Source organism: Rosa chinensis, chromosome 3 (assembly GCF_002994745.2).
Source record: "Rosa chinensis cultivar Old Blush chromosome 3, RchiOBHm-V2, whole genome shotgun sequence".
NCBI classification, from domain to species: domain Eukaryota; kingdom Viridiplantae; phylum Streptophyta; class Magnoliopsida; order Rosales; family Rosaceae; genus Rosa; species Rosa chinensis.
Genome location: NC_037090.1, coordinates 10,555,884 through 10,627,825, shown reverse-complemented (window position 1 = coordinate 10,627,825; position 71,942 = coordinate 10,555,884). Strand labels below are relative to the sequence as shown.

Below are 71,942 nucleotides of genomic sequence, written 5' to 3'. Positions count from 1 at the left end.
GGAAAAATAGGTTGACGCAGTTCAAGGGTAAAATCGTCACATCGCCACCTTGCTAAAAGCCAGGCGCTAAAAGACAATCAAAATGAACAATGTTTCAGCGACAGGAGCTTTAAATAATAATAATAATAATAATAAATTATGTTGCTTTGATTTGTTAAAGGAAAAGCACATTATGTGCCTTCGTCAAAGAAACAGACGAAGAGGGAATCAAACAATTACAATTCACAGCTCAATCAGCATTTAGTATCATCAATGTAATTTATAATTCCGTTGTAATTCTATCTCTATATAAAGGGGTTATGAATGAAATGAGTAGACCAATTCCAATCCATTTGTATTTTTACACATTATCAGCACGCTCAGAGCAAATAGCCAAAAGAAAAAAATCCTAATTTTCTAGTTTCTTTCCGTCGAAAAAAAAACAATCAAAACCCTAGAAGAAGAAAATATTTTTTTTCTTTTCTGCCACAGCTGTAAACACAAAAATAAAAAAATAAAAATTCTTCCTCGTTCAGCAGCCCCACCCTCTGCCATCACCACTACCAACAGCCACAGACCGGCCTCCAGCCTGCCCAGTCGGTCGCCTGCTCCTATCGCACCACCGCTGCCGGACAGCAAGATCGATCTTCTGGACCACAGCCCCGCATTCGACCGCAACCACAACCAAGCCCCCCTCCTCACATCAGCCCCGCCTGCGCCGATCCCAGCAGCCCACTGCATTGCCGCCTATAATACACCGGCCTGCAGCACACCACCGAGTCTCTAGCCTGCGCCGATCCCGCCTGCAGCAGCACGAGCGACTGTCCAGCCTCGACGATCCGTCGCAGCCCAGCGTGACAAGCAGCCACCTTCACCGATCTGCTCCCACCGATCACCTATCCTAGCAGCCCACCGATCACCGCTCACCTGCTGCTGCACCCAGCGCGCCTCCTCTGCAATAGAAGAAGACTCGACGGACTGAAGGAGGAAGAAGAGAAAGGAAAAAGAAAAAAAACCCGGCCCAAAGAAAAGGGACCCGGCCAAGAAAAAAAAGAAAAAAAAGGGCCTAAGTATACACCCGGCCCAAATCAAATAAAAAAATAAAAAATAAAAAAAGCAGACCCTGCAGGACCATAAACGAAAAAAAACAGAGAAAGAAAAGAAAAAAGGAGAAGGTCCAAAGTAAAGATCAGGCCCAGAAAAAAAAAAGCGCTGATTCTCAACCCAACAAATCAGCAGGCCCAGCAGAACCTGAAAAAAAAAAAAAAAAAAAAAACATCGCTACGCACTCCTGCATCAACACGCGCGTGCGCTAGGATCGTTTTATTTACTCAAAATCAAGTATGTTTTCTTTTATTTATTTAATTTCATACTATGGTATATTTAATTAGGATTTTTGAGCATGCCTTATTATTTATGTTTTATATGATTATATTTACGCATGATTTATAATTATGTTTAAGCATGCTTTATATTTTATTATGAAATTTTGAGCATGTTTTTATTTTTATTTACGCTTATATAAATTATGCCTACGCATGCTTTGTATTATGCTATTGTTTACATTTTATTTTATGCATGATATATCCTTGCTATTATTATGTGTAGTATATAATTTGTTGTATATTTGTGAAATTTGAGCATGCCATGTAGTTTATTTTTATATATGCTATGATTAATTTTTAGAATGCAACATATAAAATCCGTTTTGCCATGATAATGAAAATTCATGCGCATTATGATAGGAGCATTTTAATGCGGTATTTTAATAGTTAATTCCTCACATTTTGCTTAGTTAATTCCTTAACGAATCGATTTTTAACTCAATTTCTATTTTTTAGGTACATTGGAGTAGATGATGATGAAATGAGCTGTTTGGCCCTAAAATGAGCATTTTGGCCTGAGAAAGAGTGTCTTGGATAAATTGAGCCAATGAGAAAGCGAGCTAGACAAGAAATGAGGAGTGGCAGACTAACCATCCGAACTTCAAATGAGTTGAAACTTTCCAGATTCATTCTAGAAAGCCCAAGGATCATTTCTTATGAAGAGTGCCAGAGCAAACTATGAGTGGAAGGCCTTCAAACAATCAGCCCAATTTTCTACAGAAGAAAAACTGGAAAACTGGACCTGTAAGAGGTCCAGCAGCATTTCCGGCCCAACCACATGGCAATACATTCTGAAATTTTACCACAGTAATCTACATTCATGGGGGAATATTTGTTATGAAGAAGTCTTGGGTAGAATCTAAACTTTCGGTGGAGATAAAATTGAAGTAAATGAGTAGGAAATCCATCATCATCATCACCCAAAAACATTCCATGTTTTAGGGTGTAATAATCATGTTTTCTCCATCATTTCTCACACTAATCCACCATCATCATCACCCAAAACATTCCATGTTTTAGGGTGTAATCATCATGTTTTCTCCATCATTTCTCACACTAATCCACCATCATCATCACCCAAAAACATTCCATGTTTTAGGGTGTAATCATCATGTTTTCTCCATCATTACTCACACTAATTTTCTCCATCTTTTCCAATTTCACTCTTCTTTCTCTTCCCTATATAAACACCTTCTCCTCTCACTCTAAAAAACATTCCTTCATCCATTTCATCTCCTTGTCTCACCATTTCCTTTCCATTTTTCCAAATGTTCCTTCATCCATCTCATCTTCTTTGTCTCTCCATTTCCTTTCCATTTTTCTCTCCATTCTCTAGTTTTAAGTTTATGCATTTTTAAGCAAAGAGAAGAAGAGAAGAAGAAGCCATGAAGCCTCCTAGCCGTCATCATCCACCTTGTGCCGTGATAGTGAAGTCTTGCTTTAAAGATTCAAGATCAATGTCTCAAGCTCTTCATCATCCACTCCCTTCATGGTGTAATTCTATCTTTTTCCTTGTAATTTCTTTTGGTTTTCTTTGTTTAGATTTGTAGAACTATGAATTCTAGTTAACAAATAATGTTAAGGGCAAAGTTTAAAGCCCGTTTATATGTTTTGAGATAAAGTTGTGATTTCTATATGTTGATTTTTATGTTGCTTATGTGGGTTTGTTTAATTAAATTTGCATGATAGAAAACTTTTGTATTTTAATCTTATGTGGTTGCAAACACTTAGGGTTTTGATATAATTGGTGCTAGGTTTAAGAACATGAAATCGACTTTTCGTTTTGTGTAAACTTGAATCAAAGTAGTAAAGGTTTTGTGCAAAGACCGAATTTAATTAAAGAGGATTGCAATTAGGTGGACTTTTCCATACTAAGTTGTACACTTGAGTTGATAGCCTTTCTCTATGTCTAATGCGTTGAACATGTCATGATTGACTAGCTTTCTAGGGCTTGATTGCATGTTTGATAGGATTAATCTAGGTGCTTTCGCTTAGGTTAATTAGCATTGAAAAGTAAAATATGGGAAATCATTTGCTTTCGAATGTTTCACATGATCAACTACTCTCTCATGACATTTAAAATCAAGGATTAATTTCAGTTTACCTCCCTGAGGTTTGGGGGTGTTATCATTTCACCCCCTCTACTTTCAATTTTGAATTTTTACCCCCTAAACTTTCCAATTTCAATCAACCGTGTCCAATTTCTCTTATTCCGTCTATAGTCAACGTTAACTTTGACTTTTGAGGGGTAAAATGGTCTTTTCAAGATAAAAAAATAAAAAAATAAAAAAATTTCGTTTTTTTTTTTTTTTCTATTTCTTCATTTTTTTTTTGTCTTCAACCTATACACCAAAAGTTATAATAGGTTTATAAAAATAAAAAAATATTCTAGGTGGTTGAAAGCCGCTTGCTGGTCTACGATATTTGTTATATATTTCTGATAAAGTGAAGAATTTTAGGATATATCCCCAATAAAGTGAAGAAATATCTGTAAAAAATAATTTTACACTTTATCTAGAAATAAATATCTGTAAAAAAAAAATTTTACACACTCGCTGGTCTACGATATTTGTGATATATCTCTGATAAAGTGAAGAATTTTAGGATTCCCTAATAAAGTGAAGAAATATCTGTAAAAAATTATTTTACACTTTATCTGTAAATAAATATCAGTATATTCCCAATAAAGTGAAGAAATATCTGTGTAAAATCATTTTTGGTCTACGATATTTGTGATATATCTCCAATAAAGTGAAAAAATTTAGGATATATCCCCAATAAAGTGAACCAATATTTGTAAAAATGATTTTACAATTTATCTGTAAATATCTGTATATCCCCAATAAAGTGAAGAAATATTTGTGTAAAATCATTTTTTACAGATATTTATTTACAGATAGTGTAAAATTATTTTTTACAGATATTTCTTTACTTTATCAGAGATATATCACAAATATCGTAGACCAGCGAGTGTGTAAAATCATTTTTTACAGATATTTATTTCTAGATAAAGTGTAAAATTATTTTTTACAGATAGTGTAAAATCATTTTTTACAGATATTTCTTCACTTTATTGGGGATATATCCTAAAATTCTTCACTTTATCTGTGATATATCACAAATATCGTAGACCAGCCAGCGGCTTTCAACCACCTAGAGTATTTTTTTTGTTTTTATAAACCTATTATAACTTTTGGTGTATAGGTTGAAGACAAAAAAAAATGAAGAAATAGAAAGAAAAAAAAAAAAAAAAACGAAGAAACAAAAGAAAAAAAAAACAGAAAAAAATTTATTTTTTATTTTTATATATATATTTTATCTTGAAAAGACCATTTTACCCCTCAAAAGTCAAAGTTAACGTTGACTTTGGACGGAATAGGAGAAATTGGACACGGTTGATTGAAATTGGAAAGTTTAGGGGGTAAAAATTCAAAATTAAAAGTAGAGGGGGTGAAATGATGACACTCCCAAACCTCAGGGGGGTAAACTGAAATTAATCCTAAAATCAACTATAGGAATTGTAATTGGATTTCTTGCATATGGATGTGGTTTTGATCCACCCTTGTATATATGTTTTTACATTTTCTTTATTTTATTTATCTTAATTTTCAATTCTATAATTCTTAAACCCCCCTCCCTTTTTATTTTGTTACTTGTATATATTTCTATTCTTTATTTTATTTTTGTAAATAATACTTTTCTTTATTTGTTTCACAATTACAAGTGTACCCTCAATCCCCGGAATAGAACGATCCCTACTTACTTATACTACTAACGACATTTCAGGGTTAAATTGCGCGCTTCCCAAAAGCGACGTCACATTATCCATACACACTTACTGTGATTACTGTGATAAAGTATTTTCACATAGCATCGAAAAAAAAATGTGACCATTACGAATCTTGGTCTTGAAATCTAATTCATAAGTTTGGAAAATAATTCACGTGGATGTCTTGATGATTGGGTAATTTATTTATTCTCTCTTGTTTATGTAGATGGCTGATCCAACTCGACCTGAGTTTGACATCTTGGACTCAGACGGACTTGAGTACCACCGTTGGGTTTCTGATGTAGAAACTGCCTTTGTGGTAAGAGATTACACTGCCACCATTACCGACCCCAAAGACAATGGACCGTCTGACAAGGTGAAAGCAAATGCCTTAATGTTTCTGAGGCGACATATTGATCCTAGCCTCCACTGGGAATACCTTCAGTTGAAGACACCCAAAAAACTGTGGGATGCCCTTAAGGGACGTTTTGGAAACATTCATGATACATTGCTCCCAGAACTGACCGTTCAGTGGAATGAAATCTGCTTGCTTGACTATAAAAGGGTAAATGACTTCAACAAGGATATGTTGCGCCTAAAAGCACGTCTAAATTTATGTGGAAAGGAACTCACAGAAGATGATATGATCCAGAAAACTCTTTCCACTTTTCCTACTTCAGCAATTATACTAGCGAACCAGTATAGACTGGAGTACGATAACAAAAGAATCACAACCTTCAACAAGCTGATCAACCTACTCCAAGTGACTGAGAGGCATAATGAGGTTCTTTTGAACAACAATGCCAGGCTTTTTGGGACAAAGAAAATTCCTGAGGCTAATTATGGCAAAGTGCAAGGTGGACAGAACCCCAATGCAAAGAGGGTTGGACGTGCTGATCCCTACCCACATGGCAACAATGTACCACGTGGCAAGGGACATGGGGGTCATGATATGGGCCGTGGAGGCCCTCTCAATGTATGGCGCAAAGATGGCGGCGCTGGCCCTAGTGGTCATAGAAACAAGGTGCAAAAGGCACCTAAGAACCCTTCAGTCAAACAGAATAGAGTTGGCAATGAACCATGCTATAGGTGTGGAGTCATTGGGCATTGGTACAAGAACTGCCAAGTAAGCAACAGAGTAGCAGCACATTACAAGAGTTATAGGGAGTCTAAAGAACAAGAGGCTCACTATATGGAAGAATGAGGCCATGACCCAGACGTCAACCTCACAATTGCAGACTTTAATGGCAACAAGGAACTTGCTGAGTCAACCGATGCCCCAGATTTTGACTGATATGCTTTATTTACTTTATTTTCCAACAACAGTTGTGAAGGCATAATGCCTCATTCTTAATTAGACTATTACTTGGTCTTAAAGTTTATTTCAATAATGGTTTGATGAATTAGAACAAGACCTTGATTGATTATCGTTGGCTCATTAATAAATTTTGAATTTTATTCTTAAGCACTGAATTTATTCAAATTTATTTACTATACATATTTACATGGTTCGAAATTGCAATATAAAGATGTCAAGCAATACATCTAGAGAAAAAAAATTATTATTAGAATGAAAAGAATATCATTCTACGCAAATAAAAATACTCTAAAGAATATGAGATATATTTAATGTCACAAACGCTCTGTATGCACCAAGAGTTAATCGAACCTTGTTAATGTTTCAAAGCAATTTGTGCCAACAGTTATCATGTAAAAACACACCGTGAGAATGGAACTGAATACCTTGATATTACATCTAATGACTGTGGAAGGAAACGCATCTTAGAGAAACTTATGAGTCAATCTAGTGGACAGTACCTCACTACGATTCGGATCATTGAATCCTATACTGTCACCAACAATGAAATGTGGGACACTAACTCATACATGCTTTTGCATGACTGCCTATGGCACCGAGGTCGTGACATGATGATCCGTATTTTTAAAGAACACACACGGACATCCCTCATTTCGAGTGAAAAATGGGAGAAAAATCTGCCACACTGCAAGGCGTCGGTTCTAGTATGGCACAAATGCAGTCATTGCCTTCTGACGTACTAGAATCACTACCTCCTTCCCATTATGCCTTATTGACTATTTCAAAGGCACATCACTCGTCTTGCAAAGCCTGCTCTTTAGCAAAAACAGGATCGAGACCTTCCTATGCTAAAGATACAAAACAAAACATTCAATTCTTACAAAGGATACAAAGAGATGTCTGTGGATCTATCCATCAAGAATGCAAACCATTCAAGTACTTTATGGTTCTGGTGGATGTTTCGACAATCTGGTCACATTTCGTTTTATTGTCCTCAAGAAATGCTGCAATACTCCTAGCACAGGTTATACGTTTAAAGGCTCACCACCCTGATCACCTTATCAAGTCTATAAGGCTTGATAATGCTGGAGAGTTTACATCAAAAGCATTTGATGATTATTGCATATCTATTTGGATCGATGTAGAGCATCCTGTACCCCATGTGCATACACAAAATGGTCTCGCAGAAGCCACCATCAAAAGGCTACAGATGGTGGCTAGGGCATTGGTTATGCGCACCAACCTACCTATATCTGCATGGGGTTATGCAATATTGCACGCAACTTTACTTATTCATTTCAGACCCACTGCGAGCCAACCATTTTCTGCGTACCAGTTGGTAATTGGATATGAGCATGACATTTCACACTTACGTATATCTGGTTGCGCAGTATATGTGCCTATTGCGCCCCCACAACGCACTACACTGGGTCCTCAGAGACGATTAAGTATTTATGTTGGATACGAATCCTCAACAATTATCCGCTATTTGGAACCCTTGACAGGCAATCTCTCTACCGCTAGATTTGCGGATTGTCACTTTGATGAGACAATCTTCCCGTCGTTAGGGGGATAGAGGAAAAAGGATTTTCCAAGGGAACGACAGGAATTGTCGTGGTTTGTCCCCACTCTGTCTCATTTTGATCCCCGCACTTCATAAAGTGAAAGTGAAGTGAAAAGAATAATCGATCTTCAGAACGTAGCAGATTCGATGCCTGATGCGTTTACTGATATCGTAAAAGTGAAGAGATCACATATACCAGCTGCAAATGTGCCTGCAAGGTTAGAAGTCCCCAACAAGGAGCACGGTGCCGCAGATAGAGGCACTGCAACCGCACTTAGTGGAGGTGTGGTTGAGGCCGTGGCTCCCCAAGGAAGAGGGGGAGGTCACTTGGTTCGATTGACACTCACCCAAGGAAGAAGTGGGTGAGTAAGGCACAAACCAATCATCAATGTATAGAATCCCTCTCATGAGATTATCTCTGATTATATTTATGTCAATGCATCAATACTGGAGGACGCTCCGATGTTTGAAATGATTCCAGAGAACAAAGAAATCTCAAAGGATTACGAGAGTGCTTATGAGTTGATAGAAAGATCTTCCATACACATTGATGATATATACTGTTGCTCAAGGAATCATAGAGCACGATGATATCGAATCACGCTCTGTTGAAAAATGTCAACAAAGAGCAGATTGGCCTAAATGGAATGAATCAATCCAGGTAGAATTAGATTCTCTGACTAAGAGACAGGTATTTGGTCCGGTAGTGCTAACCCCACCAAGTGTAAAGCCTGTAGGACATTAATGGACCTTTGTCAGAAAGCGTAATGAGAAGAATGAAGTCCTAAGGTACAAGGCTTGCCTTGTAGCGCAAGGTTTCTTACAACGCCCTGGAATTGACTACGATGAGACATTCTCTCCCAAAATGGACGTTATAACGTTTCGCTACTTAGTTATCTTAATAGTTTCCAAAGGACTGGAAATGCAGCTCATAGATGTGGTTACTGCATATCTCCATGGGGATCTAGATTCAGAGATATATAAGAAAGTGTCTGATGGCCTTACATTACCCATGCCAAGTGACTCTAAACCACGGAGTGCGTTTGCAACTAGGTTGAAACGCTCACTTTACGGATTAAAACAATCCAGGCAAATGTGGTATACCCATCTAAGTGACTACTTGATTGGGAAGAGATATAAAAACGATGAATTATGCCCTTGCGTATTCATAAAGAAAACAAGTTCCGGATTTGCAATTGTAGCAGTATATGTCGATGATATGAACATAACAGGTACTCTTGATAAAATAAGAAAAACCGCGAGCTACTTGAAATCCGAATTTGAGATGAAGGATCTTGGGAAAACTCGATTCAATCTAGGCCTTGAACTAGAACACCGAGTTTGTGGAATATTAATCTACCAGTCTGCATATGTCCAAAAGTCAGGCAATATAACATGGACAAAGCACATCCTGCTAGCACTCCCATGATCGGTCGAAGTTTGGATGCAAGGAAAGATCCATTTCGTCCAAAGGAAGATGACGAAAAGGTGTTGGGAGCTGAAATTCCCTATCTAAGTGCAATAGGCGCATTATTGTACTTAGCCCAATTTACTCTACTAGACATTGCATTCTCAGTGAACTTGTTAGCTAGATTTAGCTCAGCGCCAACGTAGCTTCATTGGAATGGTATCAAGAACATTTTCGATACCTAAAAGGAACCATTGACTTGAGACTGTTCTTTCCCTACAGAGAGACAAGAGGGACCGCAGATGGAACTGCAATCCCTAAATGAAATGTTGATGGCGAAAGCGCCACCCCCTACACCGAAACGCCAAATGACGTTTTGATTGGTTTTGCTGATACTTGGTATCTCTCTGACCCACATAAAAGTCGTTCCCAACCTGGTTATGTATTTACCAGTGGGAACATGACGATATCTTGGAGATCAACCAAGCAAACCCTTGTGGCTACCTCCTCGAACCACTCAGAGATCATTACTCTACATGAGGCGGTTTGTGAGTGTGTATGGTTAAGAGCTATCATCACACATACTCGAGGGACTAGTGGTTTAAGTTCTACCACTAAAGAGCCTACTTGCATTAATAAAGATAATGCAGCTTGCATCGAATAGATGAAGCTAGGGCATATCAAGGGTGATAATACAAAACACATATCGCCAAAGTTTTTCTACAATCAGCAACAACAGTCCATCCTCAAGATTCAAGTGAATCAAGTAAGGTCTGAGGAGAATGTGGCAGATTTGTTCACCAAATCATTACCTAATGCCATATTTGAGAAACATGTGAAAAACATAGGAATGCGAAGACTTTCCAAGCTCACTTGATTAATGTAATGATCAGGGGAGGTGTAGACGTCAGGGGGAGTCTAACACATACATGTCATTCTCAAATGTAGAATGTGCGTTGTGCTCTTTTCCTTTGACCAAGTTTTATTTTTGTCCCACAGAGTTTTTATTGTTACTTGGCAAAGTTTTTAGTGAGGCAACAACTCATGCACCATTTCGTCTTTAACTTGGCACAAGGGGGAGTGTTAAAAGAAAAACACATTATGTGCCTTCGTCAAAGAAACAGACGAAGAGAAAATCAAGCAATTACAAATCACAGCTCAATCAGCATTTAGTATCATCAATGTAATTGATAATTCCGTTGTAATCCTATCTCTATATAAAAGGGTTATGAATGAAATGAGTAGACAAATTTCAATCCATTTTTACTTTTACATTATTTTAATTTTTAACATGAAAATAAGAAAAAAAAAGTTTGATGTCAATGAGTCGTGGCATGTTAGTTAGTTAGCCTAATTAATATTGTGGAGGTCACGGGTTCAAATCTCACTGACATAGGAAAGGGGTGGGGAGTTATATTATCATCCAAATAAAATAAAATAAAATAAAATAAAAAGAAGAAGTTTGATTAATTAAATTTTATTGGAACTAGGGAAGGAATTGGGCCAAGAACGAACTCGGGGATGAACTTCGTAGTGGCAGTTTCATCGGATGCTCGAGTTTTGGTTTCAGTTTTGCTTAGATTTGATAATTTTGAGATTTTTCGGAATTTTAGATTTGTATCGGTTTTTGTAAGTCAACAAAATATCCTCGGCTGACGTGGCAAGTGTGGTGGTGATGTCGCGTGGTGGCTGCTGGCTCCTCTAGTTTGCCTAATTTTCAGTAGGGTTTTGTTTCTATTTGAGCCTTGTAAGAAAGAAAAAGGGAGACAATATTATGAATTCATGCAAATCACTATTCCCTGTTTCTAGCTTAAAAGTAAAGTGCTGAAAGTAAATATAGTGATGAAAATTTAAACTTTGAATTATAAACAGATATCATTCTACTTCTTAGGACCGATACAATTTTTGAATCTATAATATTTTCTCCATCACCAGTAAATTTAAAATAAACATTCTTTACAAAGTTACAAGGCAATCCAATTGCAAGAATGGAGATGCATACACCTTCCTACAATTTACAAATTAACTAGTGCCTCGGGGACAAAGGATTGAATCTTTCAATCTTAGAACCTCTTATAACTAAGGTTCTAATATTCTGACCTGTGACTGCATCTTCAAAGCATGTACAAGCTCTAATGAAATGAGTCGATTGGAAAATAGGCAATCAATGAATTGGGTTAACTCTTGGTGTCTGAATTATATTTTGAGATTCATCCGGATCTTGTACCACCTTTTTTTCCAAACGCCGACGATCTTCCAACCTCGTTCCTCTAAGAAGGACCGGAGATTTCTACTTCCCCTCATTTGTTTAAACACCTCTCCCATAAGCAAAATAATCAAAACGGGTTTTAAATGGCGTCGATCTCCCTTTTCTCTTTTCTTTGTTTCAATCCAAACTTGGCCCTTCGGCTATATTTGTGCATTGCGGAATGCTTAAGGGCGTTTGGCTATATTTATGTGATCTTAAAATGCAACCAACACCACGAATTCAATTAGCGGATTCGGTTTGGTCGAAGCACGTTTAGTTTGTTCTTTACTATCTACTATAGAAGGTTCTTTTGTGTTAGGTACAGTCTAGAGGCTCTTGTTTCGTTATTGAGCAAACAATTCGGTTGTGCCATTTCTGGCTTAACTTGTGATAAAGCACTCACCCATTTTAAATTTGGATCTCCAGACCAAAACATGAGCAACAAACATTCGAAAGTTCATTCAAAAGAATATAACAAATTAACATGATCAACAACTAATTTAGTGATATTCTTCTTTCTTATATTGGAAAGTTTGAATTCCCTATTAAAATAGTTAGAAAAAATCATTAATCTATACTATAATTAAGAGAAGAGGCTTTGTTAGCCAAAATTGAAAATTTTGACAGATTTAACTCTGAAAGATTAAAAAACTTTGACAACAAATTAAATCACAAGGGTAAATAGGACAATTATAAAATAAATTTTATTAAAAAAATTGAAAAGAAATTATCCCACAACCTCCCATTTTCTTACACATGCAGAGCATGTGATTGCAGACTAGTTATTAATGATTTTATCTGCGCTGCCATCAAACATTCAAATCTTATTATGATCTTCTTCTTCTTCTTTTTTTAAATGAAATAGAAATTTTCAAAAACCCAACATTTCCTCATTATGTACACATTGTCGCTCTCCCTCTCCTTCCATCCAAACTTGTTAGATCTGTTAAACTTGTTAACATTCAAGTTTATTGTTGATCTTGAAACATTGAACTCAATACAGATTCGACATAGTTAAAATTATCATAAATTAACTACAACATGGAATAAACAGAAAGACGAGATGGAGAAGGAAAGGACGAGAAAGATGGATAATATGAAACGAGCAGGTGGAGGTTGGCCGGGAAAAAAGAAATTACATACAAATAGCCAACAAAGAAATAAAGAGAAGAAAAAAGGGATCGCAGCGAGATCATGCCTCTATGACTCTATACGGACTATACCATTGTAGTGGGTGAAAGTCTTGGGTAGAGGCTGCCACGTGGTAGGGCAGTGCGGCCCACCAATCAAAACTAAAGAAAAAAAATTCTTGTTTCAAAATTGTCCTCAATTTGCAAGGTAAAATATTCAAAATACCCCATACTATGGGGTAATCGGAGGGCCGCATTGCCCCACCACGTTGGCAGCCCTACCTAAGATCTTCTCAGTGTGTAGGCATGAGGTGTGGACTGAGTGTTGAAATGTGGAGGTGTTGTGAAAAAATTAGAGATGTTGAAAAAAGATATATACATATATATATATATATATATTTTTTTTTGACATCCTCTTTTTGGAATGTTTGGGTGTAGAGAATCTAAAATGAATTAGAATCTCTTGAGATAAGAGTGAGAAAAAAAAATAGAATTCCCCTACTGCCCTCCACGCGGCGTAATCCTATTAGCTGGAAGATACAGGTACATAAAATAGAAGAAACTGCCACTCTTGGCGAAGTGGCTAACTACCATTCCCATAGAAGACTTATCGGTGGGAGTCCTGATCGGTTACTCACCCGCCCTCTCCAAGTCTCCATGGACCTTCGTCCCCAGACTCTTTCAGGTGCGTTACCTTCAGCCCTGGTCTAGGGTTAGGGTTTCTCTCAAACTAAGTTTCTATTTCGAAATGGAAGAGCCTCAGACTTCTTCTTCGTCTTCCTCCTCTGCTTCTCCATCTTCTTCTACTGATGCTGTCATCCATAGGGACACTACTACTTCCGGCGCCGGCGCCTCGTCTTCCAGCACTTCGCAGGTCCGCGAAGAGGAGGACGATCACAATCAGTACCACCACCACCACAATTTCCGGCATCCGGAGCCGCAGGTCAACGAAATCGGAACTTCTTACAGAGTCGGCTTATCGGGATTCGATGAGACCGCGTCTGTGATTAGAGATGACACGTGGTCCTGCATCATCGTCCTCCTCACCTTCTGGTTCTTTGGTTTGTACTGATTCCAATTTTATTTTTTTTATTTTTTGAAAATTTACTGCAAATTGTTAGTGATTTTGATGCCAATTGAATGTGGCAGTATCTATGACTTTGATTCTGGGAGTGTACGGGTCTGAGACCTTAGAGCTTGGCCCTAATACTTCGACTCTTCTGCAACCTAACTCCATATTTGTGCAGTCTATAAAGGTAGTTTTGGGACTAACTGTACCAAATTTCCATTTTACTGGTTGCATTTAGTGCTCTGTGGTTATCTAAGTGGGTTAATTGGTTGGTTTATACTAGGTGGAAGAGCTGAATGTATCAAACCCTGGGCCTGTGCTATATGGTTTCTATAGTGTTCCACCGCTTAATAGTGTGACGACTTGGTCAGAAACACACAGTGCCTCTGTTCCAGCTGATTCTCATAAGGCAAGTTTGCTTTCTGTGGAATGTAATCTTTTCTTTTCTGACAGTAATTTTGAAGTATTTTGAATTTCTAGTTGTTGTAGATTAGGATTGGATGATTGACTCTTCCATTATTCTTCAGGAGTGGATATATTACCTAAATAAGGGGTCTCAAATAAGTATATCGTACAGCGTTTCCTCTCCCAGCACGTCTATTTTTCTTATAATTGCTGAAGGTACGTACTTACATTTTCATTTTCCTTTCTAAAGTTGTAGCTTGTTCTCAATTTTAGAAATATCCATGCTATACTTCATCTTTACCATTACAGGAATGGACATTTATTATATATATTTTTTACATGAAACGAATAGAGCCATTAAGGCAAATGGAATACAAACTGTTTAGTTTGGTGGTGGCTGCTTTTGCAGTCATTTCCTCTACTCAAAATGATGGATTATACCCATACTCATAAGTGCCATTCTGTACATAGCAAGTCATATGAGTAACCACAAACTGCATCATAATCAGTTGGACCAATTATTCTTGGCGCATGTCTCTGCGTTTCTTCGTCCTTTAGCTTCATTTCTTTGCACATAATGGAAATTCCTCTCTGCAGTTTTTCATGCTTTCGTTTTAACTGATTGCAATGTGCATTGAACCTCAATAGCATTCTGAAGCTATCAAATTGCAGGTAAAGAAGGCCTTGCTCAGTGGCTTGAAGAGCCAACATATCCTAATACTACATTGTCGTGGAACCTCGTTCATGGTGAGACTGTAGGGGTGAATATGATTTTTTATTTTTTGTAAGTTATTAGTACTAAACTGATGTTGGCAACTGCTTCTTCACAGGAAGTGGCAAGATTCTGCAGGACATATCAACGTCTGATAATTACTATATTTCTGTGGGTAACCTGAACTATGAGGATGTGGAGGTAATTGTGTAAAATGACTATGACTTGCGAATTTCAATGCATTAACACTTTCCATTCATAATTTTGTAAGGTCAGTGCTCATCTAACTAAATAATATTTTTGGGAATAGTACTCATAATATTCATGAGTGTTTGAAATAAATAATTTACTTGTAGATGTTACTTTGGGGATGTTTACACTAGTTAGTGAAGATAAGCCATTAGAGGTTGGGTAAGAGTAAGAGTAAGAGTGCAGAACAGTATTTTGACTATGTCCTGATTTAATGAACTTTAGTTTCAAGATGATATAAGGGCCTCAAGAATACTTTCACATAAGGATCCCCTTTTCTCTCTCTTCATAATGCTATTATCTGTCATTTTTCACCGTAGGGACTGTGGTGGTATCTCTTCACATATTTACACTTACTCACTTGGAATCATCTTTACATTGAACAGGTGCAATTAAACTTCACGGTGAATGCTTTGTTGTATGATACAAGTGAAGCTTATTACAAGTGTACCTTCACAGAAACGTCCTGCAGTTTGAAAATTTCGTTTCCCAGTGGAAATGTTGGTGTGCTAACATCTCCTGGTCCAGATCAGGTAAGGCTGTAATTTAGTTGACTATCAAAAAGAAAGATGTAACCACGGAAAACTTTTATTCAGTAGGTTCTTACCTTTTGCTTTTACATTTGTTTTGGTTCTCCCAGGGTATAGACAACCAGTATGTAAAACTGTCATATGGACCAAGATGGGCCACATATATTATTGGTATAGGTAGGCTCATTCTCCTACACACACACACACACACACACATATATATATATATTCTCATATTGGACCCTTCATATGTTAGTCTTTTTACCAAATTTATTTTTCTGACCTGCAGGAGCGATGACTATACTTATGTTATTGGCCTTCAACTTCTTGAACAAGTTCCGCTGTAACAATGAAGATGGAATAAGAGTACAGCATGAGGAGTTCAGACCAGAAAGAGCCCCGTTGCTTTCATACAAAGATGATGATCAATCAAGTTGGGGTTCATCTTATGATTCTGCCTCGAACGATGAGGGGGATCTTGACGAACTTATGGCAGCAGGTTCTCTTGATGGAAAGTCACTTAGAGATGGTGAAAGTAACAATACTCGTCGGCTTTGTGCAATTTGTTTTGATGCTCCTAGGGACTGCTTTTTCCTCCCATGCGGGCACTGTGTGGCTTGTTTTGAATGCGCAACAAGGTATTCTTTTATGCTATTTCTATATGTCATATCTAATTTTGAAGCTCTATGTTTATCCCTGCAACAAGTCCACATACTTCTTAATACAGTCAATGAGGCCAGTTGCCCATTAGTACACGCCTAGTTCCACTTTGGGACATGCTTTGAAAAATTGTAGTAGATGGTGTTTCATGCATCATATTTGGATGAAGAATTAAATATTTTGCACAAGAGGTTTTGTGAAAGACCTTAATAGAGGCAAGTTAGTATTAAAGAGAACTTAAGGCAACTTTGACTTCTTGTTTTTAAACAAAATTATTTTTTTATACTACGGTTGTTTAGATATGTTTTTGCATTCTCAGCTATATTCTTAGTGGGAAATATGTGATGATGTAAGTTCATTTTGTCCAATTTGAAGCCCCCTTGCTGACATGATTCCAAGTATTATTCAATTCCCAACCATCTGCAGATATTTCTTTGATTCATGATGTAGAGGCCGATCTTAATATGTTTGGCTTAAGCACTTAATACAATTCACACTTTTCCAACTCTAATTTTAAGGCGAAACAAGAAATCTAGTCTGTCACAGCATTCCAATTCTGTCAAAACCATTGAACCTATGCCAAAGATCTGTCTTTTATCATTTTCAAGTCAACTTCTTTACTGTCTTGTTATTTGAATTGCAGTCATTGGCACCATACAGAATCCACGCTAATGATTAATTCCTTGTTTTAATTTTTACAGGATAGCGGAAGCTGCGGCTACTTGTCCAATTTGTCGGAGGAACATAAAGAAGGTGAGGAAGATTTTTACAGTATAAAGTAGCAAACACCTTGTTGTAAGCCTGGTATGTGCCATTGCGTTTACTGCTTTTCAACAGAATTCAAGCTAATTGTATCCGGTAATCTGGGTAGTTTCTGTCCTTCAGAGGGTGGATTGCCATGCCTTGTGGTTTTTCAGTGGCTTTCCGTTATGTAATATCATTTCCTCGTATATAAATTCTCAATACGCCCAAATAGGATAAGTAATTCAAAGATGCCATCTATTCTTTTCCCACATAATAGGTTGGGCGCCGAGTTATTCATTCTTATTTTGCAGTTGATGTTGAATGTATATTTTTTGCTTACCCACTTTTTAAGAGTGCAGAGAGGAATTCATGTGATTTAATTATGTGACCTTGTTGTTTAAAGAAAGCAACCAGTACCCAGTTTCATGAATAAACGTGATCAATCCTGCTCCATCCTCTTGAGTGGAAACACTCGAGCTTTTATGAAATTTGCTAATTCCTACATCTCAAATTTGAGCACAGTAGGCCATGTAAGAAGAAGGATCAATCTTCCTATAGGCATGGTCATTGACTTGCAATCTTTTCCTATTTCAACTAAAAAAATAAAGAAAGGATTACAAATTAAGGAGTGAATCTCATTCAACTAAATTTATCATTAATATACACGGAGTGTATGTACTCGAAGCACTAGTGTTGTCCAACTGTTGATGGAAGAGCTTAAAGTGTGTCACTGGTTAGAAGAACAAGGCTTCTTCATACAGCAGAAGTCTACTGGATCACTTTCAGGAAGATGAAATCAGGCATATGACTCTGGTAGCTTAATCCAAGGCTAATGGCCAGTTGTGAATCCCTCGATTCTTTATTAGTTTCAGCTTACATATGGTTCTGATATAAAATGACTGAATTGGTCCTACGATGCCTATAGTTAGGGTTCCTTTTCATTAGTCAGTCTGACCAATATATGATTGTGATATAGAATGACTGGATTGGTTAATCAGTCGGACTAATCCAGTCGTCCTAGTTTGTTCGACAGTGTAGTCGAAAATCGAAATAGTTTATTCGACGGTGTAGTCAAAAGATAGATGGGTGTTTATTTTAGAGGAAGCAAAATTCGAATTGGCGTTATCATCCAACAATCCAAGTGTGCAACCAACAGTTTGGAAGATTTTGTTTTGTTCTTTTTGGTAATAACAGTTTGGAAGATTAGATGGTATAGACAAATAACGATATGTCATGCGATGTGTCATGGGCTCGCAGCCATAGGCGGCTGACGGAGGACAGTCCAAGTCTCCAACAAACAGAAAGAATCCAGTGACTCCATGCTTTACAAATCCACGATAATTTAATGTTATACCTTCGAATAACTTGTGCATCAGTGAAAGTAAGGACGAAAGCGGAACAAAGATTTGCAACTCTGTCTTGTCGAAGAAGGAAGATAACCTTAATAATGAGGAAGGTGTTGTAGTAAATAGGTAAAATGTCTATATCATGGAGTATGCACTTAAGAAGTGGAGAATGTGTGGTTTGTATGGAATGCACATTGAGAGGTAGAGAAATTGTGTAGCAAATATACTAATGTATGTAGGGCAAATTTACACTACTTTGTAACCCTATATAAACCCCCTCAATATGAGAAGAAGACTCACCAATTCACTCTTCAGTTTCTCTGAAACACGTTATCAGCACGAAATCGCTCTAGAATTAGAATCGAAATCGATTAGAGTAGTGAAAGTTCTTGATCCGAACTAGGTCATTTTACCAACCTTACAAGAAACCCCCAAATCCTATCACATATCAAAGCCCTTGATCCCAGAAGCTCAGAACCGGTTTCAGAACCCCCAGAACCGGCCGGAAACCTGCCGAACCGGCTGCCGGAAGTTCTGAACCGCTGTCAGTGTGCTGCCGAGCCCCTGCCGAGTGCTGCCGAGCCCCTGCCGAAGTGCTGCCGAGCCCCTGCCGAGTGCTGCCGACAGCCCCTGCCTACCCCCTGCAGACCCCCTGCGCAGCAGCTGCCGAGCCCCTGCCTACCCCCTGCGCAGCAGCTGCCGAGCATCTGCCGAGGCCCTGCGCAGCAGCTGCCGAGCACCTGCCGAGCCATCTGCCGAGCACCTGCCGAGCAGCCTGCCTAGCACCTGCGCAGCAGCTGCCGAGCTGCTGCCGAGCAGCTGTCGACACATCTGTCGAGCGACTTTCCGACAACTTTTCCGGCGACTTTCCGGACACTTTTCCGGCGACTTTCCGGACACTTTTCCGGCGATTTTCCGGACACTTTTCCGGCGACTTTTCGGACACTTTTCCGGCGACTTTCGGGACACTTTTCCGGCGACTTTCGGACACTTTTCCGGCGACTTTCCGGACACTTTTTCCGGTCAATTCTTAAGGTAAACTTTTCTAAAAGTTCCCGTTTTTGAAGTTTTTATTACTTTTCTCTTCTTTTCACGGGGACTTCCAACATCCCTTATTCTACCCCCCTTTCTTCTTCATAGGGGAGACCAAAAAGGCCGAACTGTGGGGGTTCGTGCTCACTCCAAGCTTGGAGCTTGTAGAGTCCTCCAAACTTAGAATTTGTTGAGAAGAAAACAATCGACCACATACATCATTGTTTCGATTTAATCCAAAACCCCTCTTGGAATCAAGATTTTCTTGGAAGCGACTACGCTCAGAAAATCCCTAATTTCTTGAAAGCGATTACGCTCAGAAAGTTTATAGTTTTTCGTGGTAGCCTTTTTCGCTCCGAAACTAACCCTATTTTCTTGTTGTTCTTCAGGATGAGTAACCTGAACAAGTTGAGCTTCAACCCACTAGGGACAACAGGCGCAGGATACCACAGGTGGATCCGTGATATGCGCCAGCATCTTAAGGCTGATGGGATCCTGAGTACGATCCAAGAGCCAAGTCAGGACGTGCTTACTCCTCAACAAGCTCTTGCTTTTGAAGCAAATAGAGCAAAGAGAGAGGCTAATGAAGCAAAAGCCATCATTCTCATGACAAGGCACATGAATGACGCGCTCCAAAATGAGTACCTCAATGAGGAAGACCCAAGAAAGCTATGGGTAGAACTCGAGCAGCGTTTTGGCAACGTCCGTGATTCCCTGCTTCCCGACTTAGAAGAGAGATGGCAAAGCCTCCGCTTCTGTGATTTCAAGACAGTTCTTGACTACAATTCGGAAGCACTTCGTATCAAGTCTATGATGGAATTCTGTGGACATCAAATCACTGATACGATGTTGATCGAGAAAACTCTCTCTACCTTCCCTGTCTCTGCATTAATGATAGCTAAAAACTATCGAATTGATATCAATGCTAGACGCATCACAAGATTTCATGAGCTAATTGGTGTCATGAACGTAGCTGAAAAGCACGACAACATACTTGTGAAGAACTATAACTCTAGACCCGTGGGAACCAAGTCAATTCCGGAGTCTAATTATAGTCGCACCTCCAAGGGAGGACGCAAGGAGCGAAACCCTAAAAGAAGGGATAATTATGGACGTTCAGGTCCATATTCTCGCCCTAAAGAGGAAGGAAACCGCCAAGATAGGCGTGCACGGAACCGTGGAGGTAAACGTGTGAAGAGAGAGCGAGGCCAAGCCTCCGGTTATGGTGGTAACACCACCAATGGAAACAACCGTTTTCAAAGTGCTCCTAAAGCACCTCGATCAAGGGAACCTGACCATAATGATGCTTGTCTCCGATGTGGACTACCTGGACATTGGGCAAGGGCATGTAAAGCATCCCAGAATGTTGCAAACGCGTACAAAATGTATCGTGAAGCAAGGGAGGCAAATTACATGGAACAAGAAGATCAAGATGGCAATCTCGATCTAAGGGTGGAAGACGACAAAAATCAAAACCCAGAAACTGGCGATTTTGATTAAGTCTTTTCATTTTCCAAGAGATGTAGGCAATCGCCACATTATCCTATAGTAGATGCCAATGGGATTAATCTTTCTTCAAAAGTAGGCGTACTCAATGTAATTGTGATGTCTAGGAAGGTTTTGAGATAATTGGTACTTAAGCGAGCCTTTGCTCCACCAACATCTCTCTACTCACCTGGTCACCTTTGCATTGGAATTACCGAAAGAAGTTAGACGACTACCATTGCTTTGCATTAACTAAGTTTATTGGATTACGCTTTCTTTGATGAAATAAATGATGATGTAATTCCGTTTGGCTTATTAATAAAAGTTGAGTTCTTTCCTTTATGACTCCTTTTTTAATTACGAGCTTTTCTCTTAAGGAATGGATGAACTACAATGTCTCGTTGATAGTGCGACTACGCACACCATTCTACGACATAGGCAATTATTCTTGGAGATGTTGCCTACATATTCCACTATGACTACGATGGCTGGGCCATCAGGTTTAGTTCAAGGACATGGAATGGCCCAATTCCTATTGCCAAATGGCACCTTGATTAAAGTCACTGAAGCTCTCTATGCTCCTAAGGCAAATCGAACCTTATTGAGCTTTAAAGATTTAAGAGCCAACGGATTCCATGCGGAAACGCATACTGAGAACGGAAAAGAGTTCCTTTGCATTACCTCTAATGATTGCGGACGAAAGCGCATCTTAGAGAAACTTATGTGTCAATCTAGTGGACTTTATGTCACTACAATTCGACCAATTGAATCCAATAATGTCATAAGAGAAGATCTCTTGGATTCTGACACATATTGGCTTTGGCATGACCGACTAGGGCACCCTGGTCGTGATATGATGCTCCGTATACTAAAGACTTCACACGGACATCCATTCTTCAGAGTGAGAAGAAGCAAGAATCGAGAATTGATTCCTGGACTTAACAAGACCGCAACAATTGCAGCATCTGGTGCTGCAGCCGTCTTGGGGCGCCATAAGGCTGGCCAAGTCCCATGTGATGACACCAACCATGAGCATAACGCCATGATTGTTCCTCCAAATAGCTACAATGCCATAGAAGGAGATGTAGTCACACATTTTGCTTCTAATAGCGCTACAGACGCTCAGGCCCAACCAAAATCCTCATTGGTTGCTTTTAAGGCCCCTCGCTCATTTTGCAAAGCCTGTTCCTTCGGGAAATTAGGACCGAGACCGTCCTACGCAAAGGATCCTAAAATACTCATTCCGTTCTTACAGAGAATCCAAGGGGATATCTGTGGACCAATTCAACCATCATGCGGACCTTTCAAATACTTTATGGTATTGGTTGATGCGTCGACACGCTGGTCACATGTCGCGCTGTTGTCCACTCGAAATGCTGCTTATGCTAAACTCCTCGCCCAGATTATCCGTCTACGGGCTCACTACCCTGACCATCCAATTAAGTCAATTCGACTTGATAATGCTGGGGAGTTTACATCGAAAACATTCGATGACTATTGCATGTCACTGGGGATTGATGTAGAACATCCAGTTCCCCATGTTCATACCCAAAATGGTCTCGCAGAAGCTGCTATCAAACGACTACAAATGATAGCACGGACATTGGTAATGCACACTAATCTCCCTGTTTCTGCTTGGGGATATGCAATATTACATGCAGCGACGCTAATTCGTCTACGACCCACTGCAACCCAATCTTACTCTGCGTTACAGCTAGTGACTGGGTACGAGCCTAATATCTCGCACTTACGCATTTTTGGGTGTACTATTTATGTGCCTATTACGCCGCCACAGCGTACTAAAATGGGTCCACAACGACGAATAAGCATTTATGTTGGATATGAATCTCCAACTATCGTCCGCTATCTTGAACCCTTGACAGGCGATCTCTTTACCGCTAGATTTGCGGATTGTCACTTTGATGAGACAGTCTTCCCATCATTAGGGGGAGATAAGAACACAAATGTTCAACAGGAACGACAGGAATTGTCGTGGTCTGTCCCCACTATGTCTCATCTCGATCCCCATACCGCACAGTCCGAACTTGAAGTGTGAAGAATAATCGAGCTCCAGAACGTAGCAGACACTCTGCCTGATGCGTTTTCTGATATTGCTAAAGTAACGAGATCACACATACCTGCTGCAAACGTGCCTGCAAGGATTGATGTCCCGAATAATGGACATAACGCCACTCCTTTAACGCTAGGAGATGGCACCATTGCTCAACATGGCAATAATGTGGCATCTATGGCTGTAGGTCCCGCAAGGAAGCGCGGTAGACCGATTGGTTCGAAGGATACTCGCCCTAGAAAAAGAGCGAATGAGGCACAAATAAATCCTTTGATCATCGATACTCAAAATCCGTCCCATGAGAATGTTCCGGATTATGGTTATGTCCAAGAGACATCATTGGGGGACGCCTCAGTGTCAGAACCTATCCATGAGAACATAGAGATCTCTGTAAATTACACTAGTGTACATGGGACGTGGGAAAGAAACTCCATCATCATTGATGATGTATTCGCGTATTCAGTGGCGCGTGAGATTATTGAGACCGATGACATCGAACCACGCTCCGTTGATGAATGTCAACGTAGAGCTGATTGGCCAAAATGGAAAGATGCGATCCAGGCAGAACTTGATTCTCTAACGAAAAGAAAGGTATTTGGCAAAATTGTACCAATACCACCCAACACCAAACCAGTTGGTCACAAATGGGTATTCGTTAGAAAGCGTAATGAGAAAAACGAGATTGTAAGATACAAAGCTCGTCTTGTGGCGCAAGGCTTCTCACAACGCCCTGGAATCGACTACGAGGAGACATACTCTCCCGTAATGGACGTTATTACGTTCCGCTACCTTGTCAGTTTGGTAGTTTCCGAAAAACTGAACATGCAGCTTATGGATGTGGTTACTGCATATCTATATGGGGATCTAGATACAGAGATATACATGAATATTCCAGATGGAATTCAACTACCCAAATCAAGTGGCTCTAATCCACGGAGCGCGTTTGCAATTAGATTGAAACGCTCACTATATGGATTAAAACAATCCGGACGGATGTGGTATAACCGTCTAAGTGACTACTTGATTGGTAAGGGATATGTCAATAACGAACTATGCCCATGTGTGTTCATAAAAAGGACAAGTTCCGGATTTTCAATAGTAGCGGTTTATGTCGATGACATGAACATAATTGGCACCCTTAAAGAGTTAAGGGAAACCGCTGAACACTTGAAATCCGAGTTTGAGATGAAAGATCTTGGGAAAACACGGTTTTGTCTCGGTTTAGAACTTGAGCACCGTAGAGATGGTATCCTGATTCATCAATCAGCTTATACCCAAAAGATGCTTAGGCGTTTCAACACTGACAAAATCAAGCCTTCAAGCACCCCAATGGTCGTCCGTAGTCTTGATCCAAAGAAGGATCCATTTCGTCCAAAAGATGACGATGAAGAAGTGCTAGAGGCAGAAGTGCCCTACCTAAGTGCAATAGGTGCATTATTGTACTTAGCACAATGCACGAGACCAGACATCTCATTCGCTGTGAACTTGCTAGCTAGATATAGCTCTGCGCCAACACGACGCCATTGGACTGGTGTTAAAGATATCTTTCGATACCTAAGTAGTACGATCGATATGGGCTTGTTCTATCCCTACAGAAAGAAGATGGATTCGGACCCATCAAGTGTCAGGAACGCCACACATGGTGGATTGCGTTCCCTCTCCCCATCCCAAAACGATATAAGTGTTTTGGAAGGTTTTGCTGATGCTGGGTACCTCTCTGACCCACACAAAGGTCGCTCCCAAACTGGTTATGTTTTCACCATGGGAAAAACCGCGATATCTTGGAGGTCTACAAAGCAGACCCTAGTCGCTACCTCTTCAAATCATGCAGAGATTATTGCTCTTCACGAAGCAGTTCGTGAATGTATATGGCTTCGATCCATAGTTACGCATGTTCGAAGCAATTGTGGTTTGAAGTCTACCACAGATGAGCCTACGAGCATTTATGAAGATAATGCTGCTTGCATTGAACAAATGAAGCAAGGTTACATCAAAGGCGACAACACCAAACACATATCGCCCAAATTCTTCTACAATCAGCAACAACAGAAGCTCCTCAAGATCAAGGTGAACCAGGTTCGATCTGAGGACAATGTGGCAGACTTGTTCACTAAGTCATTGCCCAAATCCACGTTCGAGAAACATGTGGCAAGAATTGGCTTGCGGAAATTATCTGAACTCCCATGATCGTTGTCATCAGGGGGAGGCACAGACATCAGGGGGAGATGTCTACATGTTCGTCTCAAAAGCGTGAAGGGTGTGTTGTGCTCTTTTTCCCTTTCGACCGAGGTTATTTTTATCCCACTGGGTTTTTGTTACTCGGCAAGGTTTTTAATGAGGCAACAAGAGAAGCACCATGTTATCCAGAAACAAACTCCACACTCAACGCGCGTTGTGCTCTTTTTCTCCTTCGACCAAGGTTGTTTTTCCCACAGGGTTTTATTACTTGGCAAGGTTTTTAACGAGGCAAATTAGAAGCGCACCTCCAAGACAATACTACTGACATGATATATCCAAGGGGGAGTGTTGTAGTAAATAGGTAAAATGTCTATATCATGGAGTATGCACTTAAGAAGTGGAGAATGTGTGGTTTGTATGGAATGCACATTGAGAGGTAGAGAAATTGTGTAGCAAATATACTAATGTATGTAGGGCAAATTTACACTACTTTGTAACCCTATATAAACCCCCTCAATATGAGAAGAAGACTCACCAATTCACTCTTCAGTTTCTCTGAAACAGAAGGGAATTTGAAGACGCCTTTGTGGCTTTGTACTTAAAACCACAGTATAGTCATCACTGCGTTAAGCACGAAAGCCAAAAGGAGTTTTACTTGCATGTGGTCTAGTGCGGTCAAAAGCTACTTTGAACAACTCAAGCACCTAGATTATTATAAGTAATGAACTATGGATGATTATATTTCCCTTCATAGGCATCATGTGGGCTGTGAATCGGATTCTAGGCTAATATGATTGTCATTCGGAAATGAATATTGGATTTATTGTCTTTTAGTACTAAATTTATAACAGATTTACTTTTTTTGAAATGAATAACTAGTCTGTATATTACAATGAGTTAATACAAAATTGTTTATAAATTATATGAAATTGAAATTAGAAGCAAGAGATTCCCATGAATCCAGAATAAAACAAATTTTGTTACTAAAATTTAGGGTAAATTAGAGTTATTGTATATTTTTATGGTTATGTTTGATAAGCAATAGATAGAAATCGATCTCTAATACTCTTTGATATGTGATCTACTATTGTACTCGTTTGACTTGTTCGCATGCTAAACGGGTCATTAACAGTAATAAACTCAAGACAAAACAAATTTAATTTAAGAAATATAACTCTATAGGAAATATAACTTTTTGTGTGGGGCTCCATTCACTCGCGGCTTCAGCCTCCAAGCCCCCCTCACTCTCTGTGCCTCTCTCTCTAATCCGGTTCAATGGCACCGAAGAAGGAGAAGGCACCGCCGCCGTCGTCGAAGCCGGCCAAGTCCGGCGGAGGAAAGCAGAAGAAGAAGAAGTGGAGCAAAGGCAAGCAGAAGGAGAAGGTCAACAACATGGTGCTTTTCGACCAGGCTACTTACGACAAGCTGCTGTCCGAGGCTCCCAAGTTCAAGCTCATCACGCCGTCCATTCTCTCCGATCGTCTCAGGATCAACGGCTCTCTGGCCAGAAGGGCAATCAAGGACTTGATGGCTAGGGGATCCATCAGGATGGTCTCGGCTCACGCCAGCCAGCAGATTTACACCAGGGCCACCAACACCTAGGTCATCTGATTTTGGTTTTTGAGCTGGTTTTGATCTGTTTTGACAGTATGGAGGATTTTATTTAGTGTTAGACTATTTAGAGCTTATTTTCGATTTAGTGTGGGCATTCCGGAGAATTTCGATTTATCTGATGAAGTTACTTTCTATGTAAAAAAAAAAAAAAAAAAAAAAAAAAAAAACTTTTTGTGTGGGAAATAAAAATTCTTTCATATTTCTATTTGTAAATAGAATCATAATAATTACTTGTATCAAAAAAGAAAATAGGATCATAATAATAATAATTAGTTTTTTTTTTTTTTGAGAATAATAATGATAATAATTAGTTAAAAAACAAATTCTTAGATTCGAGGTACACAGTCGCCACACAGTCAGACAGTCTTACCCTTGTGAATTGTGATTTCTATCACCAACGTCTGGAATCCCTATTCCCCACGTAGCAAAACTATGCGGCACATTAAAATGCGTGGCCAGTAGTCAAACCATCTCCCTTGCCCGCGCCCCCACCCTAACCTATCCTGCACCCCCACTCTCCACCGTCCGATCATCTCCCCCTCCTCCCCCACCGTTCCGCCTGACGTCACGTCGTATCCTCCTCTCCTTACTTTAGAACCATTCAAACTCCACCCTATATAAACCCCCACATCCCCATTCCCCCCTCCCAAAAACCCTCGCCACCATTTTTCTCCCCATCTCTCTCTCTCTCTCCCCTCACTTTCTCTCTCTAGAAACATGGCCGGCTCGGGAGTGGTCGCAGTGTACGGCAACGGCGCCATCACTGAGAGCAGCAGCAACAAGTCGGCGTTCGCAGTGAAGGTGGGCCTGGCCCAAATGCTCCGCGGCGGCGTCATCATGGACGTCGTGAACGCCGAGCAGGCCCGGATCGCCGAGGAGGCCGGGGCCTGCGCGGTGATGGCGCTGGAGCGGGTCCCGGCTGACATCCGGGCCCAGGGCGGCGTGGCCCGCATGTCCGACCCGCAGCTCATCAAGGAGATTAAGCAGGCCGTCACCATACCCGTCATGGCCAAGGCCCGGATTGGCCACTTCGTCGAGGCCCAGATTCTCGAGGCCATCGGCGTCGATTACGTCGACGAGAGCGAGGTCCTCACTCTCGCCGACGAGGATAACCACATAAACAAGCACAACTTCCAGATTCCGTTCGTCTGCGGCTGCCGGAACCTCGGCGAGGCGCTCCGGCGGATCCGGGAGGGCGCGGCGATGATCCGGACCAAGGGCGAGGCCGGCACCGGGAACGTCATCGAGGCCGTCAGGCACGTCCGGTCGGTGATGGGGGACATTAGGGTTTTGAGGAACATGGACGACGACGAGGTCTTCACCTTTGCGAAGAAGATCGCGGCGCCGTACGATTTGGTGATGCAGACCAAGCAGCTCGGGAGGCTGCCGGTGGTGCACTTCGCCGCCGGGGGAGTGGCGACGCCAGCCGACGCGGCGCTGATGATGCAGCTGGGGATGGATGGGGTTTTTGTCGGGTCGGGTGTGTTCAAGAGCGGTGACCCGGTGAAGCGGGGCAGGGCGATTGTGCAGGCTGTGACCCATTACAATGACCCGAATATACTCGCTGATGTTAGCTGTGGATTGGGTGAGGCTATGGTTGGGCTCAACTTGAATGATGCCAAGGTCGAAAGGTTTGCGAATCGTTCCGAATAAGTGTGAGCTTTGTTTGTTTGTCACCAAGTTCTTTTTCACATTTTGTTTTTAGTATTACAGTTGATGATGATCATGTTCTAGTAGTGGTGATGGGGGAATAGTGTTGGGTTTGGTGGGTTTTACTAGTTTTACATGTAAAAAAAGAAGAAGGAAAATTATGGTTCTTCCATGTAGCATTTGAATTTGTTGCTAATAATATGAAGTTCTGTTTCTTCATCTGTCTGCTGATTTGATCTCGAATTTGATGTTTCGAACATCGTTTGCACTATCCATGCTTGAAATTTCTGATAACTAGCGTAGCCAGCGAGTTTGGTTCACTTTGTAGCAATTTGTTTGGTTCATTTGTTCTTATCATTATTCTGTGAAGGAAATGCCACACACTTTAGTTTCTCTTATGGGGTTAAGATTTTAGATTTCTTGATGTGGACTCAAATGTATTGTAGGGTAGCAAATTAGTTGACACAAACATATTTAATTGCAGTCATTTTCATTCTATAATGAGGCATTTAGACCACATTTAAATCAACAACCGAGTAGCCCCCCGCACTCCATACTCAACATCGAGTCCAACTATTTCTTCTTCGTAAAATCAAGTTCTGTTTCTTGACCTATATGATAACCGTCTTTACTTACTAACGCGTCGAATAATGTTTGCACTGCGCATCAATCTGTGAAGTATTTGATTATCAAACCAGCTGAGCAGTAAGTTGATTCTAAGAATCACTTTGCAATTTGCAGAAGACCCAATGCACACCAAGAACCACAGTTTCCCACTACACATGGGAAAGGGACCTGTGCACAAAAACCCAATTCCGCTGTTGTTCTTTTGCATCCACTCTAGTCAATTTCTGGGGTTTAGAATTCTGGTGAAGGATAGGACACAGATTTCTATCATAAGATGTGGAGTGTGGAGTATAATATATGGGGCCTTTGATAGCTGACGCTATATGTTGACGCCATCAAAACACATGTAACCCATCTTGACCTCAATAACTCACATCTCAACAATAGTTATTATACAATTTAGATTCTATCATGACACATTAAGACCACATATAGATCATCTCGAGCACCCCCTCCGCCCTCAACATCAAAACCTGGTAGTCATTATCTACACTTTCCAACTTCATTTTTAGCAGAACTCAATTCTCAAAAGACACAAACATAACAAGGAAGTTGAGAATTGAAAGAGAAATCTGTTTATTGCTGACCAATGGCTGTTTTACATTCCGCCGTGCTGCAAATGGCATATTTCATCACACACCTAAAATACACAAAATACATGTTCCTTGAAACTGGACACTGCATCAGTAGAATTCTGTTCATTCCAATTAGGGACATTTCATCAAGCACCAAATATCCACTAACTCATCACTTGAAACTAGACATCGACAGTGGAATACTGGAATCCAAATTGGGCATAAACCCTTGATTCAACTTGTAAAGCCAAGTAGCACACCAAGCGAAGAATCTTTCCCATCAAACCATCCAGGCCAAGTCGTCTTTCATAAGTTCTTGAGCCTCCTCCATTTTTTTGGTAATCTGATATCAGATACTGGAGCCACCTAAGAACGTAGGCTTTACTGGCCAATACAAGTTTTCTTGATGATCTGATATCATTGCTTGACAACCTCGATCGTACATGGAATGATATTTTAACAGCACCTAAAATTAATTGGACTCCGGTGAGAAGATAAGGATCACTGGATATAATTAAACAAGAAAATTTTAAGCTTTTGCGTAGGATGCAGCATCACAAGAAAAGTCGAAACAAGAGAAACAATGGAACAGAAGAGTACGTGTTGTACCTATACAAATGATGAAGCTATTAATAGTAATATACATGTAGATATGCAGCTTACCAAATTAGCATCGCATATCAGCTTGACGGCCTTGACCACTCCAATGCCATTCTAAATGAATGTCGGCAGCACAAACTAGCTATCTGGGTGTGATTCTCATCTGCAATAATTTGAAGTTTTGGATTTGAGAAATCTTAGTCCACTCCTTAGGCTGTCAGGATATTTCTGAGACAAGATGATGAGATGAGTTAAAAGGATCCGGATATTCACCATTAGATATTGAATCGACGGTTCACATTTAAATCCAGGGATGGATAAACAAGGACAATTCCTTGTGCGCCAAGGATCCGGATAAAAGTTAGAATCTAACTGAGGATCTTCTCGATCTGATGGAAAGTAATAACAAAAAGAAAGAATTATTGATGGCTGTGGTTAAACCCTAAACCCTAACGGAAAGTATTCCTCAACATAAATTAGCAGTCGACCGTGAAGGCTGCAGAGATCAAATAGATACTCCCTTACTTCTCCTCTATTCCATCTCTCTCGATTAACTAGGTCAAGACCAAGCATGCCTGATCGATCTTATCATAATCTAGTTTGGTCTCTCATTCTCTAGAGCATTCCAAATCCTTGCGGGATCTGTATTTCTCACCCTCCCCACTTGAATTAGAAAATAGGGTTCCTGAACTTCTATAAATTAGGCCGCGCCGACCATCTTCCTCCCCTCTCCTCCTCTCTCTCGATCTCGATTAGGTCAAGACTAAGCTGTTAGAACTACACTAGTCTAATACTGTAAATCTATCTCAGTAAGAGCACATATAAACAATGTTATATACGTGAACTTTATTTAGGATTGCAATAGTAAACGCATAGTATATTAGGATTGCAGAAACATATCTATCCTAATATATAGATGAACTATTTAGGAGTGGTATACTAGTCGCATCCTAATATAGGACTGAAACTTCATATCTCTCCTTATGTCTGCGATGTATATAAACGGTACAGTATGTAAAGGAGTCTTACACGATGCACTTGAACCATTCATCTTAGTCTTCTCCTGATTCCACCTCCAGTATTCTCTTAGTATGATGGGACTAATTTATGAGAACAGATTGTGTATCAGAAGGGACCAAAACGTTATATATAGCAATGTAATAACAGTTTCTTCCATCAAGAAACTGCCATCACCCTTTAACTGCTATTTCAAATATATAACTTCTTGCAACTGTCCTAATTTGATTTCAAATCAATCCAAACAGATTAGGATAAGTACTTAAACTTATTTTAAATACAAACTCTAACAAATACGTTTACTTAAGTGTATATGCTGTACATACAAGGTTTCTATGTAATGTCTTGTTCATCAGGTTTTCTAACAATCTCCCACTGAACTTGACATTGCTTAGAAATTGATATGTGCATATACATGTATCAGTTAGCTAAATTGTGCACATTCAGTTTGTATTCCCTGTCTGTTCCAAATTCTGTCAATCATGTTTGCTGTAAAGAATCATAGAACAACACAATGAATCAGAGAAAACATTAGCGTTCCATGATCACATTGCAGCAACCAAAATCACATGAATCATCCTTATTACAGCTGTGATGCGCTCAAAAGCAAGCGCGCAATTTAACCCTGAAATATCGTTAGTAGTATAAGCAAATAGGGATCGTTCTATTCCGGGGATTGAGGGTACACCTGTAATTGTGTAACAAATAAAGAAAAGTATTATTTACAAAAATAAAATAAAGAATATAAATATATACAATTGTATAAACAAATAAAGAATTAAAATAATAAAGTATTATTTACAAAAATAAAATAAAGAATAAATATATACAAGTAAACACAAATAAGGGGGGATTAGGATTCTTAAAATTAAAATTAAAATAAATAAAATAAAGAAAACGTAAAAAAACATATATACAAGGGTGGATCGTAAGGAACAAAGATCAAAACCAATTCCATGTAATCAAATTCGATTCAAACCCTATAATTGTTCTTCCAAGTCATGAGAGATGAGTTGATCATGTGAAACATTCGAAAGCAAATGATTTCCCATATTTTACTTTTCAATGCTAATTAACCTAAGCGAAAGCACCTAGATTAATCCTATCAAACATGCAATCAAGCCCTAGAAAGCTAGTCAATCATGACATGTTCAACGCATTAGACATAGAGAAAGGCTATCAACTCAAGTGTACAACTTAGTTATGGAAAAGTCCACCTAATTGCAATCCTCTTCAATTAAATTCGATTCTTGTCCAGAACCTTTACTACTTTTGATTCAAGTTACACAAAACGAAAAGTCGATTTCATGTTCTTAAACCTAGCACCAATTACATGCAAATCCTATAAGTGTCGACCCAAATAAGATAAACATATAAAAGTTTTCTGTAAAGCAAATTTAATCGAACAAACTCACATAAGCAACTTAGAATCACAATTATAGAATTCGAAAACTTTATTTAAACATAGAAATTGGGCTTAAACTTTGCCCTAAACGTTAGGTTAACAAGAAACAAGTTCATACGAAATCAAACAAGGAAACCAAAAAGGTTACAAGGAAAAGGAACGAATTACACCGTGAGTGGAGATGGAGATGGAGAGCTAGATGGTTGGATCTTGAATCTTGGAAGCAAGCCTTCAAGGTGGATGATGGATGATATGATCTTCACGACTCCTTCTTCTTCTTCCTCTCCTTGCTTGAAAATGCAGAAACTTAAAACTAGAGAATGGAGAAGGAAAATGGAAAGGAAATGGAGAGACAAAGAAGATGAGATGGATGAAGGAATTGGTGACTAAGGAAAATGGAGAGGAAATGGTGAGACAAGAAGATGAAATGGATGAAGGAATTTGTGGAGGGAAAATGGAAAGGAAATGGAGAGACAAAGAAGATGGAATGGATGAAGGAATTGGTTTGGGAAAATGGAAAGGAAATGGAGAGACAAAGAAGATGAGATGGATGAAGGAATGTCCTTTGAGAGTGAGAGGAGAAGTGTATTTATAGCCCAAAAAATGATGAATGGAGGGTGGAGATGAACATAAATGAAAGGCTAGATATGTTAGACAAATTTGTAAAAAATATCTTCCCACTTGTTTATCACTTGTTCAACTTGAATTGATTTTCCTCCTCAAGATTTTCCACTTGCTTGCAACTTTGATTTTCCTCCTCAAGATTTTCCACTTGCTTGGAGGTCCTAAAAATATAAACTAATAAGAAAAATAGAAACTTTCCTAAAATGAAAAATGGCAACTTTCCTAAACTGAAAATGGAAACTTACTAAAAATGATAAATAGAAACTACAAAAATATAAACTTTCTACAAATAGGAACTTTCCCAATCAAAGAATGGAAACTTTCCTAAACAGGGTTTTAATAAGGAAATAACGTAAGAAATGTAGGGAAATGCAGTTAAAACGTCGCATTAAAATGCTCCTATCAAGCTGCACTGTAATCAAGCTTAAATTATCATATCATATATGATATAAGCATGCATAATGTCCTACCAAAATTTCTAATCATATAGAACTGAAGCAAATTATATTTCACTCGCCTAATATCATGAATTTGCATATTTGCTGTTTATAAACAACAATCTGAAATTGTACAACTTAATCATGCAAATACACAATGAAGTGAAAACTCAAGAATGTAATAATACTTAACTGATCATTGTCTGAAAATCCATAAATTATAATACACAACAATGAGTGAGATACCATCAGACTTCATCAGGATTGAAACTGTCCAACACTCCCATATTTTTGGTGTGTCTAATAAAATCAGAAACTGCCAAGGCTTTTGTCAAAGGATCAGCCAATTGATCTTTAGTTCCAATCTTCACTACCTCTATCTCCTCATCTCTGACACTTTCTCTCACTGCAAAGTATTTCACATCAATGTTCTTAGAACCTGAAGACCTTTTATTATTCTTTGAAAAGAATACTGCAGATGCATTATCACAGTAGATTGTTATAGGCCTTGACACAGATTCTACAATCTTTAAGTGAGCAATGAAATTCTTCAACCATAGTGCATGCCCAGTAGCTTCAAAGATGGCTATATATTCAGCGTGAAAGGTTGAAGTTGCTGTCAGAGTTTGTTTAGCTGTTTTCCATGAAATTGCTCCTCCAGCCATAACAAATATATAACCTGATGTCGATTTCAAGTCATCTGGATCTGACTTGTACGATGCATCAGTATAAGCTTCCACTTCAAGTTCTTGATCTTCAATTCTTCTGTAAACCAACATGTGACTTTTGGTTTTCTTCAAATACCTCAATATTTTCTTACCAGCCACCCAATGTGCATAACCTGCACTTGACTGATACCTTGATAACATATTCACAGCAAAAGATATATCTGGCCTTGTACACACTTGAGCATACATCAAACTCCCAACCAATCTAGCATATGGCATGTTCTGCATATTCTTCCTCTCTAATGCATTCTTAGGACATTGACCTTTATGCAACTTGTCTCCTTTTGACATTGGTGACTCCCCTAAATTACAATTTTGCATCCCAAATCTCTGAAGTATTTTATCAACATAATTCTTTTGAGACAAGCCTAAAGCATACTGTTTTCTATCCCTTGTTATCTCAATCCCAAGCACATAATGAGCCTCTCCCATATCCTTCATATCAAACTGATTTAAAAGAAAACCCTTTGTTTCTTTTAATAGGCAAACACTACTACTAGCAAGCAAAATATCATCAACATTCAAAATCAACAATATAAAGTCACTCCCACTGGTCTTCAAGTAAATGCACTCATCTAGTTTATTTTCCAGAAAACCAAATTGAGTGATTACTTTGTCAAACTTCAAGTATCATTGTCTTGAAGCCTGTTTAAGACCATATATTGACTTTCTAAGTTTGCATACCTTGCTGTCATCTTCTACAAAACCCTCAGGTTGCAGCATGTATATTTCTTCATATAGATCACCATTCAAAAATGCAGTCTTCACATCCTTCTGATGTAGTTCCAGATCATAATGTGCTACAAGAGCCATGATGACTCTAAATGCATCTTTTGTTGAGACCGGAGAGAAAGTCTCATTGTAGTCTATGCCTTCCTTTTGATTATACCCTTTTGCAACTAGTCTGGCCTTATACCTTTCAATATTCCCATCTGCATTTCTTTTAGTTTTAAAAACCCACTTACAATTAATGGGCTTAAAATCATGAGGCTTGTCCACTAAGATCCACACTCCATTCTGCGACATGCTTTGCAACTCATCTTCCATTGCTGATTTCCACTTCTCACTATTTGAGGATTGCATGGCTTCCTCAACTGAAATTGGATCACCTTCATCTCCCAAATCAGTTTCCTCAATAGTCAAATATAATTTGTATACATCTGGTATGGCTGATTTCTTTTCTCTTGTAGATCTTCTCAAGGTTACAGGCTGTGATGCTTCTGCAATTTCTGTGGTCTGCATTGCTACTGTATTTGCTGCAGCTTGCTCATTATGTTGTGTTGGCATTGTATCATCTGCAATTGGCTCACTTTGTTCACCTGTGATAGTGTTGACATGATCCACAACATCTGCACTTGCTTGTTGTGTTACATTTTCACCCTCTGTACTTGCTGGAACAAGATTCAACGACACTGAATTGTCTAGGACTGAAGTATTACTACAGTCCTGATCTAGGACTGTTGTATTGCTGTGATCCTGATCTAGGATTGATGTATTGCTGCAGTCCTGATCTAGGATGCGAATGTTACTGCAATCCTGATAGACAAACCATTTCTCCATGTCGTCTTCTCCCTGTGATGAACTTTTATCCATTTCTAAATCATTCCTTGCACTGTTATCAAACACCTCATCATAAAATGCAGCTCTGTGAGATTCCATTATTCTTGTTCCCTTTCCAGGACAATAGAACTTGTATCCTTTAGACTTCTCAGAATAGCCAATGAAAAATGCACTGACTGATTGAGAATCCAACTTTCCATCTGCATTGCTGTGAATTCTAGCCTCTGCTTTTCATCCCCACACATGAAAATGATTCAGACTGGGTTTATATCCACACCACAACTCAAATGGAATTTTGTGAACTGCTTTGGTTGGAACTCTGTTACAAATATAATTTGCAGTCTTTAAGGCTTCTCCCCACAGAAATTTTGGAAGTCCAGACCTGAGTATCATGCATCTAACCATGCTCATGAGAGTTCTATTTCTTCTTTCTGAAACTCCATTTTGTTGAGAATTGTATGGAGTTGTATACTGAGCAACTATCCCACATTCTTGCAAAAATAGAGCAAACGGGCCTTTATGTTGCCCTTGTTCTGTATACCTTCCAAAATACTCACCACCTCTGTCAGACCTGACAACTTTGATAACCCTGCCTGTTTGTTTCTCAACCTCAGTTTTATAAATCTTGAAGGTTTCCAAAGCTTGTGATTTTTCAGAAATAAGGTAAACATAACAAAACCTAGAAAAATCATCTATGAAAGTTATAAAATAACAATTTCCACAGATTGTGTTAACAGGAAAAGGACCACAGACATCAGTATGGACTAAATCAAGCAAATTTTCACTCCTTTTTGAACCAAAACTCCTAGAGTTAGTCAATTTACCTTTTAGACAATCTACACAGGTTCCAAAATCTTCAAAACTCAAGGCTGGTAAGATCCCTTGTTTAACAAGTTCTCTTAACCTTTCTTTAGAAATGTGGCCAAGTCTTTTATGCCACAAAAAGGATGAAGAATCACTGAATTTTCTTTTGGAACCAGAAGCTTTATCTAAGAAGAAAATATTCTTGCTGTCATTTTTACCAGAAAACACAGTTTCACAATTGACAAGCCAATACCCATTTAAAATATTTGCTTCACCAAAACACACATAGTCATAATAAAGCAACATTAATTTATTATCACTAGAGAAACTATAACCATTGTTAGCAACAAATTGAGAACCTGATATGAGGTTTCTCTTTATACTAGGAATACAATACACATTATTTAGTTATAATACATAATTATTCCTAAACAACAACTTGACAACTCCTATAGCCTTCACAGCTACTCTTTGACCATTTCCAGAACACACCCTTGTTTCATTCTTATCTGGGATTGTTATCCTTGATAATCCCTGTAAAGAATTCACAACATGAATGGGTGAGCCAGTGTCAAACCACCAAGAGTTATCATGAACAAAATCATTTGACTCAACACTAAAAACAGGTTTTGAAAGAAAAGCACATCTTTTAGTTAGCCAAACTTTGAAACCCTCACAATCTTTCTTAAAGTGGCCAGATTTCTTGCAGAAGAAACACTTCAGGCCACCTGCAGGTTTATTTTTAAACTTAATGTTGTCAGACCTCACAACAGATGTTGAAGTACCAGTTGAAGTGCTTCCTTTGTAGTTGTTGTTGCCAAACCTCTTCTTCTTGAACTTTGAGTGGGACATGAGATTCACTGACACTTATTTTCCCTTCTTTTTAATTTCATCCTCAACTTCCACACAAAGGGAAATCAGTTCATTCACACTCCACATTTCCTTTTGAGTTTTGTAAAGTGTTTTCAGTTGATCATACTCATCTGGTAGTGATTCCAGCAACAAATAAACAAGGAATGGATCTTCAACAGCCATGTTTAGTCCTCTGAGTTTCCTAGCAATGTCAGAACCCTTCAATATATATTCTCTAACACTCCCTTTTCCATTGAACTGCAACCTCATGAGAGATTTCATAAGCTTTCCAGTTTCTGCTTTGTTGGAAACCTTGTATTTTTCTGCAATGGAATTGAAGAACACTTTTGCAAACTCTGAGTCTGGAATACCTCCTATCACATTCTCAGTTATGCTCTTCTTGATCATGATCAGTGCCATCTTATTGTGGTTATACCACTTCTCATATTTTTCTTTGCTTTCCTTGCTTGCATTTGCGGGCAATGCTTCTGGTGGATCTTCTTTCAAAACATGATCATAGTCTAGAACTCCCAGATTCAATTCAATGTCACTTTTCCACTTCTTGAAATTTGAGCCATTCAGCAACTCAATCTGACTTATGCTCATTGGAAAGTGCATTGCTGTATATGAAATTGATCAGTCAAAATCTTCTAGTGTATCATGATACTAGAATAATCTGAATGTCCCAAAACAAATGAAATTCATATATGAATGTCATTTAACTGAAACTCTATGTATATGCAGACAAATGAAACTTTTCTATTTTCAAGACCTGACATCCTTTGTGGAGTACTCATCTCTAATGGTTTCTGAATGTTCATCTATCTAAAATACACAAGACTATGAAACCAAATGTTTGATGTAGATCTCTTTGGAAATCATACTCAAATTTAATTTTAAGTCTCATAATCTCATTCTGATGAAACTGAATACAATGTAATTGCTATTTATTGGCCACTTTGACAACACTTTATTATGCAACATATAATTGAATTCATACTAAATATTTCATCAGCATATTAGATCCTTTGGAATGTTCATTCATGGGACCACTTTGGCAGCACACAACATGATGAATTTCTCAATGAATCAAATATCATAACTTGAAACAAGCATATACATCAATCACTATTTATCAGACATGAATTATATATGTAGATAACTGTATGCGGATTACAACAAAATTCCCAGAAATCGTTTCAAAATAAATTTGTTGAAGTAGCAATAACATGTAACTCATCTAAGCATAGATTGCTCTGATACCAATTGTTAGAACTACACTAGTCTAATGCTGTAAATCTATCTCAGTAAGAGCACATATAAACAATGTTATATACGTGAACTTTATTTAGGATTGCAATAGTAAACGCATAGTATATTAGGATTGCAGAAACATATCTATCCTAATATATAGATGAACTATTTAGGAGTGGTATACTAGTCGCATCCTAATATAGGACTAAAACTTCATATCTCTCCTGATGTCTGCAATGTATATAAACTGTACAGTATGTAAATGAGTCTTACACGATGCACTTGAACCATTCATCTTAGTCTTCTCCTGATTCCACCTCCAGTATTCTCTTAGTATGATGGGACTAATTTATGAGAACAGATTGTGTATCAGAAGGGACCAAAACGTTATATATAGCAATGTAATAACAGTTTCTTCCATCAAGAAACTGCCATCACCCTTTAACTGCTATTTCAAATATATAACTTCTTGCAACTGTCCTAATTTGATTTCAAATCAATCCAAACAGATTAGGATAAGTACTTAAACTTATTTTAAATACAAACTCTAACAAATACGTTTACTTAAGTGTATATGCTGTACATACAAGATTTCTATGTAATGTCTTGTTCATCAGGTTTTCTAACATAAGCATGCCTGTGGTGGAGCCTTACACGGGAATCCATGTGCGGCACTCGGCCGCAGTTTATGCCCCGCGGCCGGTCGGGAGGGAGAGGGAAGAAGAGTTTGCGATCTCAGTCAAGTTCTACAAGCCATGCTATATCCGACGTTCGCTGTCCGATCCACCCCATATTGAACGGAGCCTCATAACACATGTGGTTGTGTTGCTCCCTTTCTCCATGGTCAAGCAAAAACGTCATGAGTCATTTTATAGAGGGATGATGAAGCAGTATCTTTCGGATATAGGTGTCTCTGAAACTCTACATACAGAGATTCTCGATAAGTTGTTCCAGGTGATTGAAGCTGCCGAGACCTACGAGGTGCCTATTCTTTTGGTCATATTCGAGAGTACTGACCGGAGGGATAGTGATGAGATCTTGAGTTTCACTCCTACAGCTGAATCTGCAATCGAGGGTTTGGAGAAAGTGAGACTTGATGCTGCCATTATTGGACAATCACCGATGTGTGCTATATGTTGGAAGGATTTTGCACCCGAAGATGTTGGTCAGCTGATGGTTACTCGCATGCCCTGCTCTCACTGTTATCATGGAGATTGCATTGTCCGCTGGCTGAGCGTTAATCATCTATGTCCCATGTGCCGATACCCGATTCCAGTGGTTGCCTATATGTTATGCCGCTGCCGCTGCCTGTTTGTCAAGAGGTGCTCGCCTCTTGTTTCCTTTGTTTGTCTTTTCAATTACCAATTATCTAGCTGCTACTTTTATTCTGTATTGCTATGTATGTGACATTGGGTTTCTCGGCTTATGGTTAAACTTAATTTGGTTCTTCAGACTTAAATTACTTGGTTGAGTTATTGTTTGATTGTTTTGGTTTGCTATTTTATCATCTTTTACTGGTGGTTCTGTTGGGAGCTATATGCATCTTTCTTGCATAGCATATGTCAACCCTTTTTCATATTACACTACCTAACTCGCTATTGGATCCCCTCCTTCCTAAGGAGTAGCTGCTCGTTTTCTTTATTGTTTTCTCTCTGGTTCTTACCTGTCTTCTCAATTACCAATCAGCTAGCTGCTACTGAAATAAATATCATCATCTTTTATTTTGTCTGTTGGAAGCTATATGTTAGCTTAATCTGTAACAAATCTGGCTTGCCTTTGGTTTTTCAGACTTGCTTGCTTGTTTGACTGCCTAACACATATGATACTTGTTAAATTCAACTAGATTTCGGTTTGCAATTTGTCCTCTTTTAGTAGTGGTTTTGTTGGGAGCTATGCATGTGACAGGGTTTCCTCCCCTCTATTATTGAGTGGAGTCCCAGAGTTTCCTTCCCCTCTATTATCGAGTGGAGTCCCTACTTTTGTTAGCTCAGACTCGTACATCAGTACGTGATATGCTATACAATTCCGCATTAGTTCTTCAGACTTGTTTGCAATTGCGCATTGGTTCTTCAGACTTGCTTGCTTCTTGTCTGCTTTCCGAGCACAAACGGCTCCGATTTAGTTATCATCATTTACTTGTTGGATTTAAACCAGATTGCATTGCTTATTTGCAAGGCCCAAAGGAACAGCCACATATACTGTCCAACATGGCATCAGCTAAACCATCACCAACCATGTTGCACGCTTCCTGTAAATGTGGCTGAGCTCAACCTTTTCCCTAGAACAGTCCTGCAGATGTTTGCACCTGTTAAACATGGCTCCCAAAGGATGAAGGTAAAGTGACAGTACTTACTCTTTGGAGGCACATCATGATATGCTGAGTGAAAAACTTCGTTTACCCCTGTATATTACATGTTCTCTAAACAAGAACATCACTCACTTTACGTTTACGTGTATATCACTTGGGGTTTGGTCCAAGTGGTTTTGGATTCGAATGAGACCAAATATCATCCTCCTTTAGTATATTGCAAGAAATTGAGTGAAGATGTGTTACTCCATGATCCATATTTTACATTACATGTTGCTTTATAATCAACGGTTTATAGATCTTGATAGAAGCGGGGATTCAGGAACGGTACTGTAAATCCAAACTCATATGTCCATACCCTATCCGAACCAATATGTATATGAGCATCCGAAATCTTTCTTATTTGCATATAATCAACAATCTAAATCCATCATTTTACCACAAACTCATCGTCTTTAAAGATCATCTCTACAAAAATTAATACAAACCACAATCATTTACTCTCTTTTTTTTGTTACAAAATCATTTACTCATTTGATTGCACTAAACAAATGACACATTTGGTGAAAGTTAGCAGTGTCACAAACTTATTGAAACGACTTTTCAACAAGGCAACTTTTACGCCAAGCCAAAAATCTTATCCACCACACCATTAAAGCCAAATCCTTGTTATAATCTCCTCAAAAACTCATTTTGTTAGTCACTTTATCATCTTCCAGTAAACAATACCGATGGGTTGTTCTTGTTGGTCTCATGCTCTATGGAGATAGATACATATGAGATTAGTAAGAAGTTAAGCTAAGCTAATGATTAATAAAAGCCATTAAAGAATAGAACGAACTTGGGATTGGGCATGAGCTTGAAATCAACAACAGTGAGGGATAGAGTTCTAGGGAGAGCAAGGACTATTTAGAAGTATATATATGGTGCGCACAACCTCCAATTGATGGCGTGGCAAGGCACCAGCAACATACCTCAGTGATTAAATAGTATCAAAGCTTAAAGCTCATAACCCTTTTTTTTTACTCTTTGCTTTCTTAATAAAATAGTATATAGTAAATTTCACTTCTCGATAATTTTATTTTTGTTTAATGCATGTTGGCCGGTCACTTAGTTCGTTTTTTAGAGTTGGTTTTGATATTTTACTTATTTTTAATATGAATTGTCACAAATATATGAAAATTCTATATGTTTAAAAATATGTGATGTTCTGAATTTTAATTAGTTAATTTAAAAAATTACATATTAAAAAAAAAAAAACCTCGAAGCACAACCTTTCCCTTCGTCGTGACTCGTGAGTGGTCAACGAAGCCGCGAATTTTTTTTTCCGTACTTTCTTACCCAAACATTTAAATTCGCTTTGAAATCGATGCGCGCATAAATTTCATATGATCCTTCTGCACCAAAATTAGGGTTTCGGCTCTGCAATGGTGGGCATGATGATGATGACCACCGCCAATTCCAACGAACGCCTCGCCCGCCTCTTGGACTCCGCCGTCGTCGCCGCCGACATACCGTCCAAGCTCGACCGGCTAACCCAATTGAAGCGAGATTTGCTCCGGCGAGACCCCGCTTTCATCTCCGAGCTCCTTCCTCGCCTCTTCGAGCTTCAGTCCGACCGGTTCAGTCCCGTTCGGAAATTTGCCACCGAGTGAGCTTTTCCTCAAAACCCTAGCTGTACTGTTTTCCCGGGTTTAATTTGTTCATCTCTGAATTGGTTTACTAATTCGAATGTAGAATGCTCGGCGAAATTGGATTGATGCACGTAGATTTCGTGCCTGAGATTGTGCCGTCGTTGATTAATGTGTTAAGTGATGATACACCGGCTGTGGCTCGCCAAGCCATTACTAGTGGGAGTGAGTTGTTTCGCTGCGTTCTAGAGAAGGTTGCACTTCAGGTAACTAATTAGAGTTGTTGATGCCGCCACAGTAGTTTCGGATTAGTTTGAGTGATTTGTAATGTGTCATTGTTAATGTTTCAGGGTCTACATTCTAGCGAGTTGGACAGTTTGCTTGAGTCATCGTGGTCATGGATGTTGAAGTTGAAGGAGGAAATATTCTCGATAGCTTTTCAGGTATGTTATGATTGTGATGATGGCATATGAATGGATGGATTTCATTGTGGTATAATTCATGATCCTATCGTGCATATCAGCCTGGAAGCGGTGGAGTGAGGTTGCTGGCATTGAAATTTGTCCAGGAAGTTATTCTTCTTTATACTCCTGATCCTAATGGCTCCCAAGAGCCTCCAGCTCATGAAGGTAATCCGATGTTATACTTTGGTTCTGCATTCAGGTTCAGAATGTAAATGGCTTGGTTTTTGGCTAAAGGATGTTTGTTTTCTTTGTAGGACAATTGGTGGAATTTAATATATCTTGGCTTCGTGGCGGTCATCCCCTACTCAATGTTGGAAATTTGTCAATTGAGGCTAGTCAAAGTGTGGGCTTATTGCTTGATCAACTAAGGCTCCCAACTGTTAAGTCTCTTGGTAACTTAGTCATCGTTGTGCTTATTAATAGGTACTTCAGCCTTCTTTGCTCATATATTTTTTCTTCCTCTAAAAATGTGGGCATCACAGATGCTCTCAGTGAAGCATTTGTATAACTGTAATCCAAAACTAGTGAAGATGTGATGGTTGTAGAAATTGTATAAAACACTTCTATTGAAAGAGGTCGTACAAAAAGAAAGTAAAAAGAGTTGTAGGAAGTGCTCCAAGTTTTACAAACACTGACTTTTGATAATATGCTTTTTTCTTTTAGTTGCATAATTGGTACAGTTTGTATTTTCTATCTAGAAGTGTTGTTCCTTTAAATTTGTTATTTATTCTTTACTCTGTTTAATGCTTCTTGACAGTCTTTCAGCAATTGCAAAGAATAGACCTGCCTTCTATGGTCGCATTTTGCCTGTATTGCTTGGGTTTGATCCCTCAACTGCTGTCATTAATGGGATACGTGTCTCAGGAGCACGCTATGCCTTAAAAAATGCCTTCATCTCCTGCTTAAAATGTACTCACCAGGGTGCTGCACCGGTATGTTGTTCAATACCATACCATAAGAATACGTTAATTGTCTACTTGATTTTAAAAGATTCATAAATAATTGAGTGTTCTCTTTGTAGTGGCGAGATCGTTTAGTTGGGGCGTTGACCAAGATGAAAGATGGAGGGTTGGTAGAGCAGGCCATTTATCCAGTTGTCAATATTAATGGAAATGTGGAGGGTCAAAACAATTCTCCAGTTATTAAGGTATTTGTCACCTCCCCTCTCCCTTTACCATTGCCGTAGATCTGCACATATAAAGTTGGTACGCTTGCCATGTGCACATGGCCATATTTGTATATTTGATCTTTTCGAGCGTGGATGTTTTGCAGGAAGAGGAGCCCACAGTTAGAACATCTACTGCTGTGCAAAGTAATTTTGGGAGGAAACGATTGGGAGCACCGGATAGTAGTGAACTTGCTGAGGATGAAGACGCCTCTGGAAAGCGTATCAAATCAACACCTAGTGTCTCAGAAGAATCGGCCAAAGATTTAGATAGGAATATTTCTGTGTCTCAAGATGACATTTCTTCAAGTGGAACAGCCACTTCCAGAGGAAGTGGTGATAGTGGACCTGTGCAGCAACTTCTTGATATGTTTGGCGCATTGGTTGCTCAGGGTGAAAAAGCGGTTGGTTCTTTAGAGGTTCTTATCTCAAGTTTCTCTGCTGACATGCTAGCTGAGGTAGTGATGGCTAACATGTGCAACCTTCCTCCCAATCTTCCTGGAGCTGAAGGAGATGATGTATCTTTGATAAACATGGGTATAGTTGGCGGTGATTCACAAGTCAGATATCCCCAATCATTTATTGCCGATGTACTCTCTCTTACAAGTACTTTCCCTCCAATAGCTGCACTTCTAGATGCTCATCAGTCGGCGTCTTATAATATAGTGGTATTTTATTTTTTTTATTTTTTCAACCCCCGCTTTTACCTGCTGAAGTTCTAGGAAAAAAGGTGTATAATTGAGGCAATGTTTTTGGTAATTTCAGAAATCTGAGCCAAAGGAAGAGCAGGTAACAGTTGTAGGTGATAGTGCTGTTGCATGTACTGATATGGATTATGAAGCTGAAACTGCTATGTTGCCTACTGGTTTACCAGCTTCACCTAATGTGTTTTCACCTGAGACCGAGAATGGTTGTCCGTCTCTTCCGTCTGATGTTGATGACATAGACGGTCTTGACAATGAAATACCTGGGCTTGATTCTTCTGCTTGTAATAGTGGACTATCAGAACCTGTTGTTGCATCCTCATCGACCTTCATGGATGTCGAAGATGCCAGTCTAGAGCAAGTTAGCAGTTTGAGTCAGCAGCCACTGCTTAATATACTTCCATCATTGTCGGCCGATAGGTCTGAGGAGCTTAGCCTTGGAGCAGCTGTGGCAGATGTCAACAGTCTGATATCTTCAACAGCAACATCAGTTGGGTTGACCCATCATCTTGTCCTGCCTAAGATGTCGGCCCCGGTTGTCATCCTTTCTGATGAAGAGAACGATCGTTTACAGAGGTTGGCTTTTACCCGCATAATCGAGGCATATAAGCAGATTGATGTTTCTGGGGGTTCCCAAGTTCGAATCTCTCTCCTTATACATTTAGGAGTCGAGGTAATAAATCTTGCTTTTTAGTGATAGCTATATAATTTTCCCTACTTGTGATGGTATTGGTTTCCTTATTTGGATGCTAAATTTGTTAGTATGTTAAAACATTTTTTGGATTTAATTGGTTAAACCTTTATTTCTTCTTTGGCTTTTGTTGGGCTAGGGGAAGGGGATGAAATTAGTTCTTTCTTACTGAAGGCTAACAGTATGGTATCGTAGTAGTGTCAATGAGGATCTTCCGAAAGCTGTGTTCTTTTATTGAACTCAAGTTTCTTTTATCTATTCTTTTGTAGTTCCCCTTGGACTTAGACCCCTGGAAACTGCTGCAGGAGCATATCTTGGCAGATTATACAAATCACGAGGCAAGTAAATATTTGTTTGTTCGTACTGGTTTTTTCTTCTTTTGCATGGGTTTTGATGGTTGTTTGAATACTATTTGCGTATATATTCTGTATTGGGTCATTTGATATTTAGGACTGCACTTTTGGTTTATTACAGTTGAGAAGTCAGTTTTGGCCTTTTGCATACTATATCTGTGAGCATTGCATACAGTTGCTCTGTGGAAGAGGATGATTTGTTTTAGGCATGCTTTTTTATTTTATTTATTTATTATTAATTTTTTTTTTTTTTTTTTTGCAATACTGAGGAAATAGATCTCTTTTTGTTCCTTCTTTTGATTTACTTGCTCAACAGTTAATTTATATGTAATGGAGTATTGTCATTGAGTTATCTTGCTCTTCTTTTTGTTTGGGTGTTGAAATTGTGGAAACTACAAGGAAAAAACATACCTGGTAAGTGTACAGGATGTTGTCAGTGTAAAAAAGATCTCTGAGATGATAGTCAGCATAGCTGGTGGACAACTGCTCGCTTATCTATATTAAGAATTATTAATAAAAGGGATGATAGTCCTTTCAAAAAAGCAATGAAATGATGGCTGTTTTTCTGATGTGTTCTTGTGTTGTCTTACATATATACTGGCTAACGGTTATCGTTGGATCTCTTCAGGGACACGAGTTGACGTTGCGTGTCCTATACAGGTTATTTGGAGAGGCAGAAGTGGAACACGATTTCTTTTCTTCTACAAACGCTACTTCTGTTTACGAAAAGTTCCTTTTAACTGTGGTGTGTTCTTATCTCTATATGTAAACAGTTTATTGATGCTGCTTCTGTTTATGTAATGTTCCTTTTGACTGTTGAAGATTTCTTTTTTGTTGTCTAAATTATTTTTGTGTCATTGCAGATAGAAACACTTAGAGATTCTTTACCACCGTCAGATAAATCATTAAGTAGATTGCTTGGTGAGGTTCCATCTTTACCAAATTCAGTTTTGAAGTTATTGGAGTGCATGTGTTCGCCTGAAAATTGCGACAAAACTGAGAAGGAAGTACAAGGTGGGGATCGAGTGACTCAAGGTCTCAGTACTGTATGGAGCCTGATTTTGCTGAGGCCTCCTTTTCGAGATGGCTGCTTAAAAATTGCTCTACAGGTTCCTTCTGTTTATCTATACTCTTGTTTAATTCAGTGCATACCATTTTGTGTATCCTTAAAGTACTTTTTCTGGTTTTTACCTGACTCTGTGTTTCTCTTGGTCCTCTGAAAGAGTGCAGTTCATCATCTGGAGGAAGTGCGTATGAAGGCTATACGTCTGGTACTTATTCGCAACTTACCATTAGAGTTGAATTAGATATTTGGTTCTAACTTTTTGTTTTTCTTTTTCCTGGGTTCTTTCATCTAACAGGTTGCAAACAAGCTTTATCCGTTGTCAGCCATTGCCAAGCGAATTGAAGATTTTGCAATTGAAATGTTGCTTACTGTGAAAACTGATGATGCAACTGAAAGAACAGATGCTGATGGATCAAAAGCTGAATCCCAAAAGGTTCTAATCTATGCATTGCCCATGTGGGTTTTCACTGTATGATTAACTTGATTTAGTCTGTTAACATCTAATTTTCTTTTGTCACAGGATTCTGACTCAGAAAAACATTCGAATGAACCTCCAGCAGTGAGTGGCAACCAAGATATCTCCTCTGACACTCATCAATCATGCAATTCTCAAAGTATGTCACCGCTTTCAATTGCCGAGGCAGAGCGGTGTTTGTCATTGTATTTTGCTCTGTGCACAAAGGTCTGGCTTTATCTTACATAGTTTCTTCTTATTTGCATTTGGTGACCTTTTTTTTTCAATTTTAGTTAATTTTTGTTGAAGTTAACATAAGTTGTGTATTCTGTAATCTGATTTCAGAAGCACTCTCTTTTTCGCCAAATATTCGCTGTGTATGGAAATGCATCAAAGGCGGTTAAGCAGGTATTTGACGTAGAAATGAGCATAGTGCTTGCAATTACTGGCCCATGTGGTGTTTCTTCTCATCAGTTGTTTGGTGCAGTGCAGGCAGTTAATCATCATATTCCAAAACTAGTGCGTACAATGGGCTCGTCACGAGATCTTCTTGATATTATTTCAGACCCTCCGGCTGGAAGCGAGAACCTCCTGATGCAGGTTTTATATTATTGACATGATAGTTCTGCCCACGCTATATAATGATAAATTACACCTTTTAATCCCAACTTAAATTTCCCCAGGTTTTGCATACACTGACAGATGGGGCAGTTCCCTCTCAAGAGCTGATATTTACCATTAGGAAGTTATATGATTCAAAACTGAAGGTATTTTGAACAGTTTCTAATGCTTCTTGTAAAAGTACTTGAGCTATAAACTAATATATGGTTGGTTGTGAATAATTACAGGACATAGAGATTCTCATTCCGATATTACCATTTATACCAAAAGATGAGGTTCTTTCCCATTCTCTCATTTCCTAATTGGGTCTACTATGCAATCTGTGTTTATGTTGGTGTTTATATAAGAACTTGTGTGTGGTTGAGCTATAGGTATCTAGCTAAACAATTCTTGACAATGGACTTTTAGAATGACGTGGAGTCTTGTATAAACCTATGTTTTTTGCCAAATTGTTATCTTGATGTGGATATGCTGAATGATGAGCCATTTTTATAGTCTTAATAACTTAGTTGATTCTTCTTTTTTGGTTACAAATAGCTTAGTTGATTCTGAATGTTTTTTTTTTCCTCTCTCTTTTTGTACTAAACCTAAACAATTTTTTCCACGACATTCACCCAATCAAGAATGCAGAAAATTTCAAGAAACTCATTATAAATTGTTTAGTTACTATCATTCATTTAAGCTGAATATTAAGATAAAGGAAATTATCTTAACTTTGATGCCCATAAAGACACCATTGATATGCTCCTTCCCATTGGGAATTTATACCCTTCCACACAATCCATAGAACTGCCATGATTGCAAGTGCTGCTTTCACATGATATTATCTATCTTGTATTGCATAAATTCCGAGTAAACTAAGTTCCAATCAATCATTTATACTTCCTATTATGCTTTACATTGCTTTCAGATTGTCAGTCAGCAAGCTTTTCTTTTGTTAAAGCTTTATACGCCTGTCTTTGTTAGGTTATGTTAATCTTTCCCCAACTTGTGAATCTTCCCCCGGATAAGTTCCAAGCAGCACTAACTCGCACACTACAGGTAATGTTTCCTTTGTTAATTCTTGGCAATCCAAGTGTTCGAAGTGTATCTGTTTTCTTACTGTGAGGAAAGATTCATTAAAAGACTTAAATATGCTTGTAAAGTATCTGTTATGCTCTTCTTGATCCTACATTGTGATTGCACAGGGATCATCCCATTCTGGTCCTCTTCTCGCTCCAGCTGAAGTATTGATTGCTATCCATGGGATTGATCCCGACAGAGATGGAATTCCATTAAAGAAGGCATGCCTTCTATTGTTTTCTTGGTTGGAAGTCGTTCTGAGGGGACAATAATTAATGACTGAATAACTTTCTTGCAGGTCACAGATGCATGCAATGCATGTTTTGAGCAGCGACAGATATTCAACCAACAAGTTCTTGCTAAAGTTCTGAATCAATTGGTTTGTAACATTGTACTGTTGTGAACTTTACTTTTGGTTACCACCTCTTTTAAGCATATGCTAATGAAAAACAAGATTCGTACTTGCAGGTTGAGCAGATTCCCCTTCCTTTACTGTTCATGCGTACAGTATTGCAAGCTATTGGTGCTTTTCCTGCACTGGTAAGATCAGCATCACTCGTAGAGCTAGAGACCATGGGCTACACCTATGCTAGATTGCATAACACAATCATAGAGTACAGCATATGGGGCTGAAAAGATTTTTTTATATTAATCCATCCCCGCTTTAAAAATACTTTAAAATGATCAGACAATTCTGTTGTGCTCGCAATTCTGTAGGAAAAAAAGAGTATCTATTTATTTTGTAGTGTGAAATTTCTGTAGTTCTGATTTGGTTTTTGGGTAAATGATTATGACTTTCAAGTCTGTCAAAGTTAAACTGACCATAATAGATCTAACAAACACAGAATTCTTCGTGGTAAACTATTTAAATGTTATTACATTTGTGTGTGTGTATATCAGAGTCGGTTGATTTTTATGTGTGTGTATCCTAACTTTCTAATTTTAACTTATTAAGTTATATCAAGTTACTGATTGTTAATTTGCTTTACCGGCGAATATTGTAGGTGGATTTTATAATGGAGATCCTCTCTCGACTTGTGAGCAAACAGGTAGCTTTCAGTATCTTAAGCTTGTTGCTTGTCATATCTAATATATATTTTTTTAATGTGATTGATGAACTGTTGCAGATATGGAAATACCCAAAGTTGTGGGTGGGATTCCTGAAGTGCGCATTGTTGACAAAGCCTCAGTCATTTGGCGTGTTGCTTCAGGTGCATGCATGTTGCGTTCTCCATGCAATTACTATAGTTCTGTGACAGACTTAAATTGCGGCACAAGCTTAAAAAGAGATTGTTTTATCTATATTTATAAAATTTAACTTTGGGTTTTAATTTTTGTTTAAAAAATTATCAATCTCTATTTCAGATTATCATCTCATAATTAGGATGTTATTTTGGTCATTGCCCATGTGAATAGACCTTATCATAACAGGGTTGGAGGATTGGTTATATTGATCAAGGTTTCACATATTGAAGCAATACCTGAAATTCTCTTCTTCCTTTCTTTGTCAACCTCTTTTTATGTCTTTATTCTCCAATTAGCTTAATTTTCTTCTTTTTCTCTTTTTACCACTTTTCTTGCTGAGTTATGTCAAATCTTTATCCTTATTGGACAGTTCCCATTTCTACACCTATTTTTCATCCTACTGTGTAGATTTGGACCCGTGCAACCAACTTTTTTCCGTAGAAACTGTTGTTTTCGTATCCTTACCAATGGTGTCTATGTTATTGTCTTTCAGCTACCCCCAGCACAGCTAGAAAATGCATTGAAGAGAACTGCAGCTCTGAAAGCACCCTTGGTTGCCCATGCTAGCCAACCAGATATCCGATCTTCACTTCCAAGGTGAACGAAAAATCTGTCTCATTTGACATTAAAGCTCTCTTAGTGGAGGAAGCCTGAGTGGCTAATTGAGGAACTTGATTTGGATATTTTCTTTGTCAGGTCTATATTGGTAGTTTTGGGAATTGTTTCAGACTCTCAGGCACAAACGAGTCAGGCAAATACCGGAGATGCAAGCAACTCAGACAAGGAGGCAGTCACGGAGAAATCGAAAGAAGAATCATCTAGTGCTTGTTGAAATGCCGAGTCAACTTAAACTTGTGGAGAATATACCAAGAGGGCATTGGCCGAGTTCCAAGCTCCTAAATACATGAGTAAATATGCTGCAGTCTATTGAGACGCTGATGGAAAGGCAAGTCGGGGCGGTCATATTGTGTTTTATCAAATGGCCAAAGCAACCAGGTAGATAGCTGTATCATAGGGATGCATGTATCAAAGAATTACTGCATTTTTAAATGAAATATTGAAATAGCGAGGCATAGATCGATCATAGAAAATAATGAGCAGTACTTATGTAACACTGGACTATTCCACAATTTTCTGAGTGGAATTGATATTGTTTTCAGTGCCCTATCTCATGCAACTTCAGTTGATTTTTTTGGTTATTCTGTTGATGAACCTTAGGGGTGCAAACTATTCCTTGTTTTCTTTTGGGATATCTTCACAAATGGTGTATGAACTTTAGACCATTCTACATTTTGGTGTACCAACTTTCAAAACTATTAGAATGGTGTATCAAGTTTGCTCCAATCTTTCATTTTGGTGTACGCCGTTAAATTTTTCGTTATCTTTGCAAAAAAAAAAAAAATTTCCGTTATCTTTCCTTTAGCTTTGTCAGTTTTTTTTTTTTTTTTTGTAAAGATAACGGAAAATTTAACGGCGTACACCAAAATGAAAGATTGGAGCAAACTTGATACACCATTCTGATAGTTTTGAAAGTTGGTACACCAAAATATAGAATGACTTAAACTTCATACACCATTTGTGATATTTTCCCTTTTCTTTTTGGCATCATAGATAATACATTACTGCCCTGAGTGGCTTTGATTAAACTAATGCCATATTATATTACTAACTTACTGTAGTATTGAAGTCAATATTCTGCATCGCTTGCCATTGACACCGAGCAAATATAACAAATTTATGTGGACATGTATACTCCAAGGAATTGTGAAGGCAAAATTCGCACCTACATTCCACAACGTAAAAATGGAGCACTAGTGTTTTCAGGTATATCTACATGTCAGAAAATCTAGAATTTAGTTATATAAAGCATTAAGTGAGGCTTGGAGGTCAGAAATGAGACTGAAATTATGCAAGAGTCGCTCGAGGGTGAAGATTCCGACAAAATTGGGTACAGAAAGCAAAAATAAATAAATAAAAAACAAAAATAACAAATGTTTTACCTTTTTTTTTTTTGGTCTGAAAATGTTTTTTATACCTTACGAATGAAGAAACCAAATGAGCCACGAAATCTATAAGTTACATGACAAAGCAGTCTTGCCAAACAAAAACCGACCACACAAACAAACAAAAAGTCTCAATATATACACGAAGAAGTGAATATGTTGTAGAACCTACATCCAAATCTATTTCCATTTTTACAGAAAGCTCCAAAAATTGTTTATGTTTCGACTCGAGTAGGCTAGGGCTTAACAAAACTACAATGTACAACAGAGACTATGCTTAGACGAAAATGATCACCTGGTCAGTTATTGACCAAGAAAATAATGCTCAACTATCCTTGGATGTAAATCCAATGGCAGAGAGAATTATTATTAAGTTGAGGTGTTTTGTTTTCCACCCTTCGATGTAAATCTAAGGGTTATTGAGCATAAATTCTTTGGTCAGCAACTGACCAGGTGAACACTACTTATGCTTAGAAATCAAATCTCGCGAGGGATCCAGGCGACCATATGAAGGAGTGAAGCCGAAACTCATTTGGTTTATTCAAGTCATTACCCGTTGAATTTCCAGACCCACCTCTCTTACTTTCGTGTCAGGAAACATCACCTACCAGGTAATTCTCACAAAGCTTAATCCCTAAATTAAACAATAAAAAATTATTAACTTTGGTAACAGTAAGCTCCAGCAGCGACATTTCTTGTACAGAAGAAGGTAAATAAAGCAAAGTTTATGCTTGCTCATAAGTTCTCCTAAAAAGAACAATCTTATGCTTGCTCCAGCAGAACCCAGATATTAAACACACTAGTAAGTGGAAAACAAACAGCATAATAATTGCAGGGGGTTTTGAAATTACGCCGCAGCAAGAGACTCCCTGTCAGACTCCATCTCGCCTGTCCCCATGTTCGACTCCAGATCGTTGGGGATTGGGGATGGACTTTCTTCGGGAGCACTGGCGATTGTTGTTGGATTTTCTTCGGGTGCATCGTTGGGGCGAATTTCTTCAGGTACGTTCGGGATAATTCCCTTGAACGTAACGAGAAGGGCCTCTACGAGAAAGAAAAATGCAGGATTCATAAAAATCCAGACATACGGGCCACAAAGGATGAATCCTAATAGCTGCAAAATAATCACGCCCGCAACTACGTACACAATCCTGAAGAAGTTAGTGGTGTTGACAGCTCCATGTTCTGCACAAATATGTCTTATCTCTGACAGTACCGCCATGAAGTAGAGATTTAAGAAGGAGATGACCAGCATCATGGGAAGTCATTTAGCTTTGAACGGATTTTCAGGGGATCCGAGATGCATGAGGGAAACAAGGGAGACTAACAATGTGATCGATGTGCCAAATAAAGCATGGAGAGCAGCAATTCCGGACAGAACATTACCACTGCTAATATAAGAAAAAGGAAACGAATCAATCAGGACAAGTGTAGATTCAATTGAATGAATAAGAATTTGTCTGTTCATACCTCAACTCCCTCTCTGATGGATTCGGCATCATTCAGGGCAAGTGTATCATCAGCGGTATCTGGTGAGGTCTCTTAGAGCTTTAGGGTTTACGTCTCTGAGAGAGTGAGAGCGAGCTATTTATAGTTTTATACAGCACCCACCTAACAGTTAGAATTAACAAAATCGAATTGTGGCCATCCATTTTGATAATGCGGCTAGGATTCAATTACTTTTGGTTTTCCAAGACACCTCCTTGTTCTATAGGCCGTAGGAGTGGCTGGATAAAAAATGGGGAAATTTCAAGGGGGGTTAACTGGTTAAGAAATGGGGAAATGTAGGTTAGCTCAGAGACTTTTTAGGTGGGAGGCCGGAAGCTACCATGCAGCTTCCTGGGGACCCGAAAATTGATTGTTCAGTGACGTCTGGAGGGTTCTCGTATGATGCTGTAAAGTGTGATCCAAGTTATACCAAAAACAAAAATGTTTTATGTTGGTATATATTCATTTTGGACTGGGAGATGGATATGTTTTCCAGAATTTCCTTAAAGTCGGGGAGCTTGACTGAGTTTCAGTCTGGCTTTTTGACCTAGCCCCTCGGCATATAGTTCATGAACAAGCTTCTGATGTATAGAAAAATTTTAGTCATTTTAGACGAAGCTCCTAATACAAGTAAAATATGCTACAAAACACTGATGGGAAGGCAAGTCAAGTTGGTCATGTCGTGTTTTATCAAATGGCCAAAGCAACCGGATGGAGAGCTGGATCATACAGATGCATGTATCAAAGAATTACAGCATTTTTAAAATAGAAATTAATTTTTAAAATGAATATTGAAACAGTGAGGCGTAGATTGATCATAGAAAGTAATGAGAAGTATTTATGTAACAATAGACTCTACTGATCCATAATTTTCTGAGTGGAATTGATATTGTTTTTAGTGCCCAATCCCTATCATCAGTATTATGCAACTTCAGTTGACTGTTTTTGTTATTATGTTGATGAACCTTGTATGGGTACAAACTATTCCTTGTTTTCTTTTTGGCATCATAGTTGAATACATTACTATTGCCCTGGGTGACTTTGATTAAACTAATGCCATCTAATATTACTAACTTCACTGCAAATATAACAAATTTATGTTGACAAAGATACTTTGATAATTCATTACTGTAAAGGCTAACTCGCACCTACATCCCACAGCGTAAAAATGGAGCACAACTGTGTGTACCCACATATCCACATGTCTAATAATTTGAAAATGCCCATAGTGCCACACTCTGTAGCCCACCTCAAACCAAGCCTGCCCGCCAGCCCAGGACCCAAACCAGCTTCTGTTACCCATCGACCGCCGTGACTACTGTTCCCTAGCACCTCCGCTGTCCTACCATTGGTTGCAGATCGAGACAACCCACCTCTCTTCACAATCACTGACTTTGAGGTCACAACCACCAGAATCGCTCGGCCTCACCACTCCACCCGTTAGCACAACCCCCGGAACGCCGCACCGGAACCCGGCCGGAGATCAATCTGACATCAGATCACAAAGAAACTCCGATCCAACGGTAGAGCACCCAGACATGCCCGATCCGAACAAGAGACACCGGATCGGGGAGAAGAACCCCCAACCTAACACTTTTCCAACACCGAACACCGATCTGGACCCAACCTCGCTGGCGAAGATGGATCTGCAACCCGAGTCTCTTCTGTCCTCCTCCTACACCATCACCAACCCTCAAAAGGAAAAACAGACAGCGGAATGGAAGCAAAAACGCGTGCACTCCGAAACAACTAAAATCCCCTCCCGGACCGAGACGTAGTGGCGGATTTGCCGGCTACGTTCGGCCGGGAGAGACAAAACACTCGAGCTCTGTTTTTTTTTTTACTTTGGCGCGTGAGGCGCGTTCTATGTTTTGACAAGTTTTTTGCTTTACTCCCAATATTAAACTACACTAGTCTTCCTCCACGTAAGTATTTTTTTTTTTTCAGAAAGAAAAAAAGATAATGGATTAAAACAGTTATTGTACAGTGAAGTTGGTGGGAGACAAAAGTGGGTTGTGAGAATTTTTTTTGTCTATTTTTTTAATAAAAATATAATTTGTAATTTTCATAATTGTCCTTGTGATTTAATTAATTCTCAAAGTTTTTTAATATTTCAGGAATATTTCTGTCAAATTTTTTAATTTTAGCTAACAAAACCTCTTCTCTTAATAATAGTATAGATTAAACTACAAAAAAATATTAACTTTTGTAAAAGTAAGCTCCAGCAGAGACATTTCTTGACTCTCGTAGAGAAAAAGAGAAACCAAGCTAAGTGTAAGCTTTTTTTTTTGGTCAAATGAAACTTCATTAAAGAGGCCCAAGGCCTGAGAAACAGCACAGCCCAAAGGACAGGCCCCATCAACACGGCTCACAAGCTTGCTCATAAGTTTTCATAAAAAGAACAAAAACAAAAAAGGATTAATTTCAGTTTACCCCCCTGAAGTTAGGGGTCATCATCATGTTAGTCCCTCGAGTTTCAATTTAATCAGTAACACCCTTGTACTCTCCAAATTCATCACCCGTGTCCAATTTCTACTATTCCGTCCAATTTTGACCGTTAAGTTTGACTTTTGAGGGCTAAAATGGTCATTTCAAGACAAAAAAAACAAAAAAAAAAGAATTTTTTTTTCTTTTTTCGTTTTTATTTTTTGCATTTTTTTTCTGTTTTTTTCTTTCATTTTTTTTCTTTTTCTTCACTTATTATTATTATTATTATTATTATTTTTTAAATAATTTTGTCTTCAACCTATACACCACAAGTTATAATAGGTTTATAAAACAAAAAAAAAACTCTAGGTGGTCAAAAAGCAGCTCGCTGGTCTACGATATTTGTGATATATCTCCAATAAAGCAACGAATTTTAGGATATCATTTTATTGGGGATATATCCTAAAATTCTTCGCTTTATCGGAGATGTTCCACAAATATCGTAGACCAGCGAGCGAAGAATTTTAGGATATATCCCCAATAAAGTGAAGAAATATCTTTATTTATTTTTTTAATTATATTTTACAAATATTTCTTCACTTTATTGGGGATATATCCTATTATTCTTCACTTTATAGACCTATTATATTTTATAGATATATTTTACAAATATATCCTAAAATTTTTCGCTGGCTGGTTACAAATAAACCCTATAATAGGTTTATAAAAACAAAAACAAAAATACTCTAGGTGGTTAAAAAGTCACTCGCTGGTCTACAATATTTGTGATATATCTCCGATAAAGTGAAAAATTTTAGGATATATTTGTAAAATAAATCTATAAAATATAATAGGTGTAAAATATATCCTATAATAGGTTTAAAATATAGGTTTAAAATATAATAGGTTTAAAATATAAATAGGTTTAAACCCTATAATAGGTTTAAAATATAAAAAATTTCGCTTTATCGGAGATATATCACAATAAAGTGAAGAATTTTAGGATATATCCCCAATAAAGTGAAGAAATATATGTATTTATTTTTTAATCATATTTTATAGATATTTCTTCACTTTATTGGGGATATATCCTAAAATTCTTCACTTTATAAACCTATTATATTTTACAGATATATCCTAAAATTCTTTGCTTTATCGGAGATATATCATAAATATCGTAGACCAGCGAGTGACTTTTTGACCACCTAGAGTTTTTTTTTTGTTTTTATAAACCTATTATAACTTGTGGTGTATAAGTTAAAGACAAAATTAAAAAAAAAAAAAAAAAAAAAAATAATAATAATAATAATAATAATAATAAGCTAAGAAAAAGAAAATAAAAACAAGAAAATAAAAAAAATGGAAAAAAAAAACAGACAAAAAAAATGCAAAAAAAAAAAAAACAATTTTTTTTTGTTTTTATTTTTTTTTATTTTTTTTTGTCTTGAAATGACCATTTTAACCCTCAAAAGTCAAACTTAACGGTCAAAATTGGACGGAATAGTAGAAATTGGACACGGCTGATGAATTTAGAGAGTATAAGGGTGTTACTGATTAAATTGAAACTCGAGGGACTAACATGATGACGACCCCTAACCTCAGGGGGGTAAACTGAAATTAATCCAACAAAAAACCTTCATAGTCGTTACAAGAAGCTTTTGCCGAGAAAGCGATACGTACCAAAACACTAATTCTTCAGGAGACAAACAAAAAAAAGAAGAAGCTGAAACAAGCGAGATACTCTAGTCTAAAGACTCTGAACAGTGATCTGAACCTCGCCAACTTCCGGATCTTCGGTGATTGTCGTCGTAACTTCGTGAGGAGTATCAGTCATTTGTTGCTGAGCAGTGATCGCTATCTGTTGAGTGAACGTCCGAATCTGTTGATGGAAACGACGGAGGAGCTCTACGAGTAAAAATGCCGAGGGATTCATGAACAACAGGCCAAACGGACCGATGAGGACGAAGCCTAGTAACTCACAGGCGAGCGAGCCGGAAATGAGGTACATGTACCTGAACAGGTTGGAAGTGTTGTCAGCTCCACCAATAGTTATCTCCGCCAGCAGGGCGACGGTGTAAACAAATGAGGCCGAGATGAAGAGCGACATGGTCCAAGAATGAGTTATGAACGGATTTGTGCCGGATCCGAGATACTTCAGTCCGACAAGTGTGATCAGCAGTCCGATGATAAAACCAAACACGGCGTGAAGCGCCGTCGACTTGGACAAATCGATGTTGCTACTTTCACTGCCATCATAAGATAAGAAAAAGAAAAGGTCATCAGAGATAAATAGACCAGGATGTTAATGTATCAAACTTAAGCAACTAAGATTTTGTAATAATACCTCTGTTGAGGGAGAGAAGTAATGTCTGTGTTTGCCATACCATCGGAGGACGTTTGTGGTTCGGGCATGAAGCGGCCTATTTCCTTAAATAGAGAAAATCACGTGCGTAGTCCATGACGGGGTACTAATCAAGGCCAATGAAAACTAAACACCTGTCCTTTTTACTTTTTAATTTTTAATTATGATTGAGGAAGTATGAAGTATTGGCCCTGTAATGGTTGATTGTGATTGAGGAAGTATGAACTATGAAGTATTGGCCCTGTAATGGTTGATTGTGATTGAGGAAGTATGAACTATTGGCCCTGTAATGATTGTGATTGAGGAAGTATGAACTATTGGCCTGTGCGAATAGTTGGACTCTTTTCCATTAAAGAAAGACAAAAAGGCAGGGAATAAATTTCAAGATAGCTAGCTAGCCAGTGCAAATAGTTTTGAGGAAGTGTGGAGTATTTTCCTGCATGTAAGTATTGGCCTGTGCAAATAGTTTGACACTTTTCCATTAAAGAAAGACAAAAAAGCAGGGAGTAAATTTCAAGATAGCTAGCTAGCCAGTTGAGTTTTGACCAACTGGAATTAGCTTTCACTCAGTGCGTTCTATGGAAAGAATCTAGAAGTTATATGACGCGGATTCAACACAAAGTACGAACAAGAATAAAAAATAAAATGAGTCATACCATCCAAACACAAATTAAGTCGACTTAATCTTTAGGAAAATGCATTGATAAAATCATATTAAACTAAAAGAAAGGTGTAAGAAATGCATATTTTGGAGAAGCTCTCTTTTATTTATCCATTTTTTTTATCCTCTATATGTTTCGAAATTTTTTTTTTTTTGGTCTGACACGAATTGGTCAATTATTCAGAAATTCTCATCTTCACTCTAAATAAGATGAAGGTTTTTAGCTAATTATGAGTTTACGAACCATATTTGGATTTCTTTTTTCTTTTTACATCTTTTCTACGATTCGTGGTTTTCATTCTTCTCTTCATAGCTAATAGTTGTTTGCAACTATACAGACTTGTGATAACGTATTTGCTTGTACTAAAGTCAACTATTTTATTAATAATAATCATACGAAAAATTACAACTCATAGATGTAGAAACTACATCAAAATATAAAATGGCAAGAGCAATACTAGATGCAATAAAGTATCAGAAATAAAACCTAACAAAAATACAAAGCGATGCAATTAAGCATTTGATGGGGTACCGGACAGAATCCGAGCTATGTAAAACGGTACCAATAGTATGGCCGACCATACTTCCACACAAAAATATATGTCGAATAGAGGGTAACATTCTATTAAGGTAACCGGCGGTAGTGTGACCGACCTTGCCTAATCCACGCAAAATAATGCGCTGAATAGAGAGCAATCTTCTACCTAAGTAACCAAAGAAGCAATTCCAACATGTAGATAAATTTAGGGCCTTTAAAAAGTCTCCCGGCTCCCAAATGCGAACCCTAACAGTATCAGGCTCATTCACCAGTTGTAAAGGCCCAAGAAAGAAAGCCCAGCCCAAAGCCCTACTTGAGCAATCCAATAGAGCAGAGGCCCAGGCCCACAAGGTTCTACTTTGGGCACCCAAAGCCACACTAGGCACCAGCCTTGACCTCGGCCCCAATATCTGTTCTACCGCCCGTCATCGGAGAAGGCACAACCCGGCTCCACTAACGCGACTCCACCCAAGACTAGACCAGAGATGATCTAAACGTTTAGACTCCAACCCCCCTCAAATTCGGCCTCTGCTTCGATCGAGAATCTTAGCGGTAAATCCTCCAACCACCAATCACTAATCGTCGCCTGAGAGGATCCGGATGCATTACAACCATCCACCGCCAAAGCCCTGCAGTAGCACCCAGAAGCCATCTCCTCCCAAACCGAAAGGATTCAGACTCAAAACTGATAGACCCGGGATCCCAAGTTTGGTTTGGATCTACCAGATCATGGCGCCGCTCTTCACCACCATCCTTGAAACAGAGTGCAGCACGAGCAAAGCCCGAAGGGGTTGAATCCCATCGGCAAAAAGACGAGACTAGGGTGCAGCAACCCGAAGGTTGAAGAGGGGAGATTCTCGAGTCCAAAAGACTCGACAGCCAAGGACCAAGGACCACAGCCATCGCCACAATCCAAGAAAATCGAACGGCAATACCCTAGGGTTAGCCGCCGCAAAGAGGAGAGCGAGAGCTCTCTTTTTTTTTTTTTTTTCATAACCTAAAGATTAGATGTACACATAGCATACTCTTTAGAATTATTAACTTAAAAGAAGTAAAACGCCTCTAACACTAAATTGCGGTAAAGATATAAATACTATATTTATTGACAATTCTGCACACTTAAAACTTACATTCTTTTGACAAAATTGAGACCTCCAAATCTGCTTACTTGACACCTTACTCTATTATGAATTATTAAATGACATATATAGCCCACTATAGAATAATTATTAAGGACAATAATTATACCAAAAAAATATTATTTTTATTTTCTCTAGATTTTCCAATTCAATAATATCATATTGCATTTTTTATTATTTTCCTTCTCTATTTTCATTACGCTACATACTCATTAAAGTGCGCGCACGCACACACGGATGTCCTCTTTAGATCCAGTTACCCTAAACCTGAACCATTGATTCTTATTTAAAGCAATGAATGGCTTAGATCATTTTGTCCGCATTTTTAGAGATTCACGGACGTCCTCTTCAAATCCTTGCTGTATATATATAATAAGCATTTAAACTATGATTAAGATTTTGTGACATAAAAATATATGATATACCTGTTGACGCATATTGGTGAGGGACAACAAAATAAATCCTATTATGACCTAAATTTAAGTCTATCCGTTATATTTGCAAGCAAAAAAAAAAAAGAGCTAGCAATAATTTTTTTTTTTAATATATAATCGTGAGATGCAAAAAATACAGGAAAAAAAAAATAAACATTAAGCAAAAAATGATTAATCTGTTTAAGTATATCTGAATTGTGTGTCTGACCCAAACTCTAGTTACTTGTCTCAGTTGTAATAGGGTTAATCTTAAAGATATTCTTGGAGATATCTTCGTAGATATTCATTCATTGTACGATTGTGTTTCCATGTACAACTCTGATTCTATGCTTGTAATTCTCTATATAAAGAGGTCCCTATTATCAATGAAAGACACAACACTTTCTCTCCCAAATTTTGATTTCCTTAAACACGTTATCAGCATGAAGACCCTGAAACCCTAAAATCGTAGACTTCAAACCTTAGCAACCACCACCGCACACCTCGAAGCCCTCGATTCCAGAAGCCTAGAACCGGTGATGAAACCACCAAAACCGGCCGGAATCCCCCTGAACCAGCCACCGGAAAACCTAAACCGCTCAAGTTAGCCTTGCCAGCGCTAGCCTCGCCCAGCCTCCGTGAGCGCCCATGCCCTGCCGGTTAGACTCGCCACTCCCTAGCTAGCCTCACTACCCTCCGCCCCGTGCTAGCCTTGCCTGTTGCGCACCCGTGTGCTTGCAAGTTAGTCTTGCTGCCGACAGCCCTCGCACGCCCCCAGCGTCAGGTTAGCCTCACCAGCCTTGTTAGCCTCGCCTGCTGCTGACAGCCCCTCCGCGCAGATTAGCCTCACTAGTGCAGCACCCCGCAAGCCTTGCACACGATTAGCCTCGCCAGCGACAGCATCAGCAGCCCATGCCTACACGGTTAGCCTCGCCAGAAGACTTTGCAGAAGTTTCCGGCCACCCACCGGCGACCACCACCTCCGGCCACTGGCGACTTCTTCGACAACCTATTTCAAGGTATTTTTTTACTAAAAGTTCCCATTTTTGAGTTTTTCTTCTTTTTCTCTTCTTTTTTTTTCTCGGGGAATTGCAACCTCCCTTCTTCTACCCCCTTTTCTTCTTCATAGAGGAGACCTAAGCTGAACTGTGGGGGTTCGTGCTCACTCCAAACTTGGAGCTTGTTGAATCCTCCAAACTTAGAGTTTGTTGAGAAGATACGATCAAACACAAACACATCATTATTTTGATCTAATCCAATCCCTCTTGGAATCAAATTTCTTGGGAGCAACTACGCTCAAAATTTTTATTTGTTTTCGTGGTAGCCTTTTTTGCTTCGAAACTAACCCTCTTTTCTTATTGTTTTTCAGGATGAGCAACTTGAACAAGTTGGACTTTGCTCCACTAGAGATAACAGGTGCATGATACCACAAATGGGTTCGTGATGTGCGCCAACATCTTAAGTCTCAAGGGATTCTGAATACTATCCTTGAGCTAAGTCAGAACGTACTCACAATTGAGAAAGCTGCCACTTTGGAAGCGAATCAAGATAAAACCATTATTCTCATGACAACGCACATGAATCACTCGCTCCAGAATGAGTACTTGAATGAGGACCCTAGAAAGCTATAGGTAGAACTCGAAGAGCGATTTGGCAACGTTCGTGACTCCCTGCTTCCTAATTTAGAAGTGGGATGGAACAACCTTCGCTTCTGTGATTTCAAGTCTGTACTTGACTACAACTCGGAAGCCCTTCGTATCAAGTCTTTGATGGAATTATGTGGCAAGAATATCACTAATACGATGTTGATCCAGAAGACTCTCTCCACCTTTCCCGTCTCTGCACTGATGGTTGCTAAGAACTATCAGATTAATCTTAATGCAGGACACATCACAAGCTTTCATGAGCTAGTTGGAGCCATGAATGTAGCTGAGAAGCATGACAATATCCTTGTGAAGAACTATAACTCTAGATCCATGGGAACCAAGTCTATTTCGAAGTCTAACTATAGTCGTGCCCCCAAAGGAGGACGCAAGGAGCGAAGCCCTAAGGCTATGGATGATTCTGGACGTTATAGTCCGTATTCTCGCCCCAAAGAGGAAGGTAACCGCCAAGATAGGCGTGCACATAACTGTGAAGGTCAACGTGTGAGGAGAGAGAAAGGCAAAGCCTCCAGCTATGGTGGTGGCGCCACCAAGGATAATAGTCATCCCCAACGCGCCCCTAGAGCGCCTCGATTAAGGGAGCCTGACCATAAAGATCTTTGTCTTTGATGTGGATCGTCCAGACAATAGGCCAGGCTTGTAATGCATCCCAAAATGTTGCAAATGCGTATAAGATGTATCGTGAAGCAAGGGAAGCAAATTACATTGAGCAAAAAGATCAGGATGGCGATCTCACTCTGAGGGTGGAAGACTTCAAAGGTCAAGATCAAGAGACTGACGATTTTGTTTAAGTCTTTTATATTTTTCAAGAGATGTAGGCAATTGCCATATTATTTTTGTAGTAAATGCCAATGGTTTAGTCTTTCTTCAAATTAGGCTCATCCAAAGTAAGTGTAATGTCTAAGAAGGTTTTGAGATTAGTGATACTTAAGCGAGTCTTGCTCTACCGACATCTCTGTACTCACCTAGTCACATTTATTTTAGAGTTACCAAAAAAAATTAGCCAACTACCATTGTTTTGCATTAGCTAGTTCATTGGATTAGATTTTCTTTGGTTAAAGAGACCATGATATAATTTTGTTGGCTTATTAATAAAAGTTGAGTTCTTTTCATTATGACTCCTTTTTAATTATGAACTTTTTCTTTTGGGAATGGATTTTGGAGAACTGCAATGTCTAGCGAATAGTGCGACTACGCACACCATTCTCCGCCATAGACAATTATTCTTGGAGATGTTGCCTACATATTCCTCTGTGACTACGATGGTTGGGCCATTAGGATTGGTTCAAGGACATGGAATGGCTCAATTCCTCTTGCCAAATGGCACCTTGATTAATGTCGCAGAAGCTCTCTACACTCCTAAGGCAAATCGAAACCTTATTGAGCTTTAAAGATATTAGAGCCAACGGATTTCATGCAGAAATGCATAAAGAGAACGGAAAAGAGTGTGTTACTCTAATGATTGAGGACGAAAGTGCATCTTAGAGAAACTTATGTGTGAATCTAGTAGACTTTATGTCACTACAATTGAATCCAATAATATGATAAGAGAAGATCTCTTGGATTCAGGCACATATTGGCTTTGGCATGGTCGACTAAGACATCCTGGTCATGACATGATGATCCGTATACTAAATACTTCACACAGACATCTATTATTTCTAGCGAAACTAAGCAAAAATCAAAGATTGATTCCTGGATTGAGTGTGACCACCACCGTCGTTGGCTCTAGCGCCACTACTTCCCTTCTCCTGACACCATAGTATGCGTCTCCCATGGCCATGATGCCATAGATGCCAATTCCCATGGCCATGACGCCATGGATGCCAATTCTCATGGTCATGACACTATGATGGGTGATGTAGTCACCAATTTTACTTCGAATAGCGCATCAGACGCTCAGGCCCAACCAAAATCCTTATTGGTTGCTTCTAAGGCCCCTTGCTCATTTTACAAAGTCTGTTCCTTAGGGAAATTGGGCCCGAGACCGTCCTAAGCAAAAGATCCAAAAATACTCATTCCGTTCTTGCAGAGAATCCAAGGGGATATCTGTGGACCTGTCAACCACCTTGCAGACCTTTTAAATACTTTATGATGTTGGTTGATGGGTCGACACGCTTGTCACATGTCGCGATGTTGTCCACTCGAAATGCTGCATGTGCTAAACTTCTAGCCCAGATTATCCGTCTACGGGCTCATTACCCGAACCACCTTATTAAGTCAATTCGACTTGATAATGTTGGGGAGTTTACATCGAAAACGTTCTATGACTATTGCATGTCACTAGGGATTGATGTTGAGCATCTAGTTCCTCATGTACAGACCCAAAATGGTCTCGCGGAAGCCGCTATTAAGCTCCTACAAATGATAGCTCGGACATTGGTTATGCGCACCAATCTCCTTGTTTCCTCTTAGGGATATTCAATACTGCATGCAGCTACGCTAATTCTTCTACGACCTAGTGCCACCCAACCTTATTCTGCTTTGCAGCTAGTGACAGGGTACGAGACTGATATCTCGCACTTAAGCATATTAAGGTGTGTCATTTATGTGCTTATTACGCTGCCACAGCGTACTAAGATGGGTCCACAGAGACGAATGGGCATATATGTTGGACATGAGGCTCCAACTATTGTCCACTACCTGGAACCCTTGACATGCGATCTTTTTACCGCTAGATTTGTTGATTGTCACTTTGATGAGACAGTTTTCTAGTCGTTATGGAGAGATAAGAACACAGATGTTCAGCAGGAACGACAAGAATTTTTGTGGTCTGTTCCCACTATGTCTCATCTCAATCCCCGTACTGCACAGTCCGAACTTGAAGTGTGAAGAATTATCAAGATCCAGAGCGTAGCAGATAAAATGCCTGATGCATTTTCTGATGTTGCTAAAGTGATGAGATCACACATACCAGTTGCAAATGTGCCTGCAAGGATTGATGTCCCAAATTATGGATGTAACGCCGCTCCTAAGGTACAAGGAGATAGCGCCACTGCCCAAATTGGCAGTAATGTGGCTTCTATGGCTGCAGGTCTTGCGAGAAAGCGCAGTAGACCAGTTGGTTCGAAGGATACTTTCCCTAGAAAGAGAGCGAATGAAGCACAAACAAATCATTTGATCATCGATACTCAAAATCTATCCCATGAGAATGTTCCGGATTATGGTTATGTCCAAGAGACATCTTTGGGGGACGCCTCAATGTCAAAACCTATCCCTGAGAATGTAGAGATCTTTGTGAATTACACTAGTGTACATGAGATGTGGGAAAGAAACTCCATCATTGACGATGTATTCGCGTATTCTGTAGGGCGTGAGATTATTGAGACCAATGATATCGAACCATGCTCCATTGATGAATGCCAACATACGTAGAGCTGATTGGCCAAAATGGAAATAAGCGATTCAGGCAAAACTTGATTCTCTAACGAAGAGAAAGGTATTTGGTCTAGTTGTGCCAATACCGCCCAACACCAAGCCAGTTAGCCATAAATGGGTATTCGTTAGAAAGCGTAATGAGAGAAACGAGATTGTAAGGTACAAAGCTCGCCTTGTGGTGCAAGGCTTCTCACAACACCCTGGAATAGACTACGAGGAGATCTATTATCCTGTAATGGACATCATTACGTTCCGCTACCATGTCAGTTTGGTAGTTTCTTAAAATTTGAACAGGCAGCTCATGTATGTGGTTATTGCCTATCTATATGGGGATCTAGATACAGAGATATACATGAAGGTCCTGGATGGAATTCAGTTACCCAAGTCAAGTAGCTCTAAACCACGAAGTGCGTTTGCAATTAGATTGAAACGCTCACTATATCGATTGAAATAATCCAAACGGATGTGGTATAACCGTCTAAATGAATACTTGATTGGGAAGGGATATGTGAAAAATCAACTATGCTCATGTGTTTTCATAAAGAGAACAAGTTTCGGATTTGCAATAGTAGCGGTTTATGTTAATGACATGAACATAATTGGCACCCTTAAAGAGTTAAGGGAAACTGCTTAACACTTGATGAAATCTGAGTTTGAGATGAAGGACCTTTGGAGAACATGGTTTTGTCTCAGTTTGAAACTTGAGCATCGTAAAGATGGTATCCTGATTCATAAATCAACTTATACCCAAAAGATCTTTAGGCGTTTCAAAACTGACAAAGTCAAGCCTCCAAGCACCCCAATGGTCATCCATAGTCTTGATCCAAAGAAGGATCCATTCTGTCCAAAGGATGACGACGAAGATGTACTAGAGGCAGAAGTGCCCTACTTAAGTGCAATAGGCGTATTATTGTACTTAGCTCAATGCACAAGACCAGACATCTCATTTGTCGTGAACTTGTTAGCTAGATATAGCTCTGCCCCAACACGACGTCATTGAACTGGTGTTAAAGATATCTTTCGATACCTAAGTGGTACGATCAATATGGGCTTGTTCTATCCCGATAGAAAGACGATCGATACAGACCCATCATATGTCAAGGATGCCACCAACAGTGGTCTGCGTTCCCTCTCCTCATCCCAAAACTACATAAGTGTTTTGGAAGATTTTACTGATGCTGGGTACCTCCCTGACCCACACAAAGGTCGTTCCCAAATTGGTTATGTGCTCACCATGGGTAAGACCGTGATATCTTAGAGGTCTACTAAACAGACCCTAGTCGCTACTTATTCGAACCATGCAGAGATTATTGCTCTTGACGAGACGGTTCGTGAATGTATATGGTTTAGATCTATAATTACGCATGGTCGAAGCAATTGTGGTTTGAAGTCTACCACAGATGAGCCTACTAGCATTTATGAGGATAATGCTGCTTGTATTGAACAAATGAAACAAGGCTACATCAAAGGTGACAATACCAAGCATATATTGCCCAAGTTCTTCTACAATCAGCAACAACAGAAACTCCTCAAGATCAGAGTGAACTAGGTTCAATCTGAGGACAAGATGGCAGACTTGTTTACTAAGTCACTGCCCAAATCCACTTTCGAGAAACATGTTGCAAGCATTGGCTTACGAAAGTTATCTGAACTCTCATGACCGTAGTCATCGGGGGAGACGCAAACATCAGGAGGAGATGTTTACATGTTTGGTCTCGAAACGTGAAGGCTGTGTTGTATTATTTTTCTCCTTCGACTGAGGTTAGTTTTGTCCCACAGGGTTTTTGTTATTTAACAAGGTTTTTGACGAAACAACGAGAGGAGCACCGCGTTTGGACGACACATGGGGGAGTGTTCAAGTATATCTAAATTGTGTGTCTGGACCAAACTCTAGCTACTTGTCTGAGTTGTAATAGGGTTAATCTTAGAAATATTCTCGGAGATATCTTCGTAGATATCCATTCATTATACGATTATATTTTCATGTACAACTCTGATTCTATGCTTGTAATCCTCTATATAAAGATGCCCCTATTATCAATAAAAGACACAGCAATTTCTCTCCCAAAATTCGATTTCCTTAAACACAATCTTCATTTTTTTTTTCTTTGCACAGCTAAATGCCTAAAAGAGAAGAAAAATAATAAAGAAAATGGTGGTTCTATTCAGACCTCCTCATTTGCTCTTTGGAACTATCTAAATTTTTGTCAAAATTTAATTCCTATTTTAACCCCTCTTTTATAATTAAAAAAAAACTGAATATATATAAAATGAATACCAGTGATACGCAAGAGTCATTATTCTAAAAACACTCCCTTCCTTTGCAATTGTTCTTAGCCAATTGACAAATATGAATCATAGAGTTTTTATTTTTTATTTTTTTATTCAAAATTTGTGATGCACTTCATAACTCCGTAGCCAAGAGAAATTAAAGAGGAAAAGAAGAACGAGTAAAAGAGCATATTACATCACTTGAGATATGCAGGTGGTTTTAAATTATGCAAGAACCCATAAATTTTTTGTGGGTTTTTGGGTTGAGAACGTAGGCTCCAGCTTGGCTCTTTCTTCTGTACTTCAACACAATTGCATTTGTAGTTCTCAATTAAATACTCTGCTGTATGCCAGTATTTATCCCTTTTGACAAACCTGTTGATGGCTCTCCACGCCATGTATAGAGCTTAAACTTCAAAGTTGGTAGTGTGGTCATATATTAATCATTCCTCTCCTCTCTATGTATATAGTTCCACACCGGACAAAGATAAAAAAAAAATTGATGTTCAAAGGAACTGCACGTATATATCATTAAAAAAAAAAGTAAAATACAAACAAGGACAAAATAGGAAGTTTGTTGAAAAAAATTGGGATGGGAGGTCCAATTAGAACCACCCTAAAGAAAAACCACAGAATATTTCATAGGGAATCGAATTTTAATCACACAATGCTAAATACTAGATACACATGTCATACTTAATACACCACTTATTAACTTTTTTATTTTAACATTTCACTAGAAACACAACCCTAAACTTCCTAAATTATCCTCATTCACAATACACCATACATATTCACTAAATACACATTCTTATTTTATATATACCATATTAACTTGAGGACAAAAAAAAAACTCGATAAGAACAAATAGACTATATGACTTATTAGATGGGTTATGAACAGAGGATTAATTGAAGTAATTGATTGGAATGCTCAATCCCATGCATATTGAATTAATTGACAATCATTGCATGCATTGGAAGATATTACTGCTCTCTTCTACAATGAAGAGCGCAACAAGATCTATACAGGCAATAGGCTCGTTCTAGTTCTTGTATGGTCTAACTAAGGGGTTCTTCAATCTGTTCACTACACGAGGTCCTCAGTCTGTACCTAGCAGCAATAGAGTCCTCAGTTAGTTGTGTTTGTTCATTAGATTCATTGTTTTTTTTTTAGGTGCTCAGAATGAGTATGAATGGATGAGAAGCTTTGTCCTTATAGTAAAATCAGATTAATTACATTCATTGTTGTGCTGGTCTTGTAGATGGTTGAATTCATTGATACCCCACTGCAACAACTCCTTTCTTGGAACAGTGCTAGTTTTATATATATATATATATATATATATATATATATATATAAATGTCTGTTTTGGTAATTTAACGTACCCATAAAATCTGATTATTAGTGTATGAAAAAAGGAATGTGTATTTAGTATTTAAGAGCATCTTTAGCAATGCTAGCCATTTTTGAGTCAAATTTTAGCCATAGTAGCTAAAAAGTCATTTTGGCTAGCCACTTTAGAAATACGTCTGCATCAATGCTCTCTATTATAGCTAGTTTTGAATTCATATTATTTTTTAAAGTAAGGTTAAATAGTTTAAATGTATTTAAAAATTACATAAAATAACTCAAAAGGAATGTTATAAATTATAGAGAGCCTCATCTCGCTCTCTATATTTAGGAGCGAGATAGCTAAAAGTTATAATGGAGAGCCACTTAGGAATCTGGTGCAGCTGTTAAAATATATAAAAAGCTAAACATGCTCTTCAAAATAGCTACGGAGCCAAAATAGAGAGTCTGCTAAATATGCTCTAAAGGTGTGTGGATAAAATTTCTCTAGTTCATATTATTTTCTTGTTCATTTTTTTATTGGATAAGAGATTTATGTTGTCTGATTAAGAAATGAACGTGTAATTAATATTTATAGAGTAATTAAATCATTAAAATAACTATGTTTTTTATTTTAAAGATAATAGTGTGTTTGCAAATTATATGAGTGAAGTTATTTAGGAAATTTTAGTAAGATTTAGTGAGTAAATTTAGTATTTGAAAATTTAATGGGAGGTGTAAAAGCATAGGAGATCAAGACGTCAAGTGAGTAAATTTGGATGCTCCAATAAGAAAACTAAAAAAAAAAAAAAACTTCAATTTCATCACTTACAAGTGCTACTGAGCAGACTAAAAATCAAAATGAGCATTAAATGTAAATAAAGGTGTCAACAAATTCGCTCAATTGCCCACCAAAAAAAAAACTCTAAATTGAACTAAATTACAAGGAAACAAAATATAAAAAAAAAGAAGAAAAAACGTTTTACAAGAAAGAAAAAAAATGTACATGAGGAGAGATGCTCTAGTGTAAACACTGAATCGTCGTCTGAATTTCACCAACTTCGGATCGTCAGTTACTTGAGGAGTAGTTGTCATAAGGTGTTGGTTCAAAAAACGCAGGAGCAGTATTTAGTAGGAGAATATTGAGGGATTGATGAGTAACAAGCCCAAGGGACCAATGAGGACGGAACCCAGTAACTCACAGGTTATAGGCAAGAGAACCAGATATTAGGTACATACACCTAAACAACTTTGATTCCTTCGGAGCTCCACCGTCTCCACTAGTCGTTATCTCTGCCGAATCCAGCTCTTTTAAAGTGAGAGAGCTGTAAATTTATTTAAATTTCATAAAATCTAGATCATGCGAGTGATCTAATACTGAAAAAAATTGCAACATCAGTTGGAATTAACTTTACGTTTCCTTCTCAAACCGATGCTAACGGTGTCATTGTTGATTCTTCAACAACAACAACA

At 38.6% G+C, this 71,942-nt stretch overlaps 5 protein-coding genes across 6 annotated transcripts; all 5 read left to right on the top strand.

Annotated features, from left to right (window-relative positions):
- Window positions 1-13,370: 13,370 nt before the first annotated feature.
- Window positions 13,371-17,553, top strand: LOC112193329 (E3 ubiquitin-protein ligase APD2). Of its 2 annotated transcripts, XM_024333430.2 has the most exons (11): window positions 13,371-13,486; window positions 13,627-13,862; window positions 13,951-14,057; window positions 14,154-14,279; window positions 14,398-14,491; window positions 14,948-15,022; window positions 15,106-15,188; window positions 15,623-15,769; window positions 15,877-15,943; window positions 16,056-16,404; window positions 17,128-17,553. In XM_024333430.2, exons 3-11 carry the CDS (start codon window positions 13,956-13,958, stop codon window positions 17,201-17,203), a joined length of 1,119 nt encoding a protein of 372 aa, XP_024189198.1. In that variant the 5' UTR covers window positions 13,371-13,486; window positions 13,627-13,862; window positions 13,951-13,955; the 3' UTR covers window positions 17,204-17,553. The 2 variants fall into 2 exon arrangements, with proteins under 2 accessions (XP_024189198.1, XP_024189197.1); XM_024333429.2 differs by lacking the exon at window positions 13,371-13,486 and having other exon boundaries at window positions 13,493-13,862.
- An 8,942-nt stretch (window positions 17,554-26,495) lies between these two features.
- On the top strand, window positions 26,496-27,030 carry LOC112192679 (40S ribosomal protein S25). Its single transcript, XM_024332525.2, has one exon. The coding sequence runs from the start codon at window positions 26,558-26,560 to the stop codon at window positions 26,882-26,884; it is 327 nt and encodes a 108-aa protein (XP_024188293.1). The 5' UTR covers window positions 26,496-26,557; the 3' UTR covers window positions 26,885-27,030.
- A 500-nt stretch (window positions 27,031-27,530) lies between these two features.
- On the top strand, window positions 27,531-28,765 carry LOC112192678 (probable pyridoxal 5'-phosphate synthase subunit PDX1). The gene has a single exon (XM_024332524.2). The coding sequence runs from the start codon at window positions 27,614-27,616 to the stop codon at window positions 28,547-28,549; it is 936 nt and encodes a 311-aa protein (XP_024188292.1). The 5' UTR covers window positions 27,531-27,613; the 3' UTR covers window positions 28,550-28,765.
- Window positions 28,766-39,662: 10,897 nt separating this feature from the next.
- On the top strand, window positions 39,663-41,265 carry LOC112193561 (E3 ubiquitin-protein ligase Praja-2). Its single transcript, XM_024333751.2, has 2 exons — window positions 39,663-40,351; window positions 41,205-41,265. The coding sequence occupies exons 1-2, from the start codon at window positions 39,663-39,665 to the stop codon at window positions 41,248-41,250; spliced, it is 735 nt and encodes a 244-aa protein (XP_024189519.1). The 3' UTR covers window positions 41,251-41,265.
- Window positions 41,266-42,629: 1,364 nt separating this feature from the next.
- On the top strand, window positions 42,630-51,992 carry LOC112192134. Its single transcript, XM_024331723.2, has 27 exons — window positions 42,630-42,988; window positions 43,075-43,234; window positions 43,319-43,411; window positions 43,492-43,597; window positions 43,687-43,855; window positions 44,190-44,364; window positions 44,454-44,579; window positions 44,705-45,265; window positions 45,363-45,974; window positions 46,262-46,330; window positions 46,974-47,090; window positions 47,209-47,454; window positions 47,569-47,616; window positions 47,707-47,844; window positions 47,932-48,093; window positions 48,211-48,273; window positions 48,358-48,465; window positions 48,549-48,632; window positions 48,714-48,761; window positions 49,453-49,527; window positions 49,674-49,769; window positions 49,847-49,927; window positions 50,017-50,088; window positions 50,553-50,597; window positions 50,676-50,759; window positions 51,287-51,390; window positions 51,490-51,992. Exons 1-27 carry the CDS (start codon window positions 42,765-42,767, stop codon window positions 51,623-51,625), a joined length of 4,002 nt encoding a protein of 1,333 aa, XP_024187491.1. The 5' UTR covers window positions 42,630-42,764; the 3' UTR covers window positions 51,626-51,992.
- The last annotated feature ends 19,950 nt before the right edge of the window (window positions 51,993-71,942 follow it).

What these genes read in the sequence shown, in the direction of transcription:
- LOC112193329 (XM_024333429.2), top strand. Translation starts at nt 13,550, where the DNA reads ATGGAAGAGCCTCAGACTTCTTCTTCGTCTTCCTCCTCTGCTTCTCCA. An exon ending in TTCCAGCTGATTCTCATAAG is followed by an intron (nt 14,280 to 14,397) that starts GCAAGTTTGCTT and finishes ATTATTCTTCAG; the next exon opens with GAGTGGATATATTACCTAAA. An exon ending in TGTTTTGAATGCGCAACAAG is followed by an intron (nt 16,405 to 17,127) that starts GTATTCTTTTAT and finishes TAATTTTTACAG; the next exon opens with GATAGCGGAAGCTGCGGCTA.
- LOC112192679 (XM_024332525.2), top strand. Translation starts at nt 26,558, where the DNA reads ATGGCACCGAAGAAGGAGAAGGCACCGCCGCCGTCGTCGAAGCCGGCC.
- LOC112192678 (XM_024332524.2), top strand. Translation starts at nt 27,614, where the DNA reads ATGGCCGGCTCGGGAGTGGTCGCAGTGTACGGCAACGGCGCCATCACT.
- LOC112193561 (XM_024333751.2), top strand. Translation starts at nt 39,663, where the DNA reads ATGCCTGTGGTGGAGCCTTACACGGGAATCCATGTGCGGCACTCGGCC. An exon ending in CGCTGCCTGTTTGTCAAGAG is followed by an intron (nt 40,352 to 41,204) that starts GTGCTCGCCTCT and finishes CTTATTTGCAAG; the next exon opens with GCCCAAAGGAACAGCCACAT.
- LOC112192134 (XM_024331723.2), top strand. Translation starts at nt 42,765, where the DNA reads ATGGTGGGCATGATGATGATGACCACCGCCAATTCCAACGAACGCCTC. An exon ending in TAGAGAAGGTTGCACTTCAG is followed by an intron (nt 43,235 to 43,318) that starts GTAACTAATTAG and finishes TTAATGTTTCAG; the next exon opens with GGTCTACATTCTAGCGAGTT. An exon ending in CGGCGTCTTATAATATAGTG is followed by an intron (nt 45,266 to 45,362) that starts GTATTTTATTTT and finishes TGGTAATTTCAG; the next exon opens with AAATCTGAGCCAAAGGAAGA.